This window comes from Gasterosteus aculeatus, chromosome 15 (assembly GCF_964276395.1).
Source record: "Gasterosteus aculeatus chromosome 15, fGasAcu3.hap1.1, whole genome shotgun sequence".
Classification (NCBI taxonomy): Eukaryota; Metazoa; Chordata; class Actinopteri; order Perciformes; family Gasterosteidae; genus Gasterosteus; species Gasterosteus aculeatus.
The window spans coordinates 11,897,547-11,958,494 of NC_135703.1; the positions used below are offsets into that span (position 1 = coordinate 11,897,547).

The window sequence follows — 60,948 nt, forward strand, 5'->3', positions numbered from 1 at the left end:
TCGTCCCGTCCCCTCGGCCGAGGCGAGGTTTCCTCCCCGGGGTTTCTACCCCCCCCCCCCCATCCTCCTCCCCCCCCTCTCCCTTTGTGAATACAAGAGGCCGACCTCGTGAATTTTGCTGGCCGACGTAAATGGGCCGCAGTTAACTCGCATCCTGTCTGCGCCGGTCAGAGGAGCCGCGGGCGAAGCCATCCCCCCCACCCGCCCGCCCGCCCTGCTCCCCCCCCACACCCATGGGCCTGCTTCGGCCCACGCTGCATCTCATCCCTATAACCAGTCAGGACACAGCGACACAGAAGCAGGGCTGTGTCACTAGAAAGGCACCTTCAGATGCAATTGGATAATTGAGGAGGGGGGGGGGGGCATCACATGACAGAGACATCACACGCATACAAACGGCTTGAGGGAGGCTCGTAAAGGAGTGTTTGCGTGAGCAGGGTTCAACTTGAGAAGCTCCATTTGAAGAGCGTAAACAAAAAAGCTTCAAAAAGATCGAGAGTTCAAAATGTCGGCTAATGTTTGAGATTACAGTCAACAATCGCTGCTTACTGGTGGTACTGGTTTTACTACTCCTGTGTATCTGCTACAGCAGACGGTGAAAATAGACCCGGCCTGACTGAACAGAAGTAATGGAATCTCATGCTGCTGCCACTGCACATTCCATTCACGCTTTGTGTCACTTTTCATTTCACATTTTGAGCTACCGATCAATGCCGGTTCAAACGTGGCAGAAGTCAAAGCTGTTCAACGTTGGGAGTGTCCCAGAATAGTCGACAGCGTGCATCATTTAACCCAGAGAGGTCACCTCAAACAATCCTGCTGAACCACGTCGATGCCCAAACTCCCACAGGGAGTGATGGTACTTGTTTTGTCTGCAGCTACAGCAGATACCAGGGACCCGGAGGCCCTCTTAAGGCCACCTTGTTAACTGTTATTTGTGAGAAAAAAAACAGTTGATTGAGTTTGAGATACATTCAATTAAAATACATGTTTGGAAGAGTCATTTTTCACCAGTCTGCACCTTTAGAACCTCTAATGTTTTTCTTCTTTGCAATTTGAAAACCATTGGATTAGTCGTGACAACGACGGTGTAGGAAGCCTGCGCAGCCCTGCACGTACAGAAGACAGGAAGGTCTCAAAGATTCTGACAGAAATTTGGGTGAACTAGAGACAATCGTTCCTCTGTGCGGTTATGCAACAGACCACTGTGTGCTCCCAGGTGAGACGCTTCCACCTGTGTTGGGGGCGGGCCTTTCAACAGCGAGCCTGACGCCACCTCCGCGGGCGGAGGAGAAAGGGCCCTCGATGGCTGGTGCACTCTAGCTGGCAGGTTACACAACGGCAGTGACTCAAGAAAGTGCCGTTACGTAACCGACGAGGCACATTCACACGGCCCACCGGGCAGCCGAGTGGAAAACAGGACGGCACAGGAGAGGAACGGCGGAGAAGCAGGCTTTGTGTGGATGTTTGGGGTAAAAGCAGGGTAGAAAAAGAGGAGGAGGTGTGTGGGAAAAGGCCGGGCCGACGAAGCCATTCTGCCTCGACCCAAAGAGCTTCGTGTGAATAGAGATGTCCTTTCTCATTATAATGCATGAGGCACTTTGAAAGTGTCCCGTTTAAATCCCCCCCACGGGCCTTTTAGTTGTGGAAACAGGCATTTCAGGGCCTGAGCCGAGGGGCAAGTGGCTGAAGAGGCCAATGGAAGGAGAGGAGGAGAAACTCCCAGCGGGGCCCCCCCGACTAGTTACTCGTTTATTCACTTAGCGTCACGGCTCCGATTTGTCAGCCACGAGAGATGCGGCTGCATCGGGGTCTGCAGCTGAGGGGGGACTGAGGGGGGACTTAGTGGCTTAGCGGCGTTGCGTCCCGCGCAGACTCCGTCCCCACGCTAACAACGCATGTCCACTGGGGCTTGACACACGCGGGCCAATAATCCCCAAAGCATCCGAGGCATCTCCGCTCCACAGGAACTAACGGATGTGACGCCACAATGTGGAATTTCAGTCCAACACTCAAAAAGTAAACTGTTTGCATAGACGACGAGCAATAGGGTTTTTTTTCCTCCTTTTTTTAACTTTTAAAATAAAAACTCCAGAAGCAAAGCGAACAGCAACAAGAAAAAAAACTTGCACTTAGTGGTGATGAAATTGAACCACCACCATAAAACACGCAGGCAATTAAAGTAACAAACGGAAAATAATAAAAGCTCCATCCCAGACTGTGGCTCACCGCTGCCGGGTTGAATGACGGTTTTTTTCATCAGGTTTTCTTACACAAGAAGGAGGGTCGTGGGCTGAAAAACTTCCTGCTTAATTCACTATTGGGCCCCAGCTGGAGGAGCGGGTGGGGAACTACAGGGTGGGCCCATCACTGCTCCATATAGCTGCGCCACAAATCACCACCACCAGCGGATGAAGAGCTTGGGAAAAGAAGAGAATTCTCCCTGTCAGGAACACGCGTCCTGGTGCAGATCAGAAACATTTTCTACGCCCTCGTTTGTGGGACTTTAACCGTTTTGATGATTTGAGTGGCGGGTGTGTGTGTGTGTGTGTGCGTGTGTGTGTAGGTGGAGCTGCTGAGCTCATTCTGAAGCATCACAGCTTCCCTTTGCCCTGAAGGGGACTTTCATATTCCCATTAACAGCCTCCCTCACTTTCTCCATCCTGCCCGGTTTGACGCGTGCGTTCTAATTCCACCCGAGCCGGGTGCTCGTAGCCGTCCGCCATCCTTCTAGACGACTCAGCCACACCCCGACCCCAAAATAACTCCCCCAGGAAGGATCGCAGAAGGTTACATAAAGAGAAAAAGGGCACACACACACACACACACACACACACACACACACACACAGACAGAGGAGCCGTGAGTCACGCGATGCAGCAAATTACAGCTTCCGCGCAGATGCATCAAATCCGTGTCGGAGGAGAGGAAATCTTATTTGCGCAGATATTCAGGGTTACGGCCCACGTGGACCAGCGGCAGCTGCGGCGTTCGCTGCCTCTCCCCCCCAGTTACGTAAGAAGACTTCCATGCACTCACATAATTGATTCTGACCCCCTCGTGACGGCTCGGACGTGTGCCGCAAATTGCAGAACGAGGTCAGCGACCCGGAGCCCGCTGTCGAGCAGGGTGGCACGGGCCAAAATGAATATGGCTGCACGGCCTTTGCATTCAAAACAGAGATGGACATTTTTGTTTCATCTTCATGACCCCGTGCTCCTTTAATCCTCTACTTTGCGCTCGTTCCTGCACATTCACTTGGCTGTAAACATCCGCGGTATTAAATGGAAGACGGCACCGTTGCTCAGAAGGATGCAGGAGACGCGTGCTTTCGGCCCACTGACGCAGCGTGGTGTTGTGGTGAGTGGGCCAGCGCGGCATATGGCATTTCTACACTCTTGGCCGGGGCCTCCGCGAGCCAACTGCCGGGCTTGGAGGTTTACCAAACACAACAAATTAAAAATGGCACAAAATCAGTGTCAAAATGAGATGAAGTATGAAGTACGTATCCTGTTTTTTTTTTGGGGGGGGGGGGGGGGGGGGTTAAAATCTTGGGTTTTCTCCCACGTATGTTGGAAAGCGTTTAACATGTTGTGAAATAAGAAGTATTCTGTTGGTGGGTTTTGTTTACATTGACCACTTTGTGTATTCTCCTGCGTCGACCCCAAAGTTTCCCCTCGGTGAATCATTAACACCACCAGCCGCTCCGTAACTTCAGAAACACACTGTCTGCGTCTCAGGGCGAGCTTTATTTCTGTGAGAAACTCTTTGGGGAAATGCAGGAATGGTTTACATCCCCCCCCCCCCCAACATGGGAGCTTAAAGCAATATTGATCTTTATGTAGCTAATGTTAGACTGATAGAAAATATACAGATACTTTTAATATACAGATACTTTTAATACACCATTGTATGTTAAGATGTTGTCAAAATAAAAGCACAGGAGAAGGCAGAAGTGCATGCATACATATAGAAAAGTAGGATTTTCAGTAACTCGACATAGTCGAATACTAAATGTGTGATCCTCTTTTTCAATGAATGGGCATGAACCGTTTTGTATACATATTGGCGGATTACTCATGAAATGTATAAACGAATGAATGAATGGACTCCAACGTCACAAAAACGGTGAAACACGCTCCAAAAACAAAGCTCGACCTGGTCGTAGAGAAGCGAAGATCACCATCACGACCCAAAAGTACAAAGATGAGATCAAAGAAAGCGGGAAACACTCACCGAAATACACCGTCTTGTCACACTTGGGGCACTTTGAAGACATGTTGCGGTGTTGTGGGTCGAGCGAAAGTGATCTGTTTCGTCGGTCCGAAGCGGCGTCTCCTGTCTCTGTCTCTTGTGTCCGCAGCAAGTGTCCCCGCTCCGCTTACACGAGCCGCGAGCATCTATTGAGTCGACGTCTCATTTGCATAGCTCCGCCCCCACCACGGCGCCCGTCCTCGCGTGTCCTTCACGTGGTGTAGGAAATGTCACAACTTAATAGTTAACGTCAAGGCATCTCTTTATTTCTGCCTATTCCCTTTCGAACAGTTGGGGCGACAGTTCACGTTTTAACGTTGTTTCTTCATTCTGCCTCTTTGTGAGATCATTATCGTGGAAGCAGTCTTCTGACAACTATCAAACAATAAATAGCAAACTCAGTAGTAGTAGCCCTTTAAGACATCAGTTATTTATTTAGTTTTGTTTTTATCTGATTAGAAAAACAGCTTCAACGAACTAACTAACCAGCTAACTAGTGAATTCCAATTATTAGAATATTTTGATCAGCCTTTTTAAATGTGCATGTCTCATGAAAAACAAAAAACAGGCTCCCTTTAGTTTTTATTTTATATTAACAACAAAGCGCCACGAATTTTCCAACGGTGGCATAAGACATTTTCTGTGAGTAAAAAAATCAGATTTTACATTACAGGTCATTTAGCTGACGCTTTTATCCAAAGCGACTTACATTACAATTTAAACCCATGGCTTTTTTACATTTTTGCCCGGGGAGCAATTAGGGGTTAGGTGTCTTGCTCAGGGACACTTCGACTTGAGACATGGGGCAGCCGGGACTCAAACCACCAACCTTGCGGTTCCCAGTGCACTCTTTCTACCCCGTGCGCCACAACAACCAAGATTCAATTGGAATCTTTCAGCGATTGACCAGACTCAGCATCGTGATGGAGAATCTGCTAACGACTGTCCTATTCAACAGTGTTCTTCTTCTAGGCTACAATTCAGTGTGTCCAGCCCAAGCAATCCCCATAGTTGGATGTTTGGCAAGCAGCACTTGAAGGCAGCCTTTCTCTCTCTCTCTCTCTCTCTCTCTCTCTCTCTCTCTCTATGAGCCAGACTATGTGGTCTTGTCATCGCAAGACTAGGCCAGACGGGAAAGCTTTTTGAGCAAGTACTGCAGGGTACACATGCACTCACATTTCCTCCCACACCCTCTTTTCCCACAAGAGGAGTAGGAGAAATGTTTGGTTCAATCACAGTGTTCTCTTTCAGAATGAGTGACACGTAGGAATTTGTGAGGCAAAGGAAAAGGCTGAAACGTGGAACTCGGTTGGTTCGACTTTCCCCTTGAGAGGGCTGCTGGCTTTCATGACAGATTACGCCAACGGACCGGAGGCAGGCGGAGCAGAAATGCAGCTTCTGATTTTCTCACGTCATTGTTGCATTCACTTCTGATGACAAATTAAAAGGCATTATCAGCTCCTGCAACGGTTGGTCTTCCTTTTTCCACTTGGGAGTCCTCGGAGGGGCCGAGGTCATCTCTTTCACACATGGGTGCTGTCTGTTCTGTCTGCCACGGTGACGCTGTGCAGGTCCTGGTCAAGGATCAGACTGGTATTTCCCACATCTGTGTCCCGGGTGATTAGCAACCCCGCTAACCGCTTCCTCCTTATCTCTCAGCAAAGGTCTGTCAAACGGCCCGTTTGAGACTCAACAGCTTCTCAACGGAAACCTTGATCATCACTGCCCAAGTAAAAGTTTTGTTTTCAGAATTCCCTAATCGCAGTACTACTCGGTGTGTGTGTGTGTGTGTGTGTTTCACAGAGGACATGAGTTCACGTTCACCTCCAGCTGTTTGCTGTGGTTGCAGGTTTGTTGCCGGTCCAATCAGACTCAAATCTGCTGAGAGGAGGAGGTCGGGTGAAAGGGAAAGGACAATGTTCTCTGCAATCCTCCACTCACTGAACATGGGATGAAGATGGAAGGAAGCGTTTAATATTCCCACTCAACAAAGGATGCAGAATGTAGAATAAGCAAACTATTACTTAAAGAAATTCAAGTGTAAACGCGTAATGTCAATCATATCCGCGGTTTGGGATGTATGGAGCGAGAAATGAGAGACGGGTGAGGGAACAGTGGCTTGTACTCTGGCAGTGAGACTTGATGCTTCTGAGGAGACTGCGGTGAGACTGAAGTGGACGTATCCAGGCCACTAGTTGTACTTTTAACTTTTCTTATCTGGTGCTTGGTTCAGACGCTCACTGTTTCTTCAGAGCAGATCAAGCATCCATCGAGCTTATGTTCAGAAAGAGAGTGATACTGATGATGCCTTCAGGGCCTCCCAGTTCAGCTTGAGGCTTCAAACGTTTAGCTGGTGTGCCGCTTGAATGTTTTGGCCAGGAGAGTCGAACCAAAGATGTCATTCAGATTTTATAGGATTTACATCTGCATCAATTTTGACTTTTTACTTAAAACGCCTTGAAATGTGGCCTTGCAAGGGTTGAAATAGGTTAAACGTTTGCTATCCACCTGATTTTCTTGAAATAGCATAGCACGGTGCAAGTATTACACATCCACAGGAAAGCAGACAGACATTAAATTGCACTCAACTTAATTACAGAAATACTTAATATGGTAATCTTTTTATTTATAATGCTCTTTAAAATGGTATATATATCACCTTAAACAGTGCAGTTGGTTTGATGATTTCACAGCTGTTTTAACGCCGCTCACGCCAGCACTCATTACTTGAGCCCCGAGGCCAAACAGGTGGCATCGCTGCCTTTGACCCCAGACGGCGGCTATTCCTCAGTTCCTTCCTTTTTCCTTCCTGTCCTTCCTAACCACCTCCCCCCTCCCACACACCCCCTTTAACACACACGCTCACACATTCTGGCTCCACAACATGTAAAAGAAGTCTAATCCACATGAGCCGCGTGACATTCGGGGGGAGTTGGGGGGGGGGCCCACGAAGCGGCCGGCGATGGCCCAGCCCGACGCCACGGCCCGGCTGCTTCCTTGGACCCGAGCGAGGGGGTTCTGAGGCCTCCGTTTTAAGGCGAACCAGCACGTCGATTAAAAGACCTCAGGCAGCTGTGGTATTTTCTGAAAATGTGAGGGCGCAGTGTGTCTGCGTGGAGGACACGTGCGCTGCCGGAGGGAGCATGTGAGAGTGTTTGAGTAAGACGGAGGGAAAACAGAGCATGAATTACTTATTGAAACGCTCGCACGCACGCAGAGTGGCGTTTATTTTAGAAACAGTAGCCTATGTTTAGCTTCGCGAGGAGGAGACAGAGGAAAGATTAAACTGTATCGGCAGATGATAAGCTCTATGTTGAGTGTTCAGGGAGAGTTTAATAGACAGCAGATGCTCTTATCTTTTCTGGATAAGGCCGAGAGGACCACAGGGACGCTATTATCTGCCTTCTTTCCATTCTGGTCTCCCTACAGGTAGCCGGCCTCTTGTTCAGCTATGATACAAACAAGTCACTACAAATTGAACATGGATATAATCAGATAGACCTTCATCAAGTAATATTCAGGTATTGAATAACTTAAAGATGATGTACTACATGTACTTCAATTAGAATTACTTAGAATCACTTTAAGAATATCTCTAGAAATACAATACTTAGGTGGAACAATTAAAGTAATTGACAATGCTCGGAGGAACGAGGAAGTACTGAGATCCTGTTTTTGATTGAAATAGCAGTACCGCAGTGTACAGCCCTTGTTGGGCCTAGTTGGAGCTTGTTAGTAAATTAAGTTAAAAATCACATACATGGAGTAAAAAAAAAGTAAAAAATACATTGTATGTGTCTCTGAATTGTGTTAGCAGAAAATTAATATACTCAAGTACAACCGCCTTCGCTGCTTTCCACACAGACATATTGTTATAAGCCAGATGTGAAACAAGTAGTGGAACTATTGTTAACCTTAGTGTAAGTCTGTGGGGATTTGATCAAATACAATTTTATTTTACAATATGCACCATATAAGTATAAACTGCAACGATTAGATGTCTTAAGGATAAATTATCTGAGACTGGACCAAGTTCAAGTAGAAATAAATGACAAGTCTCAGTTGATATCGTACTTTAATGGTGCAAATCTTCTCACTTATTTTGATAAATCAAATTATCAAAAACTGTTTAACATACAGTAGTATTGTGACTTTTAGGGGCCATTTGTTTCGAGGCAGTTGCCCTTTTCAGTCCCTCCTTCATGTCTGCATACCCAGAGGGAGTGTTTACAACATCGGGAGGCTTTTTAAGACAAAATAACAAAAGGTTTGTGCCACCGCAGTAATCCCATGTGCAGAGAGGAGAGCGCTCCTGTGTTTTCTAGTACATTTTGAAGTATTTTACTCCCACTTGAACTGTGCAGTGTTTATATTCTGAATACTCTATATACTGAATGCCGTTTTAAGTGACATGGGTGTATTGTTTTTAGTTGGTTACCTGGTCCCTGTTGGTCGAGGTTTCACTCTATGCATTTTCACTGCTCCCATGTTTGTTTAAAAGCATATTTTTAGCCGGCGCAATCCTTATTTTTTCACTTTTGCTGAAATATTGCGCACCGTGTTTGTTGAAAACACACGGTGAGGGTTCTGACGTCCCGTTGAGAGAGAGTGTGTTGTCGAGGCAGCTAGCAGAATTTTTAGTAGTTTTTTTATGTCTCTATCTATGCTGTAACCCTCCTTCTCAGAGCTTCCTTTCAGTGACACACATGGGAGTTAGACTTTAAACACAGACAACATGCATGAAATTGTCTTTAACGACTGAACCACTTTTATTAAGCTACTTAAATCAGTAAATGGAATACTTTTACCTTCTTTGTATGACCACACTAACGACCCTTTGGCAGTCAGAATGTCTGACCAATCAAGGTTTTTCCCTTTCTGCAGCATCATGCTGTTTAAGTAAAACTGATAATGATCGATACGTCCCGGAGACGCCGTCTTACTCAGCGGATGCATCAGTGGTGGATGTGCAGTGTGAGCATCGCTGACGGAGCATCAATCAGCAGTATTGACTCACATCTGTGTCAATCATGCAGTGTGGAGACAGCTTCACAGAAATGTTCTTTCAAATCTTGGCAAATACACTAATTTGCTTTCTTGATATAGATTACTGTGACGGTTCCCTACTGTGTTACTTGTGTGTGTGTCTCTTTTAACGGCAGGTTGCTGGAGAGTGCTAAGTGGCGACACCAGGTGCGCCAGGTTAAAGCGCCGCCTTCCTGGCAACTTGGGTGACTGATCACTCCGCGCCTCGTCGGAAGCCATCGGATGTGGATTGTCCCGCCGAGATCTAACGTGAAATAAAGACTTCATCTTTTGGTCAACTTGCTGCGTCTCCTGTTTTAGGTCATGGCTGTTAGAGGCAGGTCGTGACAATTACCGTACTGTCAGCAATAATGTTAATACGGGTACACACGTCTAAATTCTGTAGAGTGATAAGGAAGTTATTTGCACATTAAGCGTTTAGCTTGAATTTAACCAAAAAATAATTAAGTCTCCTTACTACAGGTTAAATTAGGTGAAAATTCAGTCAGGAAGACCGGACAGTTCTGTGCCGTTCCCTGGTGGCCTCCTCTCTCCCTGGGGGCGCACGGCCAGCTGATTTGTGGCGGGGTCGGGTAGTATCAGACGTGGGTGTCGTTACCGTAAATCAATTGCATTGGTGCAGGCAAACGTTAAAAACTGCTGTCTTTTCCTATCAGTTGGCATTTCAGTACGCACCAAAGGTGACCCGCCACCACCTCCAATCTACAGCAGAACCTGGCATATCAGGAGATTGGTGCAATTTAGGCTCTACCACCACCACCAGTGTCTGGACTCCCAAAGGGGGGGGATATGCCTCATCTCGGCTCGAGATCCCGGCCTCTGGTCTATCCTGCGGCAGGATGGAGTCCAACCCCCAAACAACTTTGCAATATCAATATTATGCATGTTATAATAAAGCATTGTTCAAATTTCAACAAGTCTCTCCGGATTGAAATGAGATTTAAAAGGTTATTTATCAGACCACCCCAAGAAAATGTATGCATTTCCTTCACGTCCTCTACGCTTGTCTCGGCTGGGCTCGGACCGGGTCCCATTGGCGGCGGGTCTAAGAAGCAGTTAGCCAATCACTGATAAAGTTAATGAGTGACATTATAATTTCAGCTAAATCCATTGAGATTTGGGCCAGCCCTTCGCCACCTTACACTGCGCTCTCGTCAGGGCGAGTCTCGTGATGCGCCGGTTGACAACATAACAAGAGCGACCACCGGCAGTGTCCTTCCAAGAAGACCCGAACTCTGTACGAGAGAAGAACTTTGCCGGACAAAGTAGAGGTAAAACAGGTGGACCCAGCCTGACCTCGCAATCAGAAAACGGACCGGCGTGAAAGGGAAGCCGCATGACGCTTCTGTAGAGACTTCTACAACGGGATGTTTAGCTAGCTAGTTAGCTACATTCTAACGCTGTATATACGCGCAGGACGCCGCCGTGTTAAGCCTAGTTTATGCTTCTGCATTTTTATAGCGACGCAAGGACACGCACACGCAAAAGCCCCTTGCATGCCCCTTGCGTGCGTCGACGGATTTTTCTAGACTTCTAGACTAGCATCAAAAGCTACGCAGCCCGCAAGGCTGTGATTGGTCTGCTGACTACATCCTTTCCGGAGTCTCACATTTACGGTTTCATAGCATAATACCGCCATTATTAAAACGGAGATTTTTCACGAGAGAATGGTTCAGATTGAAGAGCTTTTGTCGGAGGAAATCCGTAAATATGACCACGTATACAACCCGTCATTTCGGGGAACTATAAGAACGCGCGGATGGCCTCTGATTCATGGAGGGAAATCTCTGCAAACGTCGGTTTGCAGAGATTTTATTGCCCCGTGCATCGCCACTGCTGCTGAACTATGAAAAAAGATAATGCATTCAATTTCCCATTTGTTGAGTATGTGTGAGTAAATGGACTGATTACTGCTGGGTATAATTTAAATCCTTTTTTGATGTGACTATGCTTCAACTTCAAACCTCTTACAACTATGGCATTGAAGTTGGGTCAGAAGTATCTCAAATTTAAATCCCCAAGAGAAACTGCTTTCGCTTTCATATGTACTCAAACTGATGAAGTATGTCCACAAATAATATCACTCGCTGTTCATCTCTGGAGCCCATTTTCACAATAAAACATTCAGCTCTTGAAACATTTTCTGTACCTCAGCAATAAACCCAAGTCTGTTTCTTCCATGTGGGCAGGACATTTCCTCTCTGCCATACGCAATAAAACAAACTGGCCACATTCAGCATATGAAAAAGGTTTTGTTCCAGTAAAGCTCTTAATTGAACCCTTTGAACACGGCCGGTGCTGCACTGTACTCACCCGGTACAATTAAATACAGTATAGTTGTTTTCTACCGTCTGCCAGGCTCTTTGGGTCATTTCTTGGAAGAACTGGACATCCTCCTGTCCAACTTCGTAGCAACATCTGCTCCCTCTCTTCCTATGCCCCTATGCGAACATCGGAAAGGAAATGGCGCAAACTACCTTGACTGAAAAGACTAACAAATTGTAGCACTTGAATTGTACTTATAATGGCTCTTATAGCAAGTTGTAAATCAGCTTATTTGATTAAATTAAAAATTGTTCTTTTGAGTTTGTATCCCTATGGTAGCAATGCACTCATTGTAAGCCGCTTGGGATAAAAGCGTCAGCTAAATGTCATCTAATGTAATGGAAAACACCAGACCCCGTCCTGTTTAAGGTGCTTTAAGAGAAGCAGGCGAGCATGCAGGCAGAACAGCATCTATTCTCTGCAGGTCTACAGCGGTTAAACGTTCTGGACACGTTCTCCTCTGCCGTCATGGCCTGGAGCCTTGACATGACAGTTTTTCTCACAGAAATCAACACAATGGCCGTAATAACCTTTGGGTTTATAATAATAGAATAATAGAAATAATGATAATAGTGATGATGATAACAATAATAATATTTTACAACACTGAAAGAACAAAGATATGTATCTTGCTTCCAGAGTATGAAATGCCGTTTTAGTCAAAATTAAATAAATGAATAAATACGTAAATACATAAAATATGCATTTGAAATACATCATGAAATAAATAAATGAGGCAATAAATACATAAATAATAAATACATTTAATTATTTCATGGTACTTTTATTTCATAATGCCACTTTTCATTTCCAGAGTCTTTTATTTCATAATGCCGTTTTACATTTCACGTTCTTATATGCAGATCAGGGGGCGTGGCTACATCTAACATTCAGAACAGACAACAGAGCCGTGTGCAAAAGAAGGCTGTCTAAGGGACCGGTGGGCTCCGAGGTAGCATGCTAGCATTAGCAGATCAAATCGATCAACATGGGTTTTCTGCAGATATGATTTTGACACATATTGAGGGTTTTTTGGAAATACTAGGGCGGATAAGTGCTCTTCAAGATGTATACATAGACGACGAAGTTTTAAATTGTCTAAGACTGATTGAGCACCGCGTGCGTGTGGAAGAGGTCCAAGTTGATGAAGTCAACATTAGCGCTGGTACTACAAGCACAGGTGCTGGACGCCCGCCTCTGGATATTCCTGGCGACAAGCTGGTCAACTTTGTGTTGTCCGGTCTATCAACCCGAGAAATCCAATATCCAGGAATATCCAGAGGCGGGCGTCCAGCACCTGTGCTTGTAGTACCAGCGCTAATCTCACGTCCCTTAGCCAGCCTTTTTTTGCACACGGCTCTGTTGTCGGTTCTGAATGTTAGATGTAGCCACGCCCCCCGATTTGCATATAAGAACGTGAAATGTAAAACGGCATTATGAAATAAGTCTCTGGAAATGAAAAGTGGCATTATGAAATAAAAGACTCTGGAAATGAAAAGTGGCATTATGAAATAAAAGTACCATGAAATAATTAAATTTATTTAATATTTATGTATTTATTGCCTCATTTATTTATTTCATGATGTATTTCAAATGCATATTTCAGAGAGGTGCTTTTAAATAAACTTTGGCTGACTAAAAATAAATCTAGCCTCAGAAAGCCTCAATATGCTCGTAGTAAATAGAACGTACTCTTGTTAAACAGCCTACAAGCTGCCGTACACTTTTTTATTGTTGTCCATCCAGCATCATTCAAACTGGAAGTGTAAACAAAAAGTGTACTCCGTCAATGCACTATAACTGCCTGATGGTGTGTCCCCCTTATGAGCTCTGTGAAGGCTCAAGTGAGATCAGGTTTGCAGCCTAAGCAGGAGCCAAAAAAAATGCAGCAATTTCAAATTAGCGCACTACAATAAAAGAAGGATCTTTGGCTTACTTGACAGCACTCAGACTCACTCATGATTTAAAACCCCAGTGATACGTCCTTTTCAAGGTCTCTTTAGTGTCTTTGACTTTAATGGTATGTACTTAGCTATTCCTGTGTGTCAGCTGAGTGCCATGAAGCATTGACTTATTACTTGGGATTTATTTCAACGATAACGCTTTTCTAAATCAAGACATCGCAGCACCTCGTTGCGTCTGGAGTTTTTGTTATATAAAATAGCACCTCTTTCTCCAATGCTGATCATTTGGCGATCCAATAGGTTGTGTTGAATATTTTTGTACATGCAAGTTCATGCATGTGTGTATTTTGGGCGCTGAGACATGCTAGTTGCTGAGTCTGCGTCTTGATCAGTTGGTGCAGCTCAGATTTTCTCGCCAAATAAAAAGACAAACACTCTGGCTGCAAGGGAAATTCAAGATGTGACTTTCTGATGCCATTTGCCATTCCTGTGATTCTTGTTTCATGTCTCAGTGTTGTGTGTGTCTCCCCCACACACACATACAGTCCCCTCACCAACTGCCAGTGCCTCTCCTCTCTCTGAAGATGGAGACATATTTGGCGGCTCACCAGCTGTTTCACAAAATATGTGCGAATATCTCGTCTGGCGGCTCTTGGCATTTTGGCATATGATCTTGCGGTGGAGGGTGGACACCTGGTGGCGGGATTCCCTCGCAAGGTGGGGTCAGGCCCAACTGCCACATACAGTACAGCCGCCTGCATCCATATCTGACAGTCTTTTCATCTCAGTGTGGCAGTCATTCCGCTTTCATTCTGTGAAGGTTGCAGTATCAATAACCTGCAATTGCAATGTGGATAATCCCTTTGGATTAGGGCCAAGGTTTCCTTGGGAAGCCTTCGCCTGAGTGTTTTCAGACAAGCCTGCAGTCTCAAATCCAAAGCTGCCAACTCTCACGGTTTCGCCGTGCGACACACACTTTTGCATGTTTTCAAAAAGAATGTTTTTCAGGCCAAAGACCCCCCGAACTGATGGCAAGATGGAGCAGGGACCCCCCATTCTATGGAGTTTGGTCCAACATCTTTTATTTTTTATCTTTGCGCTCTTTAGACGTGAGCAGGAACACGATCTGATTGGCTGGTGCCTGTGCTGTTGTGTTTGCGTGAAAGGAGCTGTGAGTGAATCGGTGCCAGCTTGAGAGAGCTGCTGTGGGAAGATGAATGTGTGTGTTGTGGACTGAAAGATAACGTCTTCTCCATCAATTTATCCGTTCACTACAGTATGTTGGATTCATGTTAACGTGTATTTAAAGACAATGAATACAATTCTGTTTCTGAAGACTGCAAAAAAATAAATAAATTACTAACCAGCTATTTTTGTCATGATCCATTGTATTGCTTTAAAAGGCTACTGTTTAAGCACTTTATTTGTTGCCCTTTTTTGTTTGATGGAAGGTGTGGTGGGAGGCATGGAATAATGAAAATAATTTCTCCCTAACTAATCTTGTGTCATTTTTTGCTGAACATAAATCATCAAGTGCTCTTAAGAATAAAATTATTAACAATATAATTTAGGTTTCAGTTAAGAATTGGTTGAACAGCATTGTAATCAAAATGTCAATCAACCTAACTCGGTCAAATCTCAAACACCGGTCTATTAATTAGGCTATATTGTGGCACATAGACAGTCATTGAGGCACAACAATAGTTTTCTGGTTGAATGATCAGCTCAAGTCTAGAAGGCCCTACAAGTCATGATCAGAAGAACAAGAGTAAGTTCAGGTATTGCACATCTTTAGCAAACCCCACAAAATACACTAGAATGCAGGAAATAACATCTCCTTAAACCAAAGTTTCCTGGGGGTGGACCTTCAGCTATGTCTTTGCTTCTCAGAATGGAATCAGTGTTGTTCATCTCCAGTAGGCCGCCCCTATCGACACTTTGGGCCCCACAAACCACCACATTGCAGGGCACAACATGGCTACAATGCCAAATTAATTCCAATTCCCTGATATTTGAGCCACCATTCAGGGCACACGTTGATGACCAACGTCTTTGGCTGCGCGCGGCTAAACTTTGGTCATCCCCGACAAAATCTCCCTCCAAGGTTTTTGGAGTTGGCAGCTCCAAAAGCAACGCACACTGCAGAGTAGCTTACTGGCAGTGAGGATGTTTGATTTATGTGATCCTTGAGGTCTACAGCCAACGTTTTCATGCTTCTCTCCCCTCGACTGCATCACTGATCGGTGAGGGAGCAACTGAGGACAACAGACAAGGCCATGTGCGAGATGCCCCCAAGTGGTGGAATGAGCTAAGTGCAGTTTGAAGCACCGTGTTTTTCCATCTATGCGCCAGGGCTTAGAGATGTTGATGGTTTCTTGCGCGTTTGGAGCTCAAATGTGTGTTTTTCATGAGGCACAAACTATGGATAGCACTGCATCCATCTCCCAATGCCTGAGAGCAGACACAGCTTTGTCCCGACTACCCATTTGGTGTTAAGCAAGACAATAGCTCCCCCTGTAGTCTGATGTTGATGAATGCAAGCTGTATGTCCTGTGTGAGATTCTATTCAGTTACTGATGGTTTTAGCCGTGAAATCAGTTTGACAGAAGCCCTAAAGCTGAGATTCCCCATTAAAAAGACTTGTCGCTGCCTCGTGTCGAAGCCTTCAGAGCAGTGAAAAACATGCCCAGTTGCTAATGACGTCTGCAACAGAGAGCTGTCATGTTCAAGACAGTCGAACTATAATTATACTTGTGTGACTTGAGCAATTTCAGCTTTTGTTTTCCTTAGACTGCAATGATGCCCGTTCAGTTCAAGTTGCAGATCTTGCCATAGCTTCTACCTAGAGTCCAACCTCATCGATGGCAAACAAAGGCTGGTTTGGTGCATCGGTTAACACAGAAATACACTTATGTATAGTTAGCCATCAGGGAGAAAGCACTTAGTATTGTGATTACTTAATCAGAATAGTCTCTTTTTTGCTCTACCTCCCGCAGGGTTTCTGGATCTGATCCCCCCCGGTGAGAGAACAAACGAGGATGCACAATCAAGGATATGGAATGGGTTTCTGCCAGGAAACAGGCCTAATTGATTTCCTCTTTGTCTGTCCTCGTATCTGTAACATGGAGGAGTGGAGGACTTAAAGTGGATGAGGGAGAACGAGGGAGAAAGCAGGACAGGCCGTTGGAGGTCATCCTCCGGGACTGCAACTACACCGAGAGGAGTATTTTGCAGAAGCTCAGAGTCTCGAGCCATCTCTAACAAATTGAAATCGGTCGTGGAGAACACCTGCGCCGCTCTGCAACGTTCTGCATGCAGGCTTGCCTGCCTGTACCTGAGTGCAGCCACATCTGGTTGAGGAGCCAATGGATTTAAAAGGAACATCTGCACAGCAGCAAGCAGCCAAGTAAACAAACATTCCTACTGAAACTAGTCGCAGTTCACAAACACAAGGTTACATTGTTGGCCATTTCTAATCAATCCCATATTAAGGATGGTCACTGTTGTTTACCCAGATTATTGGGAAATATTACAACTGCTTTGAAGACAGCTTACTCGTGTCTCTAAATGGTACATAAGATAATATATGGTAGATGAGACATACTCTGTGCATCTCTGTTTTTATTGAAAAAGTAAATTAGCAAGGTGAGCAGATGAAGTACAGTGTAAAACGGAGACATTTTCTAAACCGCATGCTGCAAAATTCAAACAGATAATTAATGAATTAATGTGTTGCACATAGCAGTGAGCAGCATACTGTAAATTGGGGAATATATGTATATATATATATATATGTATAATATGCACAAATATCGATTTGGTAATAATGTTCTTCAGTTCTGTTCCCTCTTTGCACATTGACATGAAAAACGATGCTTAAATGTATTGTAGGTTCTCCTGTTCTTTCTCATAATAGAGAGAACAAAGACAATACAGGATCCCTCCAATGCAGCACAGTTCCAACATTAAGACTGCACACTTGAGCAGGGGTGCGTACTGCAAGTACGCGCCATTGGCTTATGGCGGTCATGTGACTGCAGACTGTAGTCCCCTGTGTTAGGAAGCAGTAATTGAGGCTTCCATATGGTATAGATCAGGAGTAGCCTCCACCACAGCATTCCTCCAGCACAGAGGCTCTGCGCGTGTGTCCTTGATGAAAACTGAGCTAATCAACAAACCATCTCTACTATTCTAAATTATTTATTTTCTCTCCTTCTTACAGGTTCTCACCGATAAGACTTCTCCAACACATTTTTTTTTACTGAAAAATACAAAAACTTGTATTTATGTAAATCCTTTCCCGGCGTAATTCTTTATACCAAATGTGTGGACGACATGAAAAAATGCCAAAGGAAAATGAATGAAAATAAAGAAATGAATAACAGAGATTGATTTGAGCTTGTAATTGAGCAAATTTAATGAGTCTCTAAAGTGTAATCCTACCAATGTCACATAAATATCCCATAGAAAAGCAAATGGATCTACCATGCACTAAAAAGTGCCATGACACATGTTACCTGTACAAACTATGTTTAAACAAAAGTGAGCCACCCAAACTGTAAGGCCAACCATTATCTGTATTAGTATTATTTATTAGTATTCTATCAATTTTTTGAACAGTCATTGCTGAAGTGGTTAGCAACACACATGTGTGTTTATGTTACACCTCTTTCTTTAATCAAACACATGGCCTTTTCCTCCTCTCCATTGTTCCACTACTTGCTACGGGGTTTAGGAGAATGGGGTTTAAAGCATCATAGAAGGGGGTTTAAAGCAGAGGACAGGTGTAATTAGCTTTTAGACACACCATGTTACAGGTAGGCCTAAGTATATTATTAAGTAAGTACGTATTTCCCGTTTAATTAGCTAAACCGTCCAGGTGCCAAACCAGAGTTTCCCCGTCAAGTAACGTATTGGTCCAACCAGGTTAATCTCACTATTTGCTTCAGTTTTACATCATTTTACATACACAGGACGATTGAGATGTCCCACTTCCATTGGCCACCAATGACGTACTGCACCGTACTAATTGACTACGTGGGTGACGAAACACTAAGTCACTGACGTTGAGCGAGCGGCGTAGCCGTTGGTTTAAAATAAACCCGTGACGTCACGCGCGGGACTACAACAAAGCCCCGTGGCGTCGCTTCGTTCAGGACGTGTTGCTAGTTTACGGGTGACACGGTAAACTAGCAACACAACTAGTTTATTTGCCACACTACTTTCCCCCCCAAAATGCCGCCACCGAACTCAAGGGTTTAGAAAAAAAAGGAAAAAAAAGGCGCACTGTCTCTTTAAGGTCCCTCGGCTCGTCTGTTTCGTATTGATCAATCCACCATTTTCCAACACACAGCGGCGGCAGTGCTAACACAGCTCCGGCAGCGCCAGACAAGAGAGAGCCACCCCTCCACCTGGAGAGGAAGCCAGGGACCGGGGGCAGTCATGGCAGCGAACATGTACCGGGTTGGAGGTAAGCTGGAGGAGGGAGTGACATTTTAGCGCCGTCCCGTAATGTGCTTGCGCCGTATTCGCCGCGATCCGCCGCGGGTCTCTCGGTATTTACACAGAGCGTGTTCTCCGTCTTTCCTTCCCTTCTGTTATTTCCCCTAAAGCCGAAGAGCCTTGTGCTTCACAGATGATGAGGATGGTGGTGAAGAGGAGGATGGTGATGAAGAGTAGTGGTTCGCTTACTGCCGGATTCCCCCCTCGTTTCTTTTGTGTTTGTTGTAACTTACGATGATCCCAAACTAGTACCTCGATGCGCTGCTGCTGCATCCGCAAGTGATGCATTGTGTTTCTGTACATTTAAGGCAGCACGGCGGTCGTATTGTAAAAGTTTTGCGTGCCATTCAACTATTGCTGTGGCTGCTCCCTGACAATACAACCAGTATCATGTGTGACCCGCCAGCCTGCAGAAACCCAGTAAGATTTGCAGGAAGCAGCAAGTGGGTGCGTTCCTTTTCCCCTTTTTTGAGAGGAAATGAAAACAAAGAAACTAACGTTAGGTACAAAAAAGTTTTAAGCTATGATTTAAAAGAAGAATAATCCCAATGCATTTTAAATCTTTAAACAGGGTTTTTATTTTTTGCTTAAGTATCACCAGTTAATACCTAATCAGGATTCCTGTCTTTTCTTGACACTGGTTTTGTTGCTCTGATTCACATCTTGCAGGTACTGTGTGAAAATAGGCATATCTTGTTAGGGGGGGGGGTCTGGATTCGAGAAAGTACCGAACAGCCCGAAACACAAAAGGATCATAATCCGATGCTTTCCGCACACAAAAGAAAACCCATAAGCCTTGCAGAAATTTTACTCAATATGACGTTTAATTGGACTGCTGCTATAATGTTATATTCAAAATTCATTGTCAAAAAGTGTCACACAATCAAATGAAGGAGCCATGACCGGCATTCAATGCAGTAAGTGACAGGTGTAAATACCAAGAGGATCGCTCCCTGATCTGTGCTGAACATTATTTTCATGTTTTTTATTGGAGTCTGATGTTTTCCGTGTTATAGTTGGGTTGCCTAATTGTTCTCTTTTTAACTCTACGTAAGCTGTACGTAAGCGAGAGATGGAGTTAAAGCGAGAGTGATTGATTACCGTCTGACTATATGCAATCACTGACAAGTATCTGGTGCAACAGGAATGCTGTGACTTTCTTTGGCATGGGACTCGCATCAAAAATAGCTTGTAGTGAACGTCACAGCCTTTGTATTTAGTCAAATTAAAAAAGGCCTACCTGCATGAGAACAGGATTATCTCCTGAACCAGGTGGAAATTTAACACCTCCTTAGCCAACTGTGGTGTTAAATTGTCTTCTTCTGAGATGTTAACCAGCTGAACGTAGACATCATCTTTTAAAAAACCTAATTTGCTTGTAAAACAATACACACTTGTGATTCACACGACTCTCCTGACTGTCAGCCCACTTTGTAGCTTTACGCTGGTGTTTTTTCCCCCCTGTACTGTAGCACTATGGACTTTTAAAGTGAATTAAAGTAACCATATACATTAGTAGCGGGACACTTATCAACCGGTTTCCAAGTTGTCTTGTCAGTGTGAAAATTCCAGAGTCACAAGTCGGCAAAATGGAGGCAGCGGGTCTTTAGATCGGGTCATATAGCAGAATAACAGCTGCAGAGGTTTCTGTGGATGCCCTGCATCATAAAAGGCGACACTGTGCGGCAATCTTTGTCAAACTTTTATCTGTGGGTGCCTCCCTTGGAGGCTGTTCCTCTCCCAGGATTTCATCATCTCTTTTATTAATGGTTTCAAATCAAGTCACCAAATGGTTGATGAAGGGATCCCTCAGGGATCCATATTAGACCCGCTGCTAATTCGTCCGTACACACACTCGTAATAATAGTTTTCTAACTCAGCCCTGTAATGCACATTTTTATGGGCACCCTCCTGCTGGGATGCGGTGCAGGTGCAGGTTGAAGTTGGGCTCTCATTCCCCTGAGATACTTTATATTTTACTAGCTTGTATTTCAACATTTATGTTTTTAATTGGTGTGTTTGTGCATGATGTTGGTTTTGAGCAAATGCATTTTTTGAATATGTAATTCTGAGTTCTTTCTTGCAAGATTTTTGTTTAATCTCAAACTTATACCAAGTTGTTCTAAAAGTCATTTTTAGTTTTTGTAAGACAACATCCAAACATTGTAATTATGCTTAATTGTGTTTATATTCCAAACTAATCAGAAACCAAAGTCTTAAAATAACATTACTAAATAAACACACCATTACATTGTTTTTGCACACTCACAATAATAATGTAGATTTAAAAAAAAAAAGCAGAATAATGCTCAAAATAAGTCTCATAATAGACTGAAGCTTCTGCTGAGACCAATTCAATATCTGAGCAAAGCAGAACCCTTGAAAAGATGGCCGCCACTTTGTAAGACAATGCAGGATCATCTTGGAAAAGCAATGACTTCCGTTGTGATTGAACTGTGAACAAAAGCTGGCTCTGCTCCATCGGCCGCGATGTCTTTGTTTTCACCCTGCAGGCCACACGCCACTCTTCCTGTGCCTGCAGCTCTAGTGCCCCCCCTCCCCCAATCCACCGGGAAGTATTGGTGACTAAGTATAGGTAATATTCATAGGACTTTACCTTTATAGGTAAAGTCTTATTTCAAAAGTGCAATAGGAAGAGATGCTAGAACAAAGATTATGTGCACTGGACCAAAGAAGTTGCAAAAGTCTTAACCTCCGAACACGAGTCACAAAGACTGGTTGACTAACTTGACCGATACGACACAAAATGACACACTCACGGGACACAAGTACGGCTAAAACCAAAGTAATCTGTCCTCCTGTTCAGACTGGTAATTCCACGTTGTGACAAAAGTTACGACAGGTTCTACTTTTCCACCAGACAGCCATGTCTTTTTTTTTTTGGCGGTACGTTGGCGGCTCCGCTACACTATCAGACGGCTCCTGTACAAATGACTGATGACTTTTTCGCACACAGCTTAGGTCTTACTTGGAAGAACCAAGTGGACCCACCTCAGTTTCCTTAGTCCCTCGCTGCTTCGCTTCAGTGAAGGGAAGACGACACACAGAGGGACCTTTTTGTACTAGAAAACTAGTTCAAGAGATGCTCTCTGGATTTGTAAGAGAAGCCTGCTAATGCGCAATGTTGGCTTCAAATAAATGTGCCATGTATTTTTGCACATTATTATGGGTCTAGTCTGATGGTCTACAACAAGGAAATCTTGATAGCCAGTATAAAGAGGAAAAGAATCCCAGCACGGTTTCCCTCTCTGCATGAACACCTGACGATTGTTTTAGGACGACCGTGAACGGTCTTCTGCAAATAAATTCTTTTAACCGCTGCTGTTGGAGTGTGACAACTCTGGTACAGAATGTGCTAAATGTGCTCACTGACTTAAAAAGTGCTGCCAGTTCTGATTCAGCCCCTGCTTAAAGGTGTTTGATTTGTACTGACTAACTTACCAACTTGGACGGTGCCCACACTTTGTTTGGCTGCTGGCTGGTGTTAATTTCCCGCTCCTGCAGGTCTGGTGGGCGAACTCGGAGAGTTACGTTTTTGACACTTCTGCCAAATTCAGGACCATCAGTCAGCCAGATACACGACGAGTGTCCCCATCGTCACGCGTCTCCTTAGAGGTCAAACTGCAGTATTAGCAGTATTTGCTGCAGGCTGTCTGCCCTGAAACAGTCGTTTTGAGGGAGAAAGGTTGCAGAAATGACCTACACACATCCTATGAACGATCCCATTGGTATGATTTATCTTTGTGTCAATAATTATCATGTCAATATTTGGCTTATATTTTGATACTAATACTTTTTATCCAAACAGGGTCGATTTTTTTCGGAGCTTTTCTCAGAAACCCCCACCCATACCAGGACATTCTGCGCCGTAATCCCGTCCACGGTTGCCGCTTACGACCACAGACGTGTGTGTGTGTGTGCTTTTGCGTTTCCAATTATAAGTCAATTAATCTACTTTCCTGTACTGTCCGTCACCGCAGAGGTTTGCCCCTCCTTTTTTTTTTTTAAATACTGCGTTACCAACTCATCCGCCCTCACAACATTTCCGCGGGGCTTCGTACTTCTCCCGGCCGGTTCCGTCATCTCCTGCTTCCCCTCTGTCATCGCGGCGCGGACCTGACTCGCCTGTCTCTGCCCGGCCTGGTTTGAATCAGTCCTGCAGACTCTCTCTTTCGGGGGCTCGGTAACATGCCTTGATTGGCTCTCGTGAAATCCGACTGCACCTTGACGTCACAGGCGCCGCGGCCCGCGGATTGGCTGCCGTCCGGTAGCGGGGGATGGAGAGTGGGTAGTGAGGGGGGGGGTGTTATACGCGGATTGAGGCGGCAGGAGGGCTGATGGGAAAATAGAGAGGCTGAGTGACGCTGCTCAGTGCCTACAGGCTCCCTCTCTCTCTCTCTCTCCCTCTGTTGCTCTCATTTTGAGTTCCTCTCCAGCTCGCTCTCCACCAGGCTCCTCACATGGTGGAAACTCCCAACAGCCCACTCTTAACCGTGTTCGTACGGTGACACTGGTGGAACTTTTAAAGCAATTCCATCTTTGGTAACTCAAGCAAGAGCCAGGAAAAAGGGGCGAGCTGCATCCGGTGTCCCACCCTCACAATGGGGACGGGCCCCGTCGCCTGACCAAAACGCACTGTGTGGCGGGGGGAATCACGCCCTACCTCGCACCAAAAAGTAGCCGTTTGACATGTGGTCCACCGTCATCTCTGTGCGGTTTGTCAATTACTTTTTCATCAGAGTTGGACCAGGATACGTTTTCTCTCTCGGCAGGCAGACTTCATGTACAAGCGCTGAGTCCAGTTGCAATACGTACATTCACGTTGGAGCTGAAACCATCAGGTGCTTAATCATCTAACTGACTTCCAGGGAATTAACAATTTAACATGTTTCTTCATTTAGGCAATTAACTTATCAAACAACGAGGCTCCACTTACTGGTGGTTACAGCGTCTACTAGTAGATTCTGGTTGGAATTGTGTGAACTCACGTACAGTAAATTAAAGGAAGGTGTTGGAGCTCTGTTATAAAGGTGAGCAGTCCCGGTAGTCCTAAATTGGAATTACTCTCGTATTGCTTTTATGTACCCTGGGTTTTCTCGGTTATCCATTTTTATTATACGTTCTCTGGAAAAAGACGTCCTGAACGTGATATGTAAAGAACAACAGTCCTCACTTTCCTTTTGATTAGAGATGACAAAAAGCAGCCAAACTCCCCATTTGACCCATACTTGGCATCTTTGCATTTAAATTCCAAAATGATCAGAGGTTAACTTTCCTGTGCGACACTAATCGATTCATCAACTACTCGTTTGACCTCTGATCTGGTTGCTCACCTATGGCGCTCGCTCTCCCCTTTCCTCCAGCCGGCTTCTGCTTCACAGCCGGTCCAGAGCCAGTTCCTCTGACCTCTGACCTCTCGCCTCCAACCGGCTCGGCTGCCCCCCCCCCCCCTGTGCAGTGTTTTTTTAATTTTTTTTTTTAGCAGAAAAAAAAAAAATTGCGCGTTGCTTGTCTTCATTTTGTGTCTCGGCGCCGCTCCATTTTCAAGTTGGCCTATTTGATATTCAGCAGCGGGGCGGAGATGTCGCCGGGGCAGAGGAGTCTAGTAACAAGCTGTTTCGGGGTGCAGAGTAGACGAGCGCCGCTCGTGTCGCGGCGATGTTGAGTTGTCAGTTGAGTATGTCGTTGCCAGGAGAAGCTGTTATTGAAATTGCGCTCTACGTGCTTTCTGAACTACTGCTGCTGCTTCCAGTTAACCCTCGAGAGGAAGTGTTGCACACTCCCATCTTCGTGCCAATGAGCATATTAGGAAGCATTTTATCGAATTAACTTTACAGTGTCCGTACTACCTTCTTTTTAGCTACTTCAATCAGAGGTTCATTATATTTGCAATCGGTGCGAGTCTGTTCCGTTCAGTGGTGGAGGTGTGGGTGGAGAGATGAATACCAATAGAGAGTGGAGCAAGTGAAAGGTGTGCCCCATGCTCGGAACCAGTGGCTGCTTTGCATCGTGGTCTGTTGGTGATTCACGTGGGCAGAGAGAACTGGACATCTGCCTCTTCTGTTTCCGAGATGCTATATTTAAAACGCTTTTGAAAACTAAAACTTTGGTGGAAAATGTCAGATCAGCCGAGGTAATGTTCATGGTTCAGATGTGAAAATAAATCCTTGACTTCTGCATCCAAGGCAGTCTTATCAAGAAGATAAATCCAAGCTACATTACTGATGGTTGATGAAGAATAGATGGATGTCAACGTCGGTGCAATCTGTGTGCGTAAACCAGTCAGTTTTAGACACAGGAGGCGCAGGATGTACGAGCAAATAGTCCGATGGGTTACTCACCGTTCTGCCAGCGGAATTTAGTCCCATCTCTGCCCGAGCCGGGCAAGAAGACGAGGGGGGGGGGGGGCGGCCTCTAGTGGGAGTGGGGGGGGCGGGGAGGGGGTTTGTGGTGAAGGGTGGATAGCTGCAGCTCCAGGCAGCCAACCAAGTGTGGGGTATAATCTGACTGCACTCAGCCAAGACACATGCAGGGCTAAAACCAGGCGCCCTACCAAGACCGGGGCCTGTGGGGACATCCTGGTGAGCGCTAAGCCTCCGACGGGCCTGGAGCGGTGCCAGGAGACCCACGTGCACGCACACACACACTCCAGTGCATCGTCAAGTCACACATGCACGGTAGAGCTGGTGCAGTCTCTCTCTCTCACACACACACTCGAATGCAGACCCACCGTGCATGCAAACTGCGGTAATAAGGCAAAGAAAGCCTGAGGAAACACAAGGCTGCAGCCTGAATGGAGCGCTCCGGAGAGCCTGATTTATTGTGTGTCGGTGCGTCAGCGTCTTTCATTCAGACCTCCTGACTTCAACCCGATCTCCTGTGTATGAAATGAGCCTCACTCGGTGTACGGCATTTTGGGGGGATGTCTGTCGGCTTAATAAGCTGTCGCAGTGTGGTCCAACTGGAAGTCACCCTGAGCGTTCGGGTGACCTCAAAATGCTCACTGAAGTTTCCTTTTGCTCTTTTCTTTTCTCCCCCCCCCCCCCCCCCTTCTCCCCCACTCTGTTCCTCTGCAGATTATGTTTATTTTGAGAACTCGTCCAGTAACCCACTGCTGATCAGGAGGATAGAGGAGTTGAACAAGGTGAGTTATTTAAACGCTGCACAGATCAGACTGTGCATCAAGTCTCCGTCTTAACCTTACGAGCAGTTATGTGTGATTAAAATGAGAATAACAATAAAATGTAATAAAATCGTTTAAATCCCTACAATACATGATCAAAATAACATTTGACTTGGGAGGATGTATTAAAAATACTTTTGGTAGATATTATATTATGAAGCTGAACCATTTTGATAAATGGCGTTTTGTTTACAATACTCATTCCGCCAGAGATTTATATCCTGTAATTTTTATGTTGTTCGGATGAGTTCATTTAGTAGGTGTAGGTATTTTAACAGTATTGTTGAATATATTCAAGGTTCATTAGTTTTCCAAAAGCTGAAGATTTGGTTCAAATGAGATCTGAAGGGAAAAAAACAATTTATAGAGTTTGAAATTTGAATTTTCTGACTTTTCATAAACCAAATAATGTATTAATAAGGAAATGATTAGCACATTTAAATGATGATGTAATGTGAGTAATGGTTGGCTGCAGGTTACAGATTGCTAATTGTCCGTTTCATGAACATTTTTAAATTTTGTGGGACACTGGTGTGATTACTTTCATCAACTAACTTAAGAAATACTTATTCAACTGCTCGTTTTCAAAATCTAATACCAACATTTTGTTTTGTGAGGTATCTGTTCGCTCTGAGCAGCCAGTTATGGTGCTAAGCACCCGATAGAATGACGGCAATCGTTGTTCTGGTGGACAACAGACCTGCAGCCTGCGTGTCCGTATCACGCTGAAAGCGCTAACCGCAGTATTGAGATGTCAACCCGAGTATGATGACAATCTCGCTCCGGATGCTGCTCCGGTAAATCCCAGCCGGCCCTCTTGTTTGTTGTTTAGTCAAAGGAGCAGAAAAGGAGGCCCGTCTCCGTGGAGCTGTTACAGGTGGCCGCCGTCTGTCCCCTGTCTCCGCCCCGTGCCGGATAATATGGAGGCTGTTTAATGTGATTGACGTGGAGCTCAGAGTGAGCCCTCTCCTCTGCCTGTCACTGTCAGTCTCTGCTCCTCCGGGATCTGAGTTTCTCTTCCACGAGGTTCTCCGACGCACGTTTAGAAAGTGTCGAGGAAAGTATTGACGACTGCCGGCTGTGTAAAACTATGGAAGACATTGGAATGGCTGAGCTGAGAGACAAGATTTGGATCAGAACACTTTTACTAAGTAAATATAAAATGAGCAAAAATGATTTCATTTATGGGCTAAAGAATCCCGGCCTGAACATTTTTTTAATATTTAAATACTTATTTTTTTAGTTTCTAAATTCTTTTTCCATATTTTTTGAGTTGACAGATCTCATGCTTTAAATAGAAAGGCCTTTTATCTTTTCCTTTTATTTCTAAATGCTCTTAACCATAGGTGGGGGGGGGGGGGGGGTTGGTTGGTTATCTTTGTTAATTACATGTTCATTTTTGGTTTATATTTTGATACAAATACTTAGTAAAAACACCTCAGCTTTTTATCCAAACAGGGTCGATTTTTCGGAGCTTTTTATTATGATCTATTGCTTTGTTCTATTGCCTGCTGCTGTCGCTTTTTGCCAAGTCGTCGACGTAAATGGGCTACTACTTCTAAATTGACTCACCTGGTTAAATATATGTAAACAAAAGTAAAAATTAATAATGGCATTAACCTATATTAATTGTCCGAAAATTAATTAAAAAGAGTCATTCTGTATGAAACTGCAAGAGTAGACTGTATTCCATAACTAAGATAGCAAACTTTATTACTCCTTTCAACCTGGATAAAGCAGTGCAACCCAATTCACGCCATCTGTTGCTCCTTTCACAATAAAGGCGTTTGAAATAAAGAGGTTTCATGTTCGCAGGTGAATATTTAGCATTTTGTTGTCATCGTCGCGCTCCCAGTTCCTGAACCAGCACTCTAGCGCATTTTGCTGTGTTCACCTTTAATTGGGCAGAAGGTTGACAGTTTTGACACGTATAAATACGAATTACTTTATTGTGGAAATACTCGCAATTCTATCATGTCAGACTGCTTTGGGATTTCACTGAAATCCCCAGAAAGACTTCCTTACTACTAAAACAAGTCAGCCGATTTACTTGACTTAGATTTTTATGTTCAATAAATATGTAGCTCTTAGTCAATTCTCTTTAATTATTTTGTATTACGTTCCGGGTTATTTGGCCTGACTCAAAAGCATTTGCAGTTCAAATTTTGGTGACAAAGAGAATATTTGTTCATTTGACTTCCACAGATTACTTTGACTTTTGTAGAAATGTCAAACTGTCTCATCAAAAAAAGAGCAAAATCTAAACAAATGAATTTCTGCATTTCATTAAAATGTCCTTCATTTATATAGAAATAAGTGCTATCAGAAAAAGTAGTCCAACTGGAAATGTTTTGCTCGTCCCCGCACCATTTGTCCAACATAGAAATGTGGGAAATTGGATTTTTAATTATTCGCTGATTGGAAAAGTAGGAAGTCTGCAGTGCTACGGAAATATGACGTTCTCCATCAGTTCATTAACTTCCTCTCGCAAAGCGTTTGATTTGAGAGGGAGATCTTAACCCCACAAACTCAACCTAAACAACATACCTTTAAAGTATCCCAGTTAATTGATATTTACCTTATTTAATTTCTCTTTTAATCAAAAATAAACTACAAATCCTCTCGATAATGAGGAATATTGCGTTTATTATTCTTCAAGTAAATTATATTTTACCTGGTTTTCGTTTAGACAGAAAAAAATAGGCCGGCTGCTCCTAATTTAACAGACATGTTCAACATATGAATGTAGCATCGCTAAGAAGAAATGAATTTGTAGTACTGCACAGAAAACCTGGTAACTGCAAATCTCACTTTCCTTTCCCCAACTGTGTGTATGTGTGGGTGCTTTGTGTGCGGCACCACTTGTTGCCGTGGTAACGTCGATTGTCTCTGGTTTGCAGACAGCCAATGGGAACGTGGAGGCCAAAGTGGTGTGTTTTTACCGGCGCAGGGACATCTCCGGCACACTCATCGCCCTGGCAGACAAACATGCAAGTGAGTGACCCGCCGTAACCCGGCCAGCAAAAACGCCAACGCCCAGAAACCCGCAAAGCGCCGATATGAAAGAAGGCGGGGGGGAAAGACACTTAGGGGCAGCCCTTCTTTTGTGCAGCGTCCCAAGGCTGAAAGAATCAGTCCAGACTGCAGCAGTCCATCATCTGAAAGGCCTGATCGCAGACGGTGTGTGTGTGCGTGCGCGTGTGTGAGTCTATGCATATGTGCTCCTACGCGTGGGTGTGCAGCGCGTGCGTGAAAGTGGCGCCGCTCTGCGTACATACTGCAGTGTGTGGAGCAGCAGGCAGACGTAGACCGGGCTCCTCTACCTCAACGTAACGACTACCGTACGTTTTCTAGAGCGAGACATGATGGTTTAAGCAACAATGACTGGAGAGAAGAGTAGGGGGGGCAGAGATGGTGAGTCCAAGTGAGTGGTAAAAGAGCGCGTCGTAGAAGTCACAGGTAACGCAAGTAAATCTCTTAAACGCCAGAGACATTCATGAATGACCAGGTCGCATCCCCAGTGGTCAGCGGGGGAAACGATGTCTTCAAGGCGCTGCTCCGTACTGTGTCAAATGATATCCCATCTCCTCGTTTGACCGCACGTAATTTCTCTAATCTTATCATCTGCAGGGGTGTAACAGACCATAATTGGTCCGTATGGATCCTCCCTCAGGGTTTGGCAGATTAATCACACAGTAATTAAAACCATTTAAACTGCCCATTGTTATCAGACAATATTCGGTGAAAATAAGCGATGCCGTGGAGAGATCTTCCTTCATGCATTCTTGTCAGGAGGAGAGACGGTAATGTTGGCAGCATGGGAGCTAACTGCTAGCGTTAGCTTTGCGTGTCTCATTGCCCCCTTGAACACCTGCCATTGTGAGTCTTGACGGGAAAATACCACAACCAACCACCCGCATCCGTGGCAGGTTGGGGCTGTATCGGTTAGTCATCCTCCCAAGCTATATTTACACAATATTGGCCACTCTTGAAATGCAAAAAAAAAGAAAAAGAAGTGGGCAAAGATGGCAATTCTTCAGTAAGCCGTTCACGATGCTCTGCGGTTAACTTCCTCTCATGTGTGAATGAATAATGTTTTAATGTGCAGAGGACTTCTTATGTGGGTTTGGCCCACAGAGTATTTTCAGACCACTTTGCACTCTGAACATCTACTGCAAACAAGGTGGTAAACTTTGGTACACGCCATGGTTCTGCATCAATGTGAGGAAGTATTTCTCCACAAGCACGTGGCTGTGACTGTTACTGCTTTGGCGCCTCTGAGACTTTTTTGCATTCTTGGATGAAGTAGACAGTAGCTGGCATCTCCTAACACTCTCAAATATATATACATATATTAAGTGTTGTCTGACCATGTCTTTTATAATGGCAAAGTTGTCATGGCTGTCTGCTGGAGGAGAGTCAATGAGGATAACGGTCATCCTGGGACAGCGTCTGGTCCTCATGGTGCAGCACTCTGCTGCTGCCGCTCAAAGAGAGCGGACCGTTGTGTCGGTAGGAAATCGAGGTTGAACCCCATCGCTTAACTGGTGCTTTAACTTCAGCTGGCCACATGATTCACTTTGAGTTTAGTGCACTTTGCAATGTAAGCATGTTGGTGGACTTTTAGTGTCTAGTCTGGCCTCAAGTAGACCGACCTTGATTCACCCCAAAAACGGATCCCGCTGGTCAAATCAATGGCAAAAACAAAAGCAGCTGGTTCATTTATTTGACTCCCTGCACCCGTCATGCCAGTAATGCTGACAGACTGCCAGTGTAAACACTGCCACCCTGCATGCCTAACCAGCCCAACCACCACTAGACTTTGACTGGGCGTGGCACACGCGATGTTGGCGTGTAGATTGCGTGAGCGAGAGGGTGAGCCACCCAAGTGAGTGTGTGTCCTGGAGATGGGTGTGTCCATGGCAGGAGGGGCTTTGTTTGTTCTGGAGGACCACACGGCATCATTGTGTGTCCCTTTTTTAAGAGAGTCTGTAATCGAGTTTCTAAAAGAAATTGTGTCCCTGACTCAAAACAAGGCGGCTTCACGTTGCGTCGCATCACATGCACGTTCAAATCTGGTCTGCACACGCAATAGATCTCCTCGTGTTATGAAGCGTTTATAAATTCATTTAAATAGTTTCATTTTACATCCCAATTTTAACCTGTGTTGTGTGAAGGGGAAACTGGAAGTGACTTTGTTTCTTCTTGCTTTGTAAGCGGATGCCAGTCGGCTTTGAAGTGACAGTAAAAGATGACATTAAGGCTCGCATGTTAATGAACGCCAGCTGGCGATAAGCTATACTAAAACATAAACGGCAACGAACAGGACACTAATATCAACCTCATCGGCTTTCCGTGTTCAATTTGATTGATGGTCGGAGTGTTTTATTTTCTCGAGTGATTCGTTTTTTGAAAAAGCCGCCGCCTTCGGAAGTGCTGTCGTCTGTCTATTCATTCTGAAAGCCTGATGACTGATGGTGTAATTTCATCAGCGACAGTATTTTGTGTTTTATACGGCCCTTGCGTTGCTACGGTCCAGCAAAAGTTCTGGCATCTCCGTCTGTGGTTATCTGTGTACAGCACCACCACATCGGCATAATGCCGCAAACACCGCTACAAAACCAACAAAAGTGCGACACTTTTTTTAGAAAAGCGCGTTGAAGGCTCTTGTCTTGAGGTTTGTTGGGAGGCAAGACCAAATTTGCACGAGGCGTCGCCTCTTAATTCTACATGCAAGACTAACCCTGTTAATTATTATCAGCGCTGGTGTGCGTTCATACGTTTGATGCTTTATCGCCGCCTCGCTTTCTATGCAGAATTTTCAGGTTGTTCTGCTGAAGGAAAGCGGTGCGTTTGGTATATATTGCTTTTCTTGCAAGTGTTTACATGAAAATGTAGCTTTTTTTAATAATCAATGGCGCTTAACCTGCACTTCTGGTTTTGTTGCACCTTTTTGGTCAAGCACATGTAGTCCAAGCGAGACTGTTTGCACTGATTGGAAGCAGCAGGATCGCAGTAACGTTTGTATGATCAGATCCTGTAACGCCGCTCTGCCGGCTGCAGTTTGGTAAGAGGCTGGAATGGCAGGAATGGCTGCGCGCCGCTCGGGTGTGGTCTGTATCCTGTCTGCGACGTTGGTGCCCGAGCGCGCGCGGCTTTCCCCCGTGCGTGTGCTCGTTCATGTCTTTCTCCATCGCATGATGGACTTGATGTTTTAGCTCTGCGCCCTGTCACAGGAGTCACCGAAGGAGTACATTTAAGTCTGTTATTCTTGTGTGTGTGCGTGTGTTCGTGGGTGTGAGTCACTGATCAAATATTTTGCTTGCAGAGCGTCTGAGGACCGGGGCACATGGGGCCTCCAACTCCGGCATTAGCTCCTCCCCTGTCAGAGAAGCAGCCTCCCGAGTGGTCGACCTCTGTGGCGGGCTTGGCGCTTTTACCTCCTAAGCCCCGCCCCTCAGATGTTTGAATTTTTTTTCTGTTTTGGAAATGTGGCTCTGAGCTCCCATAAACAATAGACGGCCACGTTGCCAGCGAGCTGACGCAGTGAGGTGCAGCCGGTTGTGCGATAGGTATCATGGCCGCGGGTCTGTTTTCGCTTGGGCTCCAAAGCTTGTGACCGCATCCCCCTTTTCATCGGGATGCTTTTGTTACTGTTTTATAAGTGCGATCATTGGCAGGAGGGGAAGTCTCTACGTCTCTGCTCATGCTGTTAGCAGCTTCACAGCCGCTCTGTGTTCAACGCGAGGCGATGAAATGTCATCACGGAAGTGCGTCCTGCTAAGAGAGGATGAGTTTCTCATTTGCATCCCCAGCCGAAGAGTTTTGTGACCGCTCCTTATCGTCTAACGATCACAAAGGGTCGACAGCGTTGTGCCTCGTTTCCTTACGTAGTCAGAAGAAAGGGGGGGGGGGGGACAGCGCTGAAATGCACCTCCACCTGCTGTCTTTTTATTGTCTGCAACTTAAGATATGTTGGTATTGGTATGTTACATATCTTTTTTTAATTAATAAATGCACGGCAGCATCGAGGTTACTGATGTAGCGGAACACTGATTAAGATTTACTACACAGTTCCATCCAGTTAACCATCACATCTTTATCTGCTAATGTTCAATTAAATGTGTAGCATCAGCATTTACGCCTTTTCTGGCGCTGATCTCTGTGAAAACGAGTATTCGGTGAAGGTAAATTATAACGTTATCACGATGTGTTCACTGGTAATCTTGTGTAATGACGTTTTGATGACAAATTTCAAATAATCTGCTCGTTTAAAAGATGTTTTGTACAACAAAATATAGATATTAAGAGTCGAACGGCGAGCTGTCTGACACCGTCTCTAAGCAGCTTATGAGACATCGTTAAAACCACAAACGGCGAGATTAGTTTGGCAGATTATAAATACAATCTCTGATTTCCTCATTTAAATTTTTTAGACATGAAGAAAAGCACTAGATGACTAACAAAGTAATAGGATAACATTCAGACTCTGATGGTTTACATCGCCTGCACGGTTACTGGTAGACACGGTCTGATTAGTGTTCAGCTTTATTTACATGCATTCACATACACTGCCTACTACTTCACCCCAATTACACACTTTTTGTTTCTTGTTTACATGACGGAATTTGACTCTGGTTACTTTTAGGGGAAGCCCAGTGATTTTTACTGTTTAGCCTGTGAAAACAGCTGTTTAATGTCCGCTGGTTTCCTGGAGGAAGCGTTGTTTTTGTTTGGGGAAATGATCCTTTGCGATGTCAATGCAGTTATCGATTCTTGACTGGCTGTTTGAATGGTATTTACCAGCCCAACATGGTCAAATGAAAAGACCCATTTCCTTTACAACATGAGGTGTAAATGATACTTGCCCCCGACTGCATCAAGTTGGACCATTTTGCTGCAAATCTGCAAACGAAACATCTTAAATAATCTTCCTCTAACTGCATGCAAACACACACAACCTCCATAAAATGGAAAGGTAGTGATGCATTTTGAAGAGTTTTGATTTCTCCAGCTCTGTTCACTCTGTGAATTACTGCTTAAGATGGTCACTCCACCTGGAGCTCCACCTTCAGGGATTACCTGTCGTCAGCCGAGCTTGTTGTCCCATCGTTACCGTGACACAAGGCGCAGCTCCTGCTGCACCTTTTGTGTTGTCTACTGACTCGGCCGGTCTTTGTTCTGACGCTTGTATGGGATGTGTTGTTCCCAATGGATTTTGCGCGAGGTGAGGACCCTACTAAACGCTCGCTCCTGGCCCGGGCCAACGCCTCCTGGCCCGCAGACCTCAATCGCCTCGTGTCATTGGGCAGCGCCCATTCACCCTGCCTTCACCCGGGGGGAGAACCAAACAAAAGTGTCGTAAATGGACAGGACTGTTGTGTAAGCTCAGAAAATGCACACGTAGCGGGATGCTCCTTTCGGGACCAGGTTAAGACCTATTTAACGCTTTGCTGAGATCCGTTGTTTTCCTTCCTACGGATGATTTTGGAGCAGAAGCACGTCTGCGTGTGTCTGCAGACCTTTTGATTACCACACAAACACACAGTGCATCATAGAGGTGCAGTCAGTTCGTTAAGGTAATAACCGTGTGCTCTCCTCGCCCTCAGGCCTACTCCTTCCCCCCCCACCCGCCTCCCCTCGCGGTGTCTGGGCCCCGTAAGGCGACCCATTCATCAATAATTGATAATTGGTCGGGACAGGTGAGATGGAGAGGCAATTTGTAGAGAGTGTGGTGCGGGTGCACTGCCAGGAGATTGGCTTGGAGGAGGAGAGGACTGAGGTTGGGGGGAGTTGAACGCTCAGCCGGGGGCCGGTCGCGGGGGGGCCCCTCCAGCTGATGTTCCGCTGCATAATAACCTGGACGGGACACTCTGTGTGGGTGAGTTTGTGGATCTGTGCATACAGATGTAGAGCATTATTTTGGCCTAAGAAAGGAAGAACAAACCCTTTACGAGGATAATGGAGGCGGAAATCTCACAAACAGCCGCAGAGAATTGGACGTCGCCTTCCACGACAAACCGACTTTGTCGATAGACCTCATTTCTCTCCAAAAGAACGGCTCCTTCTCAGTTTTTGTTTCGCCGAAAAAAGGCATCACAGCAGTTGTAATACCACCCCCCCCCCGTCCATGTCCCCGCTCCAATTAAGTGTGCACTAGTCTGCGTTTGCCTTATTTCATGCAAGAACGCTTCCTTTTTGTGTTTCTTTTTCTCCCCCTGCAGCTTTACGTAGTGGAGGCTCCCTGCGTTGCTTCAACAACGTACAGCTTCTTAACATTTTCTGAAACCTGACACAAAGCTGCGGGTGTGACGAGCGGCACGTGCCTCCTATTTAGTGGCCCTGACTATGGAGCGCAGCCCTCATTTATACTATCAAATATAACATCAAAACTGTTCATTTAAAGGGCGTAAAATTCCCCCAACAAGAACAACATGGATAAGAAACCCAAGCTCGCTACGTGAATGGGATGGGTGAGGATTTGTCGGATGAGCGATGCATCACATTTGCTTGGTGGTAGCTAATCGAAGCAGTCGTGCCACAATGACGGGAGGGATTTTAAGGAAGTTGAGAGACGCAGAGGCGAGCAGCCGTGGTCTGCGTGCAGCGGGAGGAAACCCGTAATGTTGCTCATCAGCGTTTGCTCGACAATTGAATGTTTGCCTGGTCGCCATCTTTTTCTGCTTGGAAGGTTTGAGCAGCTCTATTATAAAAATAAAAAAAACGGCCTTGCTGTGCCATTTATTCTTCTGACCCACTTCAGGCACAAGTCGCTACCGTTCATTTTTCCCCACCTTCAAAAGTGAACAAAAATACACACCTCTTGTTTTTATTTAGCCGTGAGCCACGTTGGCGTTGTGATGTGATTTTCTTTTATAATTTGGCTTTACCCACTTAGTAATTATGTCTGCATTACTGAATATTATTGATCATAATTTTCTTGTTAAAAATGTTTTTTTTTAAAGCCCCAATAGTCCCCTTTGAGATCAATGTTGAGGTATTTGTTTAAAAATATTGGGATATGTTAATTGTCTGAGGGCCGGCGCTAACGTGCACACGCAGTAAGAATAAGGTGCCCCACCTGCCTCCAACCATCCCTTTACCCGTGTTAATAATCTCAGTCTATATTCTTTTGCTTTTACATGGGAGCCCGTGGGGGGGGCGGGTGTTGAGCGGTTCCCCTGGGCGCTGATGCTGTCTGCTGGGTGCTGAGTGCTGGGCAGAGTGAGGGAGTGAAGGAGTACTTATTGATTTTGGCCACACATCTCCTGAAAATCCCTTGATTGCTTTTGTTCTGCTCCCCGTCTCCCGCTCTCCGTCTCGCTTCCTCTAATGAAACTCCAAATGAATTGGAGCACGTACAGACTGCTCTCTCTCTCTCTCTGCCGATTCCCCTCCATTGCTCCTCTTCCTCCTCTCGCCTCCTCTTCACGACTCAGTCTTCATCTCCTTTGTCACTTTCCTCCCTCTCTGCTCTTCTGTGGGTCTTTGTTTAAGTGTTTTCCTGTCCGCTTCACCTTCTCTTTCCTCCTGGCCTCCCACCTTCACTTCCTCCGTCCCCCTCATCCCCACACGGGAGGGGTGGGGGGGTGGGGGAAGAGACGAATGTGCGTCAGAGACGTTGCCCACCAGCAGCAGTCGGCTCCGTGCTTGCAACGAATATCGTGTGCTTTTTTTTTTTTTTTAGTTCTCCATCAATTCAGTTGATTTAATCACCTATCACCTGTATAAAAACCAAAACCTCGGAGGTCTTGGCGGTCTGAGACACAACGGCGTACATGGCGGGACTGACTGGTGAGAAATTAGCTCAATCAGCAGCACAAGCCTAAAGGGAAGCTACGGCGGTTTCGCACAGCGGTCCGATTACTACTCGAGTAGTGGAGCACTGTGAAAACCGTTTAACGTTTCCTCCTCCTTCTGGAGGAGCTTCCTCAGGTCTGAGAAAATAAGCTGACAATTTGGCTTTGTAGCGTCTGCGTTTCTAACTGACGTATTCGTTTAGGACGGGAAACTTTTCTCAAACATTCCAACTACCAAGTGCAAAACCAAATGAACCCTTAACACGAAGACACATTTATTTACTGTTCTTTTTAGAGGGCCTGTCCACCATGAACAAGTACCGTGTTCTCAGCCTCATGCTCATCACTTCACCTCAATCACTTCATCATTATGAGATATCAGACATTATTATTGTCCACAGAAGCGGTAGAAGGTTCCGTTGGGGTGGAGCAGAGATGTTTGATACGGATTTCTATAAAACACGACTCGTCTGCATCGATTTGATGACTTGTTTGTTTTAGGGAGCGATGTAATTTGGGGGAACTAATGGCTTAGAACCAATGTCCTAACCGTAAAATAGACTTTAAAAGGGAAATGGCTCACCACCTAAATTTGGAATTGGTTATCAAAGAGGTTTTTCTTTTTCCAGACACCAAATCAAAAATGGACTTATTTGAGAAAAACACAGTAATATGTGACTTGTGCGCTTTGTCTTTTTCCCCCCCGAGCATCAATATAAACTATTTTCCATGTTAAGATATAGTGACGTAATGTCTCCGCGATCAGTGTGTGTAATCGGAGCTCTGTTGACCGAACAGGATGCGCATGCTTTTTGTGCGTTCCCCACTGGCGGTTTTGCGGCCGCACTGCTTTCGTACGTCGGTCCATAGCAGGTAGCACCAACTCGAGCGATGCCGTCATCACGGGCGCGGAGCACCGACCCGCAGGTTCCCCCCGAGGTAAACACCGCTGGCTCCGTCAGCACCGTCTGCTGCTCTCTGCACTGTTGAAGGTGCGAGCGCTGTTGGCGCCGTTAGCTGCGAGTCGGTGGCTCAGCCGCCACCTCGTTGAGAGGCATTGGAAGGGGACCAAGTCGATCACTTTTAGCAGAGATTGATTACATTTTTAAAAATGTTGTTTTAGCTCCTCAATCTCCAAGAAAACAATGAAATTGAAGCGTTGCATTTTCTTTTCTTTTTTTTCCCGGTCCAGATCCAAGATGACCCCCTGGATTGTTTTTTTTTTGTTGTTTAACATTCAGGTCGTTCTGATCGTCTTTCACACTTGAAATACAGGCGTTTAATGAAAACACAGCCGGGGGGCAATAAAATGATGGGGAATCGTGAGCAGTGTGAAACATGATGTTGTGTTTTTAATAAGATAGAAATGTGAAACTGGAGGAGAAAACCAAAGCCAGACGTTGTTTGTTTCATATCGAAGTTTTCATGTATTAAACTGTATACATGAGTACTCTTCTCCTCGAGGACTTGTTGTTTATCTGCTTGCTGTACATCTGACTATTTGTTTGTGGCCAATGCATTCAGCCCCCCCCCCCCCCCCCCCCTCCACTCCCACTCCTTCCTTGCGGAAGCCATTTTTACTCCTCGTCCAATGGGTATATGTTTGACCTTTGCCCCTTTTTACCACCCAGGGGAGCTGGAGGAGGAGATGGAGAACCCAGAGATGGCGGACCTCCCCGAGAAACAGAAGCACCAGCTCAGACACAGAGAGCTCTTCTTGTCCCGCCAGCTGGAGTCTTTACCCGCCACACACATCAGGTACGCTGCGGCTGTCCCATCCCTACTGTGCAACCAATACATTTATTATTTCCATTTATGATATTGGTCAAATATATTATTGAAACACTGATCATGAAGTCTTCCCTACAGATTATTTCCTCTCGTTCAAAAAGTATATTTGAAAAGACACATCATTATTTTTCTTTTAAATGAACTGAATGTTAAAATACAACTTTGCATATTGAATATCTTACAGGACCGTGATCCTGTCAGAACCGTAATCCTTAACCTTCAATAAGGTTCTTATTTATAATTTCATGTGTTACAAATTGTGTGTCATAGAGCATATCTGTGTAAATTTTGATCCGTGAACCTCTCCACCTCATCGGTTGTTCTGCTCCAATGAGCCTTGGAACTGAATTAAACAGTTTCACCACTTAAGTAGTTGTTAAGTAGAAGGTTAAGAGTATTTTTTCAGTTTAATGCAGGGTCTTTGTATTTTTATGGCAGTAAAACATGGAGTAAAGTCTACTTTTTGGATTGTGTGTCTGTTTACGACTCACTTGGGGGAAGTTGATGACAATGTGATCATTTATTGATTCATTATCTGCTGCAAATAAGGTTATGTGACGGCTGAAAGATGTTAAGGATCCAGTCAGCGTTCAGTCGCAATATAATTCATTGTGCACGTAGAGCACTAAATGTCAGCGCTAAGCTGTTTCTACGTGCAGAACTGCCCTCGCTCATCCGGGCAAAACCACCTAATCATAATATGCTTTTCTGAACAGGGGCGGGAAGAGCAAACCGACATCTGCTGCAATAAAAAAATACTCCGATGAGCCATTTTTGATTAGTGAGGACTCAAACCTGAATAAGTTTTTCTGACTAACACCTGTGCGCTGTAGCGGCGATGTTGCGCGGGGTGATGCCGTTCAAAATTGCGTTTGCCTCGGGGTTAGAGAGGTGTGACTACCCGACTGCTAAACAGGTTGGATGCATACATCATTGTTGTGGTCTGAGATTCCTCTTTTAGTTAGTCCGAGGTAGCACCGTTATGGAGCCTTTAGGTCGGGTCTGCTATTCTGTGTTTTCTCATCCACTCGGTCTTAACTCTCTCCCCTTTTCCTTCCGCACCTCCTTCCCTTACATCCTCTCTGGACTCCAGGGGGAAGTGCTGTGTGACTTTGCTGAACGAGACAGAAGCCCTCAAGTCTTACCTGGAGAGAGAGGTAAGGACCAGCAGCTCGCTAAACTCTTCCAAACTGGTTGGATGGGTTAGATTTTAGGCTGGTCCAAGAGAGGCCGAGCTGGTGTGTGAGATGAGATTTTTGAGATTTTATTTCCAGATGAATTATTCAACATGTTGACCTAGAATGTTCTTTTCACATACAGTAATGAGGAGATGAGAGACTAGCAGAGGAGAAGATACGCACGCACACACACACACACACACAGAGATACCCTCTGCGTTCACTCGTCTCGCTTCCTGTTCCTTTCATACCATCCTCACGCCTCTCCGCCGTCTGTTTTCCCAGGATGCCTTTTTCTACTCGCTTGTATACGACCCTCAGCAAAAGACCCTGCTGGCTGACAAAGGGGAGATCCGCGTTGGGAACAAGTACCAGGCCGACATCACCGACCTTCTGAAAGAAGGTGCAGCTTAGTTAGACTGAAGTCTGTGGAGTTTTTTACAATTGACATGGTTTTCTGGAGGATCTTTTTCACAGCGTAGCACATTAATGTACGCGTTATGCAAATGTGGCCTTTTTTAATCTCTACTAATGGCTGTTTATTATACATTACACACAAGGTTTTGATCTCTGCAACATGTCCAAAATAACTAGCTGTCTGAAGGGTGTCATACAGAGTATGTGGGCTGATGTTCAGCATTATTAAATGGGACTATTTTCCTGCATTTATTTAGGGTTTCAGTGATTTGCACGAATGTTCTTGTTAGCAGGTGGGAAAACCTCTGAAATTGCAATTAGGCGCCACGGGGACACCAGGCTCTCTAATTAAAGCCATGTTGATGACATTCTGTTACATGTGTTGAAGCTCAGGCAGGTTGGTTGGTTTGCTTCAGGCTGCAGGCTTGACAGACTTACACCCCCCCCCTTTACTCTACTGTGGGATTCATTCAAGCTTTGCATGGACTGGTAATGGAGAAAAAAAGGGAAAGGCAGGAAGAAAATGGGGTTTGATTGTGGAAAAGTACAAACTCTTGCTCTACATATGTGGTCAATAGCACAGCGTTGAGAAATAACCGTCTGTATCTCTGTGTCCTCTGTGTCCATTTAGACGAGGAAGATGGAAGAGACTTGGAGAAACTAGAGGAGAAGATCTTTGACCCCAACAGCTTACTGACTGAGAAACAGATTGACCAGTTCCTAGTGGTTGCTCGGTAAGTCAACACCAAGTGCTTAAGCATACACAAGATGAAAAATAAAATCAATATACATGCATTATCATGTATGTATGTATGTATGTATGTGCGCAAAATTTTTTGTTTTTATTTCTAAAATAAGTGCGTAAATAGTATGATTTCAGAGATATTAATTGAATTACATTATTTTATACATTTTCAAGTAAAATTAAATTGAAATGTTTAACTGTAGTTTTTTCCAACTGATTTAATCAGCAAAAAAGGCGTTGAACCGATCGAGTCTTTATGCTATGCTACGCTAATCGTCTCAAGGCTCCTTCTCCATAATGTTGAGTGATGTCACCACAATAAGCCACCAACTCCAACCTTTTTTCCCTGTTGGAGCCGTCTTCTGAGGTCATGGTGAGATCTGGTGTGCGCTTCTTAGCCCGCTGATATCGCCTAAAGCCGACAATGACGTGACCAAACTTAAACCGAAGACTCCTTTAACTAAGAGCTGCAAAATACTCACTTTGTGTCAGAAGGGGGCGGGATGACTGACTTGATTCTACAGAAACCAAAACATCAAGTGACTTATCAAATTTACTTCAAAGTATCTCAAACCCTTTTCGAATAGTTTCATCTTCCTCATTTCCCTTTTTTAAATTTCTTTTTAGAGCTTGCTTGCTTTTCTATCTCAGTGCTAATTGGCTGGAGTTGTATAATTTGCTCTGACTACAACACTGAATATTTTATCAGCAAGCACTGGATTTATTTTTGTGCAAACTATATCAACCACTAAATGTAGACTCTTGAAGTTTATTTCTCTATAGAAATAACATTCCTCTTATTCTGCCTTTTCTTCATATTTTCGCGCCATGTCTCTGTCCTGTAGGTCCGTCGGTACATTCGCCAGAGCCTTGGACTGCAGTAGTTCGGTCCGGCAGCCCAGTCTGCACATGAGTGCGGCTGCAGCCTCTAGAGACATCACGTTGGTGAGATACTCTCACTTCGCCCGCCGCACGAAAGCCGCCTCGGGGTTGAATCAGCATCACACCACCATAGGGGAAAGTGTAGCTTGTAGGGCCCATGAGTGTTAATGTGTGTCGGTGGTTCTGTTTGGGATTGTTGAGACCCAGAAGCCTAGTGGGTGTATTCTGCCCTAGATCTTATCCTCATATATAAAACATGGATGAGAGGCCTTCTATTTAGCCACAAACACACGCGTGTGCGCGCAGCCCTGAGCCTTGAACAACAGGCTGCATAACTGGAAAAAAACATGCATGTTATTCTCCTCCAATAAACTAATCTATTGCATGACTGTCAATGATGGATAATGATAAGTCTCGAGGTTGACATGTGTCTCGGATCATGCGTTTTAGTTTCACGCCATGGACACCCTCCACGCCACGGGCTACGACATGACCCGAGCCATCGCGGCGCTGGTGCCTCAGGGTGGGCCCGTCCTCTGCAGGGATGAAATGGAGGAGTGGAGCGCCTCGGAGGCCAACCTGTTCGAGGAGGCACTCGAGAAATACGGCAAAGACTTCACCGACATCCAGCAGGATTTTGTGAGTTGCAGAAAAAGAAAGTATAGCGCGATACTTTGTCACACTGTAAGCCGGTCGATGGTTAGCGGGGCATAAAGACTAAAACCAGGGGTAAACTGCTAGCGTTGGTTAACCGCACCAAAAGAACGAGCCTGAGAGCTCCACCGGTTGCCTGGTAACCTCACAGCGAGAGTCCAGGAGGCAGCCAGAAGAAGTGTGGCACGTAATCAGCTGTTTGTCCACTACACATCTTTTGTACGGTTTGGTTTTGCACGGATGAAACTTAACAAAGTGTAACGTGGTCATACGTGAGCTTCAGTTACATCACTACATCCTACCGCTGTTTTTATTTTTTTATTTTACGGAATTTCCTTTTTGAAAGAAACCTAATTTCAGTATTATTTTCTTATTAGGCTTGATGTTTTTTTTCTTTAAACTTTCTTTAATAATAATCCCATTTTATAACTAGCTGCCTTTTTAAATTGAAATAAATAACATTTTGAGTACATGAATTGTGGCAACAGTATTGAATTATTCTCACCATCTTTTTAAAACCGTAACCTTTGGGCTGTATTACTTAGCTAGTGTGTATTTTGTATTATTCACAGTGCTCATCTGCCTCTTACATGATTTTAAAAATGTTTCAATGCACCCGTAGCTTGTGCAACTCACAACTGACTCATGTCAGGTATTTGGCTGACGTTCGATGAGCAACTTTCAAACACAATAGGGGTCGGTTAAGCCAACCAAACATCCGGACTATAGGGAAGAGCAAACGTGTTGAAGCAGATCACTACGGCCATTTAGAACGTGCCACAAGAAGGCCCAGTTAAGACGCCAGAAGACTGTCTTTCGGCCTTCAGAAGGACGGCGCTGCCATTCGTGGGCTTCAATGGTGCACAATGCTGAGTCCTCACTGTGTGCGTCACCCCACCACCTGGTGGAGGTCTGCCGTCAGTGCCGCTCACTCCTGGTTCCATCCGGGCCTTCGCTCAAACAACAGGGCTACGCCATCGTTAGGGGCGGGGCCTCGACGTGACTCCTTATTTTCCTCTCAAACTTCTCCAAGGCAACTTAACGGTGCTTCTCCAACCGGAGTGGCTCTTGTGGCCAGTTGTTGTTTAGATAAAGAGTGTTTCCTTGTTTAAAGGGCATCAGTATATGTGTGCGGGGACGTTTCCTTATTGCTGTGCTCTCACCTTTTTCCAAGTGTCTACACTGAAATAATGAATATTTTGTGGGCTCTCTCCTCCAGTTGCCATGGAAGTCCCTGACAAGTATTATTGAGTATTACTACATGTGGAAGACTACAGACAGATATGTACAGCAGGTAAAAAACAATCTTCATTGGCTTTTATTCTTTGGTATCGAGCTGTATTTATTTTCATAGCCAATAACTGTTACACTTTCAGATTTTTGTTTGCATCCGATTTACATCCCTAGTATTAAATAAAAAAAGAAGGAATACTGTTTATCCTCGTTAGTTCTTTCACACTTGTTTTTAGTGTTTTTCACTCTTTCTGGTGAACAATTCCCTTTGTTTTCTTTTTATACTCCTTTTTCTCACAGTGTGGCTGTTTTCTGTCGTCTGTGAAGCTCCAAATTAAAACGTATAACCAAAATAATCATAACATTTGTTCTTGTCAGAAATCAGTCAGTTGCATTCAAAAATATTCTTCGGCCCACTTTAAACGTTTTTTTTTGGGGGCGCAAACCCCTCTGATCACACCGTTGTTTCTCTGTCCTCACCCTCTGACTCTGCTCCAGAAACGGTTAAAAGCAGCCGAAGCAGAAAGCAAGTTGAAGCAGGTCTACATCCCCAACTAGTGAGTACCTCAAGTTTCTGTTTGAACCGAATAATTCTCTTCATCACACTTAACGTGTGCAACTCATCTCAGGAAAACGGTTCACACCAACATCTTCTCCTCCCCCCCGTTTCCCTGCCGCCCTCCAGTAACAAGCCGAACCCCAACCAGCTGAGTAACATTGTCAAACCGGCTCTGGTGAACGGAGCGGCAGTTGCAGGAGCCCCAGCGCCCGCTGTCCAAGCGCCCGCTGTCCAAGCGCCCGCTGTCCAAGCGCCCGCTGTCCAAGCGCCCGCTGTCCCAGTGCCTGCTGTCCCAGTGCCTGGTGTCCCACCGCCAGGTGTCCCAGGGCAAGGGGCGCCAGCCGTCCCCAGCGTCCCAGGAGTCCCGGCAGTCCCGGGCGCCCCTGGACCACCAGGCTTGACGCAGACCCCTGTCCTTGGAAGAGCCTGCGAGAGCTGCTACAGTAAGTCCGCTGCTCTTTCTTGAGCCTGTTGAAATAAATAAAATGATTTTTGTTTTTGCCAGAATTCAAAAGATTCCAGTAAGTATGCCAAATTGTACATGATGAGTTTAGGATGATTGCTTTGGCCTTCACAGTTGCAATCCCGTTCAGAAGGCGGCTCTGACTGAAGAGTAAACGGACCCTTTTCTAAGTAGTTGTATAATTGAAATACCTCCCCACTAATTCACAAGCTTATTTCCTTTTTGCTCAAAGGTGCTTTAATATGAAAGTCCTTTTTATTTAGACTTGTTATTTTGACATTTAAAATGTCAGAGAAATTTAGAGGCGAAGAGAGGTTGTTCTAAGAAACGTATATTATGTGCGGCCTTTTTCTTAAATGTGTCCGCACTGAAAAAAGTGTGCTGAAAAAATGACCTATTTATTGTGAACGCAGTCAGTCAGGGATTTCTGGTTTAATGTAACCATTTAATGTTTTACGGTAATCAATGTAATAATATGATGCTGTTAAATGCTTGTTTACTTTCTTCCATATGAAGCTTATTTGGGATTTATTATACATGGCGACACTAGTGTTAAGTTAGTGGTTAATAACAATGAGTTAATTGTTAATAACCACTAAGCCACAATCGCGTTCATTTACAATAACATTATTAGTTGATTTAAGAAACCGGAATTGACGCTGTGTCTTCTATTTGATATTGGACTTAAAAAATGGTGAGGAGCGTGATAATAGTGTCACGTGCCCTGCAGCAGAGGATTATTTGAGTTATTTTAGAGGCTGTAATTAATTCAGTGATGAATAACGCCTGCATGAACATTAGGACGTGTTCATGATTAGGTGTGGATTATCAGCCATCGTGGGCATTAATTATATTCATGCTCACCTTTTCCTGTCTTTGTGTGCGTAGCCAGCAGCTCCTACCAGTGGTACTCATGGGGCCCTCCAAACATGCAATGTCGCCTGTGTGCTTCATGCTGGAACTACTGGAAGAAGTACGGAGGGCTCAAGATGCCAACCAGATTGGATGGAGAGCGGCCTGGACCCAACCGCAGCAGCATGGTACAAACACACACACGCCTACTGTATTTATTCTGCAGACAACTACCTTACTGTTTCATGAAGATGGGCTGAAGGAGTTCAACCACCAGTTTGTCTTTTTTCATGATGTTGGTTTAAAAATGTCAAAACGATGAAGGCAAAATGCGAGCACTCTAAAACTTACCTTCATACACAACAAAGAAAAGCATAAAATCCTAATATTAAAGAAGGTAGAATCACAAATGCCATTAGAAGATGTCGTTTTGTGGTCCAAAAAAGGAATTTATTTTGTTCGTTAACGTTTGATCACTAACTCGCGACTGTAACGCTTTCAAAATGATTTTCCTTTTGTAGCCGTTCCAGTTAATACCGACTCTCGGAGCCGTCCTCGCACGTAACCTTGACAGCATGTTACCCTGTGAATGTGTGTACTGTGTCAACAAACCGGATCCAGTAGAAGCAGACGCTCCGAATGGGTGCGTGTGGTTGAGCAGTGAACTCGAGCAAATGACTTTGCACAAACAGTCTGCGACATCGTTGTATGGATGCTGCTTTTTTTTGGGAAGCATTGCAGTTGGGCTCCGTCGCGGCAACCGGTATCAATGAACCAAGCGGACCCAGTCAAACCACGTTCGTCGGATCGAGACCAGCGGCCCACGTTGCTCTCCTTCAACGTCATCTGAGGGTTGCTGGTGTGTTTGTGCCCACAGAGCCCCCACGGCCTGCCCCTGCGGCACAGCGGCAGCCCCAAGTTCGCGGTGAAGACGAGGCAGGCTTTCTTCCTGCAGACCACCAGCCTGACGCAGCTGGCGCGTCGCCTTTGCCACGACATCATCAGGCCGCGATACCTGGCCAGGCACCCCTACCTCCCTGTCAACACAGCCGCCATAAAGGCAGAGTGTAAGCGCCTTTTCTTCGACTTTCGCTTTCAGTTTATTTATTTATTTGTATTCACTACGTTTTTTTTTTTCTTTTCTTTTTGTGATGAATTTCTGCAGGTGCCCTGCGGGGGCCAGAGGTGCCGAAAAAGCCGTTGCCACTGAAATCGGTGGAACGTAAACCTCTGGAGTCCGTGGTTCGGTATTTAGGTAAGAAGCCGCCCCCCACCCCCTCTTAAGTTTACACCGTACCTGTAAAACATCAGCATTCCAGTGTTAGCATTTAGCTCAACCTCAGAGCTGCTAACGCCGCAGGAGAATCTTAGTAACGTTAAACTATGGTTGCTTGGTATTAAATTCAATAACACATTTTTTGGCTCATGGCACGTTGAGTTCTACAAGCAGAGTGCCATATAATCCATTTTTATTCGAGAGAAGGCGGATCTCTGTGGCGGCCTTCTCCTGCACTCTTCAACCTGCCCGACGGCAAACTTCATTGATAAACAGCAGGACAACTCGAAGCAAAGAAAATCTTGATTTTTTTTGATTTTGGGGTAAACGCTCGCTTTTGTTATTGGCCTCTTAAAACGAACACACATAATTCGAGAAAGGAATATGATTGTGCTCATCTCAAAGGATAACAGAGTACACTGAAGAGGTCAAAGGTCATGTGTGTACGCCTATTAGCACTGTCGTAAGGAAGATACTTTCTTACATGTGCGTGAAAGTGTAAATATTTGTATCACTGAGATTCATCTTTGATAAACGTTTTACCAACCAGACATGTTTTGTTGCATCTAAAACAACGTTTTTTCTCTTCTACTCACCTGCAGAAGCACACCCCCGTCCAGCCAAACCCGCCCCTCTGCCCCGTGGGGCCTCCATCTCTTCAGCCAGCCTGACGCCCATTAAGTCCTCCCCCATCCTCAACAACGGCTCCCCCACCATCCTGGGCAAACGCAGCTACGAACAGCACAACGGAATGGATGGTGAGCGAGAGGAGGGAGCACAGCGTGTTGTTGTTCTCCAAATGTTGATTCACCATTATTATCTAAGTCTTTTTAACACACAGGTTCTTTGTTTTGGGGTCTTTTTTTGTCATTTCAGTCTAGTTTTTATTATTTCAACAGTTTAAGACATTAAATTAGACATGCATGTTGAAAATGTTCATATAAATTTCAAACATGGATTATTTAAATAAATATTATTTGAATATTTAAAGAGGACGTTAATTGAGCTCCACGGCTCACTCGATGGCTACAAAACACAGCGCTGAGATCCGCTTGCAAATGGTAAAGAGTTTGACTGGGGCTCTTTATTTTTTGGAGGGCAATGTCCCATTTTCCCCCCTCCGCTGTGAAATGAGAGCGGGGAGGAGACCGACCGAGCGATCAAGAGAGTAAGCGCACGCCAGAAAGAGAGCGAGAGACAGAGGACGATAGCGGGAGGATCGGATTGGCCTTGCTGCTTTAGCTGGAGGCTACAGTCTTACGTTGTCATGGTAACGGAGGAGGATGAGGAGGAGGGCTTGGTAAGTGTATCCTGAGGGAGATCTTCTCAACTGGTCTGTGAGCCCACCTCAGGCACCTCACCAGGGGGGGCTTACGGCTGGAACGCAGCCAGGATCAAGTATTACGGATTTGTTTTTATTTCATTTAAAAAAATAAAAAAAAATGTATCCATCAATTTATCAAGTCAATCGCTCTTCATGCGTGATTTGTGAGGAGAGGCTTGTTTATGTTTAATCCAGACATCGCTGCTTCCATACAAATCACATTCTGTGTCAAATATCAACATCTTGGGGAACTAGTGCAGCCCGTGTGGGTCGAACCCGTTCAGGGGTTCAGGGTTCACTGCAGCGCCGTTGCTCGTTGAATCCAGGAAAGTGACGAAGAGTTTTGTTTGGTTCATCCAGCAGCAAAAGGTGCCGCGAAACACGCTGTTGCTTTAAGCGTTAGGTTCCATATGAATACACTTTGAATGTGTGTACCAGAGGATGTGAAAACAATGTAATGTTTTACACATTGCAGTCATGTTGTCAACAACAATAATGAATATTTATGAACATAGTGTGCAAACTGGTATAAATCTTAATACAAGCTGCTGGTTGTTTCTGTATAAAACAGTGAAGCAGTGAAGAGTTATTAATTATTATATTATTGAATAATGATTAACTAGAGGAATAAACATTGATGAGCTCTGATTGGCAACTCAGAAATGTGGAAAACAGACGTAATTTGTGCTGTGAAAAGATTTTAAGGATGTATATTTAAACTACTTTAAAGATAAGGCCGACACAAATAGAAAACAGTACTCTGTGGAGCCACCAGGGGGCAGAATATTTGATCCTCTAGTGAACTCCGTAGTCTGTGGATGCGTTTGTGGTTTCATCTCCTGTTCTCTCATCTACAGGCTCTAAATCCAAAATCCTGGCCCCCCAGTGGGACATCATGGCCAAACGTCTGAGCGAAGCCGGGCGGCCCTCCGTCTCCATGCAGGACGAGGTACATGAACTAGACTGAGCGCTCAACGGGAATGACCTCTACTACAAACCCCGGTGAGGTGGGTCTTTTCTTTTGCCCCAGTAGTAGTTGTTGTGCATCTGCCCCGTGGTTTGATTTGCTTGGTAACAAGGTGCCAAATATTGGTGGCGCTTAAACACTGATATCACACCCGTAGTTTACTCTGGACCAAGTTACAAGTCCATTACAGCCTTTTTATTTCTTTTCGGTTTATAAGACAGTTTCATGTTTTAACTGTTCTCGAACGGATTGCACGTCGTAAACAAGGAAGCAGCTCATTATCACTTTCCTTTGTGTCTGTTTTTGGGAGCAGAGGGTGTCATGAAATGGAAAGGCACTTTCCAACCAACCATATGCGAGGGCAGCTGAGGAGACGGCAGCATCAGTCACCTTTCTTGAGTCAGTATGTGTCCGTCACACTGCTGCGGACCAATCGACAGTTGATCACTTTGGCTGTGGTCGATGAGAAGATGAGCCTGACTGTACAGGACTGTGTTTATTACTTGCATTTCTCTTTATTACTGTCATTGTAATTATTGTTATTGTTGTTATAATTTTTTTTTTTACCAACTATAACTCCGCTTATTGTTTGTCGATCAAACGATGGAACTCGTGAAGTTTCATGAAAAACGCTTGCAGAGCCCCGTGGAAAAGGGTGGAAGGACTGTAACATAAGCCACTTGCATCTTCTATGTCTTTTTTTTTTTTTTTTTTTTTTAACAAATTAAATTCAACAAGGAGACAGACTTTTATTTCAGCGCCACAAGTTAACTCCTTGTCTTTGGTTTCGATGAATTTGAATGCTTTACGGGAAATTTGTTTTGTGAGCCGGCCGTGCTCTTCGGCCAGAGAGGTTTAACTTATTGAGAAAGACTTGCTGTTTTTTCTACCTTTTTCACAAGTAATGCATCAATGCTTAGATAATGTAATTAAAAAAAGATAATTGATTTTCCCCTCTTCTGTCGGTGTCTGTGCACAGAGGTGAGAGGTGCTGTCTTACTCACACAGGTATGCAAACAGGGTATATGCAAAATTGAATTCCAAATTGATTTATATGTTTTGAACCTTTTTAAAAAGAAAAAAAAACAGTATTTGAAAACATTAAATGGACAAAAAAGCCATGTTTTGGAAGCGACCTTAAAAGAAAAAAATCAAGAGTGTTCTGCTTTTATGTCCAGTCATTTTCTCGATGTGTTTCTCTTCATTTTCTGTTTAGTAGCTTGTCTTGATATAAACATAAGTCATAGGCCGATACAAGAAAATATACAAGTACCCAAAAGATCTGCTGACAGTTCTTTTTGTTGTATCCATCTCTGCCCATTTAGACATTGAGCTTGACTGTTCATTTGACCTTAAATCTATATATCAACCTTTTTCTATATAATGCACTTTTAAAAACCGTGCTGTGGAAGTCCAGATTCAACACAGTATAATAAATAAATAACCAGATAATAAAAGATGGACGAAAGGATTTTCTCAGAAAGATGTTAAGTAAAATAAAACATTTGGACCCACTTTTAAACATGTAAAGGCATTAAAATGCAGAGGAAAACATTTCCCCAAGAGTGCTGCATTTTAATAATACAGATATCAACAACAAATGATGTAAGTGTTCAGATGACCGGGTATGGATTAATGTTTCTGGTGCTATTCCTGGTTTCAGTCCACTGATCCCCCCCCCCCTTGCTCTCAGGTCTGACGCGTGATGTAATTGTGTATACAGATGATGTCATGACATTGTTTTTTCAAATCCTTTCAACAAATATCTTATTACAAGCGGACATTTACATTTGAAGACCACTTAGAACAATAATTATCGTTGTCCTTTTGGTTACGTCCTCTGAAGTTCGGTTTCTCGCTACATTCTCTGCATTCGTTGACGTAATCAAGACCTCACCATCTCCACAGTTTGGAGCTGCTCAGCTCCCGGTTGTTCTGACCACACCAGAGGACCGGCTGGTCAACCTCCCGTCCGTACGCTGACTCACCGCTGTGTCCTCCACAATCGCCAGGACATTCCCAGTCGGTTCCTCCTGAGGTGCATCCGCTGGTCAGAGGGAGGAGAGCAGTGGGGAGAGCTGACGTCCCTGGGGGGGGCGCCGCTGAGAGTCCGGGGTCTGGAGGAGATTATTTTTCCTGGCCTCACCTGCTACGTCCTGTCAGGAAGTTGGTGATGGAGGAGATCCCGACCCGCAGGTGGAAATTACCTGAGGACAAATCTGAGGCTTTTAGTTACTTGAGTACTTTCATTTCCCGCTACATTATAATCAAAGGGAAATATTGTAGTTTTTCACTCCACCACATTTATCTCCCAGCTTTAGTTATTCAGATTATAGTACGAAATCGAATGTGTGTTGGTTAAGATTACTCTCCATTGAAAATACACAAATTAGTAAAGTAAATCAAATTATTCAAACACATTAATGCAACCAATAATTAAAATGCAAGAATTCCATGCAAAATATGTATATTCCATTTAATATCAACGTAACAACTCGTATCCCCGGGTGAGGCTCTGCAGGCTGCGGGGATGAAACGGTTAAGCGGAGACGCGGCACGTGCGTGACTCTGTGCGCTGCGGCTCCTGCTGCTGCGGCAATGAAGTCAAATGTGTCAGTTTGCACCGGACGGTCGACGCGCGGTGGAGGAAGGAGACTGGCTGCAGACCCGGGACATCCAGGACGATTTACCGGGGGGGGATGCGTCCGATCCGCCGGCTTGCACGCCGAGGGAAGACACCGCGGAGCGCCATATAGAGGTAAATACATAATAACCAACAAATAAAACCTGCAGCGAGGAGGATGGATGTGTGTGTCTGCAGGAGCGCACATGTGCACAACACGCCAGCAAGGGTTTGTAGTCAATCTTTGTCTTATTAAATGTGACAGCCATCCTTCGACATGATCGGTTCTCTTTAATGGATGTTTGCTTGCAAGTTGGCAGCTTTACCAGCTTGTTTTTTTTATTGTCACTGTCTCGAATTAAATTCACTGTGTTTAATATAAACAAATAGCTGTATGCGGTGTTTGAATACAAGATGCATTTCTCTTCTTTAGTTTTAGTTGTTTAGTGTTTATTGCACCGTTAAATATGGATATGAACTCTGAAAACGAGCACTATGTGGGGGTCATTGTGTCCCGTGTATCTCAAATCTGCTTTGTAAGGAATAAACGTGTTTCTTTTGCGTCATGAAGGGGGAGGGGCTTATCTCCATCAGGCTTTGCACAGTAATCAAGTGTCTTTCTGCATCTAATGCCGCCATCATACACACTGATCTTACATACTGCCTTTATATGCTTACTATTTAATAATCCTACTGGCTTGTAAACATGGGAGTTATTCTAAAGGACAATTGGGCTTCTTGGCTGTTTTAGACCTCTGCTCTGTAGAGGGCTGCAGGCATGACGTAGCTCTGCAGGGCAAACCGGAAGTGAGCGTTGGATCGTTTCCCACTGCAACGTAGGGTATACTGTATACAATTAGGTTGTAAATGCGGACTAGTTAGTATGCATTGTGTCGCTTGCCTCCTTTTTGAAGACGTGTAAAAGTAAACAAAACAAAAAATCAAAGTGGGCATTTACTGGCATATTTTACATTGAGAAAAACATTCAAATCAATACATTTTTATATGTATTTCAGATATTGAACCAAAACCCCTTTGACTTCCATATGTGGAAACATGATGCAAAACTAATAACAAAGATCCCTTCTTGGTGTTGTAAGCAGGTAATATTTGTCATGCAAGTGAAGGAAAATGGAGACCAGTGCTTGTGAGGGTTATTAAGTGATCAGCCAGTCATATCTCTGGTGGCTTAAAGTTAAATGTGACCACGAGAGCGCGGCCAACTCGAAGCGTTACCTCTTGTCTCTATGGTCCATGAACCCACATCACCCCAAAGACTGATGGAGTATGAATTTTAATCAGGTAGTTTCGTAAAAACACATTTAGAGTCGAGGCTGTGATGAGCTCTGGGAGGCTAACTGGTGTCTTTTTCTCAGTTCCACTTCAGCAGTCTGACGTGTGTCGAGGTCGTGTGGTTATTCGTGGCCGCCTGGTGTCACGCCCTTGTGCCCATGCTCAGAACCGGCCTTGATTTGTACCGCACCGCTCAGGCGGAAGGACGCGCGATGCTGCAGCAGAGTAGTTGTCAGGCTCAGAATATGATGACTTTGGCTCCTTACGGCCCGTGGAGTTTTATCTGCACAGAGTATCCATCGTTTCTTCTGTCACATTTATGCATGTAAAAAGAATGGTGCAATATGTGGCCCTGGGTTGGATTTCCAAAATCCGTCACTGATTTATTCCATATAAGTGCTGCAGTTCATTATAATTTTTTTTTAGATAATCCCTGCTGCTGCTGCCTTGGTAGCCTTTATTCCCTCTGTTTTACACCAACTGTATTAAAGACCTATTTATAACTTGAGCAGCAGCCTTCACGGTAAAAAAATCCCAAATCACTGGTGTAAAAACAACAACCACTGCTGTGTGGACACTTGGTCTGAGTTTTTTTGGTATTAATCCACTCATGCAGATTTTATCGGTTTCTGTTTCTTATTATAAGAGACCATATGAGGTATGATGTGTATTTGTACTGCAGGTTGAAGGCACATAAAAGGTCATTGTTGAGGCAGCGGGAAGTTTTCCAAACCAAAATGTTCCTCTGAGAATGTGTTGAAATCACAGTTGAAATATAGGTTTTGACATGAAATTACAACATGGAGATGACAACGCTATGTGTAAAGCATGGACAGGACCAAAAGCCGTATTTCTAGGGTTTGCCTTCTTCCCTAAGAGTGACAAGTCTGTTTTAACTGCAAAATAGGTCGTCTAAGCATATTGGTCTTCAAAAAAAGCCTGCTAACATTCAACTTTGTTAAAAGCAGGTGTCAAACCTCTCTTGTTTTTGAAATATCTCTGTTTCTTAAACCTTTGCAGAGAAGCCAGCATGAATTATTCATTGTCAATGATTGATTTTAAGCTTCTTTGCCTGATAAAAGATTAACGTGCATAGGCATCCATCCGTTGCTGGCAGGGATCTGACTGCAGCACCATGACCAAGATCTGCTGCTTACTTGGGAGCTGCATTTCTAATCCGCGGGGCGTGACCCACATGCTATCCGGGGCACAGGGCGAAGCTCCCACATGTTAGTGTCATTCATTAAATTGCAAATAGCTCAAGATCTGTAATGATTGTGTATGTTGGAGGAAAAGAGGAAGACGAGAGAGGATTCATTCAGGAAAGGTTTGAACTCTAAAGGTGTGTGCTCACAGGTAAATTTGTGGATATTTATTGGGTGATAACGAGACACAGGCATATATATATATATATATATATATATAATATATATATATATATGCATATGCATATACACACACACAAACAGAACACACGCACATGTGTAGCATGTTACAGTTATAAATAACTGGTACATGTGAGAAACAATAGTTCAATGACATCACAAAAAAATCATATAGCGGAATGTATAATTCAAATTACAAAGTATTTACTGATGAATAATGGCGGAACTGCCATATTGTGACATTGTTGTGTAGTGTTCCCTGATGCTAACCCGCTATATTGATTTAGTAACATGACCGCTCTTTTAAGTTGCATAGAAACTTTTACATCTGCTGCACAGATGTACAGACATTGAGTTTTACGTCTCAGGCAATAAGAACACTTGAGAGGGCACCACTCTGTGTACATCACAATTTGATTGCCTTGCAAAAGATTTGCAGTGACTTTTCCCACTTAGTTGAATGATCAACAGGGGGGATGGCGTTGAAATAAGTTACATTAGACCTTTACCCGTTCTTCTAAAATCAATAAATTAAAAATTAAAACAACACGTGAAAAGTTACAAATGCGTGTGCGGCTGCCGTTTCCATCCTCCTGCCTCCTTTTTTTATTTTGTATTATTTCAACCACGGCTGACTCATCTGTGTTTTCTTTGTTTGGGTACCTGCAGCAAGAGCTGGCAGGATCCTTACCGGTCAATACACTGGGCAGCTGGGTGGTGGACAACAACAACAACAACAGCAACAACGACCGGATCAAACAGGATCCAGAGGGTAAACGATGTCATGCGGGGGCAACAAGTCAATCGATGCTCCCGGATAAACACATAGAAAGGACGGCTGGGTTTTATGATGTCTTTTAGAGACGCTGACCGTGGAATACGTGGAAAACAACATACGAGTCCGGCCACTGTCTTTTGTTTAATCTCATCCCTGATTATTATTGGACTGTCTGGATTTAAAAAAATACCGTATGATAGCCACGTTAATTCTAACTATAACCCAAATTTCATTGTTCGTTCCAGATGTAATATGTGTTTATGTGCTACAAGAGTGACAAGTCATTTGCCTCTTTCATCTGTGTTCACCAGAGCCTGTTTGCTCCGTCACAACGGGCTGTCTTCTTCTATCAAGACCTAAAAAATAAGTCTAAATACATTTCGCAACGTGGATTTTGTCACAAGTCGTTCCGCTAAGCTAACGGCTATTAGGGGGACGTTTAGCATGCCTCACTGTACCAGGCATGTTGACGCAGTAATGTAATTAACATATTCGTATTGCATGCGTTGTCTCCGCAGGTTAATGCATTGCGCTCCAAATATTTGGCAAATATCTGTTTGACCTTCTTGGCCGCGTCAGAGACCGAGTGAGAGTTTCCCAGAGGGGCAGTGAATAGATTTCAGGAGGGGTTCAAGGAGGTCAGTTGCTCCGTCGCTGTGGTCCAAGTCCCTCACATGAAGCCCTTGTTCCTTGTTTTGGGAGAAATGTGCTAATCCCCATGAAACCACTCTGGGCCAAAGCCGGCGTTTGAAGACGAAAAGAGCCAAAAGAAAATCGGCTTTTGTTCTTCAAACAGTGCTGTGGACTCCTGACCCCTCTGAGCTTTTACGGAGCGGTTATGATCCATCGTATGACGGTTGCTGTTTTGACACCGGAGGCCTTTTTCATAGTAGAAGATGCACACATGGCCTTCTCAACCATTGTGGTCTTTGAACTCCTCGCTTTGAAGCCGTTTGCCGTCGGTGTTTTTTGTTAGACCTGCGCTGTGGCCAATAGAGTAGAGAAAGCGTCCGACCCTGCGTGGGCCCCTGACACCAAAGCCTATGTGCGGATTATGAAAAAAAAGAGCCCATTGTGGAGGCAGTCAGATGATACAACTTACATAAGAGACCACCTCAGTCGGTAAATAGCATCAAGGGAGGGAAGGGGTGGCAGAGGGCTCCGAAGCTCTGCCCGCTCTAACCTTATCGACCTGACGCCAATCAGGTGTTGATTGTCGTGATATTGCCCCGCCCTTAATTGAACTTTTACGCCGGTCTTTACATCCAGTATTGCCTGAAATGGTCCAAACCAAGCTGCTGTCAAAAGCACAGAGAATGAATACGTGTAGTTTCTTCACAACAAAAGTCGGCCCACGTTTTGCCGTTTGAAGCTTTAAATCTGAAACGACACCAGTAGGATGATTCTGTTACTTATTACAGCTCGGACCGCTTGGCTGATATCAATGAAAAGATGATATCAATGAAAAGATTACACCAAAAATGAAACGCTCTTTTGTTTCCTGTGAATCACACATGCGAGAAATCAAAAACCATCATGCAGAAAATATTTTTTATGGTTAAACACCTTGAATGTCTGTTGCAGAATAAAAAACATGCTTGAAACGTTGCCTTTGTGTTCTTTCACTTTTCCTTCTGCTCCTTTCTCCTCAGACTCGCGTCCTGCTGACGGAGACCCAAACGATTGCGCGAAAGTAAAAGAAAGGATGTTGACCATGGAAACCCCCGAGGCCCCGGTGCGCCTGACGGTGCTGTCCCGCTGGTACCTCTACGCCATCCACGGCTACTTCTGCGAGGTCATGTTCACGGCCGCCTGGGAGTTCGCGGTGAACTGCAACTGGAAGTTCCCCGGCGTGACCAGCGTCTGGGCGCTCTTCATCTACGGCACCTGCATCCTCATCGTGGAGCAGATGTACCTGAGGCTGCGCGGCCGCTGCCGCGTGCTGCCCCGCTGCGTCATCTACACGGTGTGGACCTACCTGTGGGAGTTCGGCACGGGGCTGCTGCTGCGGCAGTTCGACGCCTGCCCCTGGGACTACTCCGGCTTCCGCTACAACTTCATGGGACTGATCACGGCCGAGTACGCCGTGCCCTGGTTCTGCGCCTCCTTCATCGTGGAGCGCCTGGTCATCCGCAAAACGCTGCGGCTTCGGTTCCACGACGGGGCCGAGGACGGCTGGTCGACGCGCCGGTCGGTCGCTGCAGGAACTGCGGGAGGAGGGAGGAGGGGAAAGGATGCTAATGGCTTCCTCAAAGGAGAATGAAGGAAGGGAGAAAACGGTCTCGAACGGGCCCCAGCCCCCTGCTACACGGCCCTTCCCCTCTTTCAACAGGCAGTTCCTCCACGTTAGCCGTTTGGAGGGGGCCAACTAACCGCTGTGTACACCGGGCCGGTGAGCCGAGGTCCGCCGAATATCGTAACTGCCAGAAAACCAAACTCAAACGTGGTTTACAACTCAAATCCATCACCGTTCGCTCGGCCGTCAGCGGAGCCTCACAGTTTCCATGTGGCGTTGACCTTGTAGAGGTCAAGCTCATCTTTGACCCTGATTACATATCTCCTATCATCCTGACCTCACAATATACAAAAAAGTGCTGTTGCACAGGTTTGTTTTATTATCTTATGAACAGATTCAAGGACAATATGTCTGTTTTTCAGGGGCACATCTGTCAGCAGAACGCTTGCTGCATAGAATCCTAAGAGGAAAGTTGATGCAACACGCCCTGTTAAAAAGGAACATATTGTCCTTTATTATTATTCAAAGTACTGTAGTAAAGTAGCCACAAAACGCTCTAACATACCGTCCACGCTCAGGCTTTGCATGTCAGCCTTCATCACCACGATTGTTTGTAGTGAACACCCACGATGCCTGCAAAAATAATGCATGAAAAACGTTGTCTTCCAATATTATATAGAATTTTTACAAAGCTCAGTCAGAAGTCACACTGTGTGTGTGTGTGTGTGTGTGTGTGTGTGTGTGTGTGTGTGTAAATGGTTTCTCAGGCAGTAGAGCCGGTCTACTGGTTATTGTGGTCGGTTCCTGGGTTGCGTCCTCCTCACAGCATGCTGAAGTGTCCTTGAGCAACACTCCAAACTACTGAGCCGGTGGTCGGCCTCGCATGGTGTGTGTGTCTGGGTGTGTGCGCACTCTAACGTCAGAGTGATTGTGAAGGTGATACCTGGATGCAGTCCATTCGCCATAAAAGCAGTGGCTCTTCTCTGATTAGGAGTCGTAAGCATCAGCATGATGATTTATTGTGTTTTTCAGAATAGGTTTATTCTTTTTCTTTTGTGTGCCGTAATGTTGTCTCAGATTTGCCGAAGTTTAATAATGATGCAACTTTCTCGTGAGACAATGTTCTCCCCTTTGTTTAGTCGTCATGCCAGACTTCTTGATTTGAAAATCCATCCATTAAGAACAAATGAAGTGTTTTTCAGAATTGTCAGTTAGTTTGTATGTGAAGGAAATATGCACCAGAATCAATAATGAAAAGAATCAATGCTCATCTTTCATAACAGATTATTTGTGAGTCACAAAATGTGTTTTTGTTTCTTCTGTGAATAATAACCGAGCAAACTGCTCGTTTCCTTTGGGGTTGTTACTCTTCCTCCTACTCACGTTCACTTTACATGGGGCTGATTCATGTTTTCATTATTGGACACGTCCATCAGCGATTGCGAGGTACCAAAGGATTGACTTTGATACATGAAATGGAAACATGGACTGACTCCTCAGGACCACCGTTAATTCCTCAAACACGATATTCTGGGCTGACTTGTTGCTCAGCTTTTATGCAAGTTATGCAACCCCCCCAAACGCTACTGGGCTACGCGAGGGAGTGACCGTCATCATCATCATCATCATCATCGGTGAGCCAACACGCAGTGTTTCCACCTCACTGTGTCTCCTGCATGTCCGGAGGATGGATTTGCAGAGAGCTGTTCGACACGATTGATAAAATGCTGCCATCCAGAGGATACTTTGGAAACTGCATTGTGAAAACCAACGTTTTATGGAGCTTGGACGACAAATAAGACACACAAAGTTCAAGATTTTTTTTAGGATCAAAAGCAGGCAGATATGTTTGCATGTTTTTTTAAACTGTCTGGATTTATTTCACACATGAATCACCTGGCTTGAAAGCAATAGAGGCTTCTGACCCAGCAATGATTGGCTCGAGCTCAAGGTTAACATCTCTCTTCTCTTTAACAATCAAATAAACTATATTCTGAAAATCTGATGTCTATGATTAGACAACTCACAATGAACATGCAATATACATTTGGTTATTTTTGGGGGGAAATGTGTGAATGGAGGAGTTTTAGATGAGTGGGTTCAGTGTGTGTTGAGACACATTTCAGCTCTCGTCCCACATTTATTAGGTTTCCCATGAAAGTCCCAAAGCCAGTTGCATCACTAAGGAAGGACACGAAGTCACACTGTATAATGACGACATATGTTGCTTGACATGTTTTTGCATTAATATTTCAGAACATTTTGAACTACAACTTCATCATCTTTGCAATTCACACAGATACAAATTCGCAGTCACATCTAAAGCTGCAGGTCTTTAAATTGGCCACATGATGGCGCCTTTTCACCAGAAAAGACAAAGTACCCGTGTTCACACAGCACGGGGACACACGTTGATCCTGAGTCATCGGTCTACATGTTCAGATTTATTTCATACGCTGTTTTTACGGCTAAGCTGAGACAAAGATTAGTTTAAAGTATCATTTGTTATGTCGACCACGTGTACGGTTTCACGTGAACCAACGTGCCCTCTCACTTGAGTCAATGTATAGTTTTCCCCTCTTTGAAGCGCCGTGCTTTTATGACAGCATTATATAGCCTGGACACAATAAAAAAAATAAAGCAACTCATTTATTTCAAATAATGCTTCGTCGGCAGGTTTCCACTTGTTTGCCGTCGTGGCCTCGAGGGAAAAAAACAACCACCCACCTGACTTGTGGCCACACCTTTCGTCAGGTAGGGAGAATCTGAGTTATTGACAGGTCGTGGCGAATAATTTGCTTGGCTTGAGTCCCGTGCAGCTCCGGGCCGCCGCGGAATCCCGGCCTACCCGCCTGTATGAGGGAGTGTCCACTTCAAACACTCCGCTGCACTGATAGCGTGAAACTGCTGCAGCACCGCCCCATCTGGCACCGCGTCTTCGTCGCACCTCCTCCAGTCGAGTCCCTCACGCTCCAAGTATGGAGATTCTCAACCTGTAATCTGCGTCTACCCCCCCCCTGGGGGCAGATTCAAGGGCCTGTTTAGCAAGTGTGTCCTCTGCATGATGTCATGTGCCGGGCCTTTCTCGTCAGACCTCATTTCTCACAGTCTCACGTCTACATTTTCCTTAAAATGGCAACAGAATGAGCTTCTATCACTATTTCCTCAGTAGAACTGAAGTGTGCAGGTGTGGGGGAACGATGTGCGTTTGTTGAGCGTCGGGGAGGTCGCGGAAGGTGTTCTGTAGAGGTTTGGACG

General features: G+C 44.8%; 3 protein-coding genes across 7 annotated transcripts in view; 2 read left to right on the top strand and 1 right to left on the bottom strand.

Annotated features, from left to right (window-relative positions):
* crip2 (cysteine-rich protein 2) overlaps positions 1-4,453 on the bottom strand; it is a 16,886-nt gene extending 12,433 nt beyond the window's left edge. Inside the window, exon 1 of the mRNA XM_040199599.2 lies at positions 4,237-4,453. Within this exon, the coding sequence (XP_040055533.1) occupies positions 4,237-4,279 (43 nt within the window). The 5' untranslated portion in view covers positions 4,280-4,453. The remainder of the gene's footprint in view (positions 1-4,236) is intronic.
* Positions 4,454-18,635: 14,182 nt separating this feature from the next.
* mta1 (metastasis associated 1) lies at positions 18,636-50,654 on the top strand. Of its 2 annotated transcripts, none has more exons than XM_040199653.2 (18): positions 18,636-18,999; positions 26,129-26,196; positions 29,136-29,229; positions 38,666-38,792; positions 39,919-39,982; positions 40,289-40,406; positions 41,052-41,154; positions 42,011-42,110; positions 42,498-42,686; positions 43,921-43,995; positions 44,433-44,491; positions 44,620-44,936; positions 45,845-45,996; positions 46,686-46,875; positions 46,974-47,063; positions 47,687-47,842; positions 49,266-49,410; positions 49,689-50,654. In XM_040199653.2, exons 1-17 carry the CDS (start codon positions 18,972-18,974, stop codon positions 49,373-49,375), a joined length of 2,040 nt encoding a protein of 679 aa, XP_040055587.2. In that variant the 5' UTR covers positions 18,636-18,971; the 3' UTR covers positions 49,376-49,410; positions 49,689-50,654. The 2 variants fall into 2 exon arrangements, with proteins under 2 accessions (XP_040055587.2, XP_040055586.2); XM_040199652.2 differs by having other exon boundaries at positions 18,642-18,999; positions 49,266-49,415.
* A 590-nt stretch (positions 50,655-51,244) lies between these two features.
* tmem229b (transmembrane protein 229B) lies at positions 51,245-59,690 on the top strand. 4 transcript variants are annotated; one of them, XM_078089672.1, is made up of 4 exons: positions 51,245-51,571; positions 51,897-52,133; positions 55,346-55,448; positions 57,107-59,690. In XM_078089672.1, the coding sequence occupies exons 2-4, from the start codon at positions 51,984-51,986 to the stop codon at positions 57,715-57,717; spliced, it is 864 nt and encodes a 287-aa protein (XP_077945798.1). In that variant the 5' UTR covers positions 51,245-51,571; positions 51,897-51,983; the 3' UTR covers positions 57,718-59,690. The 4 variants fall into 4 exon arrangements, with proteins under 4 accessions (XP_077945798.1, XP_077945799.1, XP_040055590.2 ...); XM_078089673.1 differs by lacking the exon at positions 55,346-55,448 and having other exon boundaries at positions 51,448-51,571; XM_040199655.2 differs by lacking the exon at positions 51,245-51,571 and having other exon boundaries at positions 51,866-52,133.
* The last annotated feature ends 1,258 nt before the right edge of the window (positions 59,691-60,948 follow it).

Excerpts from the sequence above, each read along its gene's own strand:
- mta1 (XM_040199653.2), top strand. The coding sequence starts at position 18,972 with ATGGCAGCGAACATGTACCGGGTTGGAG. Across the intron at positions 41,155-42,010 it reads CAGTTCCTAGTGGTTGCTCG|GTCCGTCGGTACATTCGCCA; the intron begins GTAAGTCAACAC and ends TCTGTCCTGTAG. Across the intron at positions 45,997-46,685 it reads GACCCAACCGCAGCAGCATG|AGCCCCCACGGCCTGCCCCT; the intron begins GTACAAACACAC and ends TTGTGCCCACAG.
- tmem229b (XM_078089672.1), top strand. The coding sequence starts at position 51,984 with ATGTGTCAGTTTGCACCGGACGGTCGACGCGCGGTGGAGGAAGGAGAC. Across the intron at positions 52,134-55,345 it reads CCGCGGAGCGCCATATAGAG|CAAGAGCTGGCAGGATCCTT; the intron begins GTAAATACATAA and ends GGGTACCTGCAG. Across the intron at positions 55,449-57,106 it reads GATCAAACAGGATCCAGAGG|ACTCGCGTCCTGCTGACGGA; the intron begins GTAAACGATGTC and ends CTTTCTCCTCAG.